The sequence below is a fragment of the Lepisosteus platostomus genome, chromosome 2, assembly GCF_059453375.1.
Source record: "Lepisosteus platostomus isolate fLepPlt1 chromosome 2, fLepPlt1.hap1, whole genome shotgun sequence".
Lineage (NCBI taxonomy): Eukaryota > Metazoa > Chordata > Actinopteri > Semionotiformes > Lepisosteidae > Lepisosteus > Lepisosteus platostomus.
The window spans coordinates 38,092,289-38,164,377 of record NC_142612.1 but is presented as its reverse complement, the minus strand read 5'-3'; positions in this window follow the sequence as shown (position 1 = coordinate 38,164,377).

Here is a 72,089-nt window from a genome sequence, read left to right as displayed (position 1 = left end):
GCCTTGCAGTTACATAGGGATTCAGTTGTCTGAAAAAACGTGTTTATTTCGGGCTGAAAAACACGTTTTCAAAAGTGTGCTGTTACTGCCCCATAACTTACATGGGGGTGACCAAACTTGCAGAAACATGTTTATTTCTGCTGAAAAACACGTTTTGACACTTTCTGCACACTGGAGTTAAGAGCTGAGTGTGTGGGCTCTTCTGAGTCTTGCAGTTACATAGGGATTCAGTTGTCTGAAAAAACGCGTTTATTTCGGGCTGAAAAACACGTTTTCAAAAGTGTGCTGTTACTGCCCCATAACTTACATGGGGGTGACCAAACTTGCAGAAACATGTTTATTTCTGCTGAAAATCATGTTTTGACACTTTCTGCACACTGGGGTTAAGAGCTGAGTGTGTGGGCTCTTTTGAGCCTTGCAGTTACAAAGGGATTCAGTTGTCTGAAAAAACGCGTTTATTTCGGGCTGAAAAACACGTTTTTAAAAGTGTGCTGTTACTGCCCCATAACTTACATGGGGGTGACCAAACTTGCAGAAACATGTTTATTTCTGCTGAAAATCATGTTTTGACACTTTCTGCACACTGGGGTTAAGAGCTGAGTGTGTGGGCTCTTTTGAGCCTTGCAGTTACAAAGGGATTCAGTTGTCTGAAAAAACGCGTTTATTTCGGGCTGAAAAACACGTTTTCAAAAGTGTGCTGTTACTGCCCCATAACTTACATGGGGGTGACCAAACTTGCAGAAACATGTTTATTTCTGCTGAAAAACACGTTTTGACACTTTCTGCACACTGGGGTTAAGAGCTGAGTGTGTGGGCTCTTCTGAGTCTTGCAGTTACATAGGGATTCAGTTGTCTGAAAAAACGCGTTTATTTCGGGCTGAAAAACACGTTTTCAAAAGTGTGCTGTTACTGCCCCATAACTTACATGGGGTTGACCAAACTTGCAGAAACATGTTTATTTCTGCTGAAAATCACGTTTTGACACTTTCTGCACACTGGGGTTAAGAGCTGAGTGTGTGGGCTCTTTTGAGCCTTGCAGTTACATAGGGATTCAGTTGTCTGAAAAAACGCGTTTATTTCGGGCTGAAAAACACGTTTTCAAAAGTGTTCTGTTACTGCCCCATAACTTACATGGGGTTGACCAAACTTGCAGAAACATGTTTATTTCTGCTGAAAATCACGTTTTGACACTTTCTGCACACTGGGGTTAAGAGCTGAGTGTGTGGGCTCTACTGAGTCTTGCAGTTACATAGGGATTCAGTTGTCTGAAAAAACGCGTTTATTTCGGGCTGAAAAACACGTTTTCAAAAGTGTGCTGTTACTGCCCCATAACTTACATGGGGGTGACCAAACTTGCAGAAACATGTTTATTTCTGCTGAAAATCATGTTTTGACACTTTCTGCACACTGGGGTTAAGAGCTGAGTGTGTGGGCTCTTTTGAGCCTTGCAGTTACAAAGGGATTCAGTTGTCTGAAAAAACGCGTTTATTTCGGGCTGAAAAACACGTTTTCAAAAGTGTGCTGTTACTGCCCCATAACTTACATGGGGGTGACCAAACTTGCAGAAACATGTTTATTTCTGCTGAAAAACACGTTTTGACACTTTCTGCACACTGGGGTTAAGAGCTGAGTGTGTGGGCTCTTCTGAGTCTTGCAGTTACATAGGGATTCAGTTGTCTGAAAAAACGCGTTTATTTCGGGCTGAAAAACACGTTTTCAAAAGTGTGCTGTTACTGCCCCATAACTTACATGGGGGTGACCAAACTTGCAGAAACATGTTTATTTCTGCTGAAAATCATGTTTTGACACTTTCTGCACACTGGGGTTAAGAGCTGAGTGTGTGGGCTCTTTTGAGCCTTGCAGTTACAAAGGGATTCAGTTGTCTGAAAAAACGCGTTTATTTCGGGCTGAAAAACACGTTTTCAAAAGTGTGCTGTTACTGCCCCATAACTTACATGGGGGTGACCAAACTTGCAGAAACATGTTTATTTCTGCTGAAAATCATGTTTTGACACTTTCTGCACACTGGGGTTAAGAGCTGAGTGTGTGGGCTCTTCTGAGTCTTGCAGTTACATAGGGATTCAGTTGTCTGAAAAAACGCGTTTATTTCGGGCTGAAAAACACGTTTTCAAAAGTGTGCTGTTACTGCCCCATAACTTACATGGGGGTGACCAAACTTGCAGAAACATGTTTATTTCTGCTGAAAATCATGTTTTGACACTTTCTGCACACTGGGGTTAAGAGCTGAGTGTGTGGGCTCTTTTGAGCCTTGCAGTTACAAAGGGATTCAGTTGTCTGAAAAAACGCGTTTATTTCGGGCTGAAAAACACGTTTTCAAAAGTGTGCTGTTACTGCCCCATAACTTACATGGGGGTGACCAAACTTGCAGAAACATGTTTATTTCTGCTGAAAAACACGTTTTGACACTTTCTGCACACTGGGGTTAAGAGCTGAGTGTGTGGGCTCTTCTGAGTCTTGCAGTTACATAGGGATTCAGTTGTCTGAAAAAACGCGTTTATTTCGGGCTGAAAAACACGTTTTCAAAAGTGTGCTGTTACTGCCCCATAACTTACATGGGGTTGACCAAACTTGCAGAAACATGTTTATTTCTGCTGAAAATCACGTTTTGACACTTTCTGCACACTGGGGTTAAGAGCTGAGTGTGTGGGCTCTTCTGAGTCTTGCAGTTACATAGGGATTCAGTTGTCTGAAAAAACGCGTTTATTTCGAGCTGAAAAACACGTTTTCAAAAGTGTGCTGTTACTGCCCCATAACTTACATGGGGTTGACCAAACTTGCAGAAACATGTTTATTTCTGCTGAAAATCATGTTTTGACACTTTCTGCACACTGGGGTTAAGAGCTGAGTGTGTGGGCTCTTCTGAGTCTTGCAGTTACATAGGGATTCAGTTGTCTGAAAAAACGCGTTTATTTCGGGCTGAAAAACACGTTTTCAAAAGTGTGCTGTTACTGCCCCATAACTTACATGGGGGTGACCAAACTTGCAGAAACATGTTTATTTCTGCTGAAAATCATGTTTTGACACTTTCTGCACACTGGGGTTAAGAGCTGAGTGTGTGGGCTCTTTTGAGCCTTGCAGTTACAAAGGGATTCAGTTGTCTGAAAAAACGCGTTTATTTCGGGCTGAAAAACACGTTTTCAAAAGTGTGCTGTTACTGCACCATAACTTACATGGGGGTGACCAAACTTGCAGAAACATGTTTATTTCTGCTGAAAAACACGTTTTGACACTTTCTGCACACTGGGGTTAAGAGCTGAGTGTGTGGGCTCTGTTGAGCCTTGCAGTTACATAGGGATTCAGTTGTCTGAAAAAACGCGTTTATTTCGGGCTGAAAAACACGTTTTCAAAAGTGTGCTGTTACTGCCCCATAACTTACATGGGGTTGACCTAACTTGCAGAAACATGTTTATTTCTGCTGAAAATCACGTTTTGACACTTTCTGCACACTGGGGTTAAGAGCTGAGTGTGTGGGCTCTACTGAGTCTTGCAGTTACATAGGGATTCAGTTGTCTGAAAAAACGCGTTTATTTCGGGCTGAAAAACAAGTTTTCAAAAGTGTGCTGTTACTTCCCCATAACTTACATGGGTGTGACCAAACTTGCAGAAACATGTTTATTTCTGCTGAAAAACACGTTTTGACACTTTCTGCACACTGGGATTAAGAGCTGAGTGTGTGGGCTCTTCTGAGTCTTGCAGTTACATAGGGATTCAGTTGTCTGAAAAAACGCGTTTATTTCGGGCTGAAAAACACGTTTTCAAAAGTGTGCTGTTACTGCCCCATAACTTACATGGGGTTGACCAAACTTGCAGAAACATGTTTATTTCTGCTGAAAATCACGTTTTGACACTTTCTGCACACTGGGGTTAAGAGCTGAGTGTGTGGGCTCTTTTGAGCCTTGCAGTTACATAGGGATTCAGTTGTCTGAAAAAACGCGTTTATTTCGGGCTGAAAAACACGTTTTCAAAAGTGTGCTGTTACTGCCCCATAACTTACATGGGGTTGACCAAACTTGCAGAAACATGTTTATTTCTGCTGAAAATCACGTTTTGACACTTTCTGCACACTGGGGTTAAGAGCTGAGTGTGTGGGCTCTACTGAGTCTTGCAGTTACATAGGGATTCAGTTGTCTGAAAAAACGCGTTTATTTCGGGCTGAAAAACACGTTTTCAAAAGTGTGCTGTTACTTCCCCATAACTTACATGGGGTTGACCAAACTTGCAGAAACATGTTTATTTCTGCTGAAAAACACGTTTTGAGACTTTCTGCACACTGGGGTTAAGAGCTGAGTGTGTGGGCTCTTTTGAGCCTTGCAGTTACATAGGGATTCAGTTGTCTGAAAAAACGTGTTTATTTCGGGCTGAAAAACACGTTTTCAAAAGTGTGCTGTTACTGCACCATAACTTACATGGGGGTGACCAAACTTGCAGAAACATGTTTATTTCTGCTGAAAAACACGTTTTGACACTTTCTGCACACTGGGGTTAAGAGCTGAGTGTGTGGGCTCTTTTGAGCCTTGCAGTTACATAGGGATTCAGTTGTCTGAAAAAACGTGTTTATTTCGGGCTGGAAAACACGTTTTCAAAAGTGTGCTGTTACTGCCCCATAACTTACATGGGGGTGACCAAACTTGCAGAAACATGTTTATTTCTGCTGAAAAACACGTTTTGACACTTTCTGCACACTGGAGTTAAGAGCTGAGTGTGTGGGCTCTTCTGAGTCTTGCAGTTACATAGGGATTCAGTTGTCTGAAAAAACGCGTTTATTTCGGGCTGAAAAACACGTTTTCAAAAGTGTGCTGTTACTGCCCCATAACTTACATGGGGGTGACCAAACTTGCAGAAACATGTTTATTTCTGCTGAAAATCATGTTTTGACACTTTCTGCACACTGGGGTTAAGAGCTGAGTGTGTGGGCTCTTTTGAGCCTTGCAGTTACAAAGGGATTCAGTTGTCTGAAAAAACGCGTTTATTTCGGGCTGAAAAACACGTTTTTAAAAGTGTGCTGTTACTGCCCCATAACTTACATGGGGGTGACCAAACTTGCAGAAACATGTTTATTTCTGCTGAAAATCATGTTTTGACACTTTCTGCACACTGGGGTTAAGAGCTGAGTGTGTGGGCTCTTTTGAGCCTTGCAGTTACAAAGGGATTCAGTTGTCTGAAAAAACGCGTTTATTTCGGGCTGAAAAACACGTTTTCAAAAGTGTGCTGTTACTGCCCCATAACTTACATGGGGGTGACCAAACTTGCAGAAACATGTTTATTTCTGCTGAAAAACACGTTTTGACACTTTCTGCACACTGGGGTTAAGAGCTGAGTGTGTGGGCTCTTCTGAGTCTTGCAGTTACATAGGGATTCAGTTGTATGAAAAAACGCGTTTATTTCGGGCTGAAAAACACGTTTTCAAAAGTGTGCTGTTACTGCCCCATAACTTACATGGGGTTGACCAAACTTGCAGAAACATGTTTATTTCTGCTGAAAATCACGTTTTGACACTTTCTGCACACTGGGGTTAAGAGCTGAGTGTGTGGGCTCTTTTGAGCCTTGCAGTTACTTAGGGATTCAGTTTTCTGAAAAAACGCGATTATTTCGGGCTGAAAAACACGTTTTCAAAAGTGTGCTGTTACTTCCCCATAACTTACATGGGGGTGACCAAACTTGCAGAAACATGTTTATTTCTGCTGAAAAACACGTTTTGACACTTTCTGCACACTGGGGTTAAGAGCTGAGTGTGTGGGCTCTACTGAGTCTTGCAGTTACATAGGGATTCAGTTGTCTGAAAAAACGCGTTTATTTCGGGCTGAAAAACAAGTTTTCAAAAGTGTGCTGTTACTTCCCCATAACTTACATGGGTGTGACCAAACTTGCAGAAACATGTTTATTTCTGCTGAAAAACACGTTTTGACACTTTCTGCACACTGGGATTAAGAGCTGAGTGTGTGGGCTCTTCTGAGTCTTGCAGTTACATAGGGATTCAGTTGTCTGAAAAAACGCGTTTATTTCGGGCTGAAAAACACGTTTTCAAAAGTGTGCTGTTACTGCCCCATAACTTACATGGGGTTGACCAAACTTGCAGAAACATGTTTATTTCTGCTGAAAATCACGTTTTGACACTTTCTGCACACTGGGGTTAAGAGCTGAGTGTGTGGGCTCTTTTGAGCCTTGCAGTTACATAGGGATTCAGTTGTCTGAAAAAACGCGTTTATTTCGGGCTGAAAAACACGTTTTCAAAAGTGTGCTGTTACTGCCCCATAACTTACATGGGGTTGACCAAACTTGCAGAAACATGTTTATTTCTGCTGAAAATCACGTTTTGACACTTTCTGCACACTGGGGTTAAGAGCTGAGTGTGTGGGCTCTACTGAGTCTTGCAGTTACATAGGGATTCAGTTGTCTGAAAAAACGCGTTTATTTCGGGCTGAAAAACACGTTTTCAAAAGTGTGCTGTTACTTCCCCATAACTTACATGGGGTTGACCAAACTTGCAGAAACATGTTTATTTCTGCTGAAAAACACGTTTTGAGACTTTCTGCACACTGGGGTTAAGAGCTGAGTGTGTGGGCTCTTTTGAGCCTTGCAGTTACATAGGGATTCAGTTGTCTGAAAAAACGTGTTTATTTCGGGCTGAAAAACACGTTTTCAAAAGTGTGCTGTTACTGCACCATAACTTACATGGGGGTGACCAAACTTGCAGAAACATGTTTATTTCTGCTGAAAAACACGTTTTGACACTTTCTGCACACTGGGGTTAAGAGCTGAGTGTGTGGGCTCTTTTGAGCCTTGCAGTTACATAGGGATTCAGTTGTCTGAAAAAACGTGTTTATTTCGGGCTGGAAAACACGTTTTCAAAAGTGTGCTGTTACTGCCCCATAACTTACATGGGGGTGACCAAACTTGCAGAAACATGTTTATTTCTGCTGAAAAACACGTTTTGACACTTTCTGCACACTGGAGTTAAGAGCTGAGTGTGTGGGCTCTTCTGAGTCTTGCAGTTACATAGGGATTCAGTTGTCTGAAAAAACGCGTTTATTTCGGGCTGAAAAACACGTTTTCAAAAGTGTGCTGTTACTGCCCCATAACTTACATGGGGGTGACCAAACTTGCAGAAACATGTTTATTTCTGCTGAAAATCATGTTTTGACACTTTCTGCACACTGGGGTTAAGAGCTGAGTGTGTGGGCTCTTTTGAGCCTTGCAGTTACAAAGGGATTCAGTTGTCTGAAAAAACGCGTTTATTTCGGGCTGAAAAACACGTTTTCAAAAGTGTGCTGTTACTGCCCCATAACTTACATGGGGGTGACCAAACTTGCAGAAACATGTTTATTTCTGCTGAAAAACACGTTTTGACACTTTCTGCACACTGGGGTTAAGAGCTGAGTGTGTGGGCTCTTCTGAGTCTTGCAGTTACATAGGGATTCAGTTGTCTGAAAAAACGCGTTTATTTCGGGCTGAAAAACACGTTTTCAAAAGTGTGCTGTTACTGCCCCATAACTTACATGGGGTTGACCAAACTTGCAGAAACATGTTTATTTCTGCTGAAAATCACGTTTTGACACTTTCTGCACACTGGGGTTAAGAGCTGAGTGTGTGGGCTCTTTTGAGCCTTGCAGTTACTTAGGGATTCAGTTTTCTGAAAAAACGCGTTTATTTCGGGCTGAAAAACACGTTTTCAAAAGTGTGCTGTTACTTCCCCATAACTTACATGGGGGTGACCAAACTTGCAGAAACATGTTTATTTCTGCTGAAAAACACGTTTTGACACTTTCTGCACACTGGGGTTAAGAGCTGAGTGTGTGGGCTCTTCTGAGTCTTGCAGTTACATAGGGATTCAGTTGTCTGAAAAAACGCGTTTATTTCGGGCTGAAAAACACGTTTTCAAAAGTGTGCTGTTACTGCCCCATAACTTACATGGGGTTGACCAAACTTGCAGAAACATGTTTATTTCTGCTGAAAATCACGTTTTGACACTTTCTGCACACTGGGGTTAAGAGCTGAGTGTGTGGGCTCTACTGAGTCTTGCAGTTACATAGGGATTCAGTTGTCTGAAAAAACGCGTTTATTTCGGGCTGAAAAACACGTTTTCAAAAGTGTGCTGTTACTGCCCCATAACTTACATGGGGGTGACCAAACTTGCAGAAACATGTTTATTTCTGCTGAAAAACACGTTTTGACACTTTCTGCACACTGGGGTTAAGAGCTGAGTGTGTGGGCTCTTCTGAGTCTTGCAGTTACATAGGGATTCAGTTGTCTGAAAAAACGCGTTTATTTCGGGCTGAAAAACACGTTTTCAAAAGTGTGCTGTTACTGCCCCATAACTTACATGGGGTTGACCAAACTTGCAGAAACATGTTTATTTCTGCTGAAAATCACGTTTTGACACTTTCTGCACACTGGGGTTAAGAGCTGAGTGTGTGGGCTCTACTGAGTCTTGCAGTTACATAGGGATTCAGTTGTCTGAAAAAACGCGTTTATTTCGGGCTGAAAAACACGTTTTCAAAAGTGTGCTGTTACTGCCCCATAACTTACATGGGGTTGACCAAACTTGCAGAAACATGTTTATTTCTGCTGAAAATCACGTTTTGTCACTTTCTGCACACTGGGGTTAAGAGCTGAGTGTGTGGGCTCTTTTGAGCCTTGCAGTTACATAGGGATTCAGTTGTCTGAAAAAACGCGTTTATTTCGGGCTGAAAAACACGTTTTCAAAAGTGTTCTGTTACTGCCCCATAACTTACATGGGGGTGACCAAACTTGCAGAAACATGTTTATTTCTGCTGAAAAACACGTTTTGACACTTTCTGCACACTGGGGTTAAGAGCTGAGTGTGTGGGCTCTTCTGAGTCTTGCAGTTACATAGGGATTCAGTTGTCTGAAAAAACGCGTTTATTTCGGGCTGAAAAACACGTTTTCAAAAGTGTGCTGTTACTGCCCCATAACTTACATGGGGTTGACCAAACTTGCAGAAACATGTTTATTTCTGCTGAAAATCACGTTTTGACACTTTCTGCACACTGGGGTTAAGAGCTGAGTGTGTGGGCTCTTTTGAGCCTTGCAGTTACATAGGGATTCAGTTGTCTGAAAAAACGCGTTTATTTCGGGCTGAAAAACACGTTTTCAAAAGTGTTCTGTTACTGCCCCATAACTTACATGGGGGTGACCAAACTTGCAGAACCATGTTTATTTCTGCTGAAAAACACGTTTTGACACTTTCTGCTCACTGGGGTTAAGAGCTGAGTGTGTGGGCTCTTCTGAGTCTTGCAGTTACATAGGGATTCAGTTGTCTGAAAAAACGCGTTTATTTCGGGCTGAAAAACACGTTTTCAAAAGTGTGCTGTTACTGCCCCATAACTTACATGGGGTTGACCAAACTTGCAGAAACATGTTTATTTCTGCTGAAAATCACGTTTTGACACTTTCTGCACACTGGGGTTAAGAGCTGAGTGTGTGGGCTCTACTGAGTCTTGCAGTTACATAGGGATTCAGTTGTCTGAAAAAACGCGTTTATTTCGGGCTGAAAAACACGTTTTCAAAAGTGTGCTGTTACTTCCCCATAACTTACATGGGGGTGACCAAACTTGCAGAAACATGTTTATTTCTGCTGAAAAACACGTTTTGACACTTTCTGCACACTGGGGTTAAGAGCTGAGTGTGTGGGCTCTTTTGAGCCTTGCAGTTACATAGGGATTCAGTTGTCTGAAAAAACGTGTTTATTTCGGGCTGAAAAACACGTTTTCAAAAGTTTGCTGTTACTGCACCATAACTTACATGGGGGTGACCAAACTTGCAGAAACATGTTTATTTCTGCTGAAAAACACGTTTTGACACTTTCTGCACACTGGGGTTAAGAGCTGAGTGTGTGGGTTTTTCTGAGTCTTGCAGTTACATAGGGATTCAGTTGTCTGAAAAAACGCGTTTATTTCGGGCTGAAAAACACGTTTTCAAAAGTGTGCTGTTACTGCCCCATAACTTACATGGGGGTGACCAAACTTGCAGAAACATGTTTATTTCTGCTGAAAATCATGTTTTGACACTTTCTGCACACTGGGGTTAAGAGCTGAGTGTGTGGGCTCTTCTGAGTCTTGCAGTTACATAGGGATTCAGTTGTCTGAAAAAACGCGTTTATTTCGGGCTGAAAAACACGTTTTCAAAAGTGTGCTGTTACTGCCCCATAACTTACATGGGGGTGACCAAACTTGCAGAAACATGTTTATTTCTGCTGAAAATCATGTTTTGACACTTTCTGCACACTGGGGTTAAGAGCTGAGTGTGTGGGCTCTTTTGAGCCTTGCAGTTACAAAGGGATTCAGTTGTCTGAAAAAACGCGTTTATTTCGGGCTGAAAAACACGTTTTCAAAAGTGTGCTGTTACTGCCCCATAACTTACATGGGGGTGACCAAACTTGCAGAAACATGTTTATTTCTGCTGAAAAACACGTTTTGACACTTTCTGCACACTGGGGTTAAGAGCTGAGTGTGTGGGCTCTACTGAGTCTTGCAGTTACATAGGGATTCAGTTGTCTGAAAAAACGCGTTTATTTCGGGCTGAAAAACACGTTTTCAAAAGTGTGCTGTTACTTCCCCATAACTTACATGGGGTTGACCAAACTTGCAGAAACATGTTTATTTCTGCTGAAAAACACGTTTTGAGACTTTCTGCACACTGGGGTTAAGAGCTGAGTGTGTGGGCTCTTTTGAGCCTTGCAGTTACATAGGGATTCAGTTGTCTGAAAAAACGTGTTTATTTCGGGCTGAAAAACACGTTTTCAAAAGTGTGCTGTTACTGCACCATAACTTACATGGGGGTGACCAAACTTGCAGAAACATGTTTATTTCTGCTGAAAAACACGTTTTGACACTTTCTGCACACTGGGGTTAAGAGCTGAGTGTGTGGGCTCTTCTGAGTCTTGCAGTTACATAGGGATTCAGTTGTCTGAAAAAACGCGTTTATTTCGGGCTGAAAAACACGTTTTCAAAAGTGTGCTGTTACTGCCCCATAACTTACATGGGGGTGACCAATCTTGCAGAAACATGTTTATTTCTGCTGAAAAACACGTTTTGACACTTTCTGCACACTGGGGTTAAGAGCTGAGTGTGTGGGCTCTTCTGAGTCTTGCAGTTACATAGGGATTCAGTTGTCTGAAAAAACGCGTTTATTTCGGGCTGAAAAACACGTTTTCAAAAGTGTGCTGTTACTGCCCCATAACTTACATGGGGTTGACCAAACTTGCAGAAACATGTTTATTTCTGCTGAAAATCACGTTTTGACACTTTCTGCACACTGGGGTTAAGAGCTGAGTGTGTGGGCTCTACTGAGTCTTGCAGTTACATAGGGATTCAGTTGTCTGAAAAAACGCGTTTATTTCGGGCTGAAAAACACGTTTTCAAAAGTGTGCTGTTACTGCCCCATAACTTACATGGGGTTGACCAAACTTGCAGAAACATGTTTATTTCTGCTGAAAATCACGTTTTGACACTTTCTGCACACTGGGGTTAAGAGCTGAGTGTGTGGGCTCTTTTGAGCCTTGCAGTTACATAGGGATTCAGTTGTCTGAAAAAACGCGTTTATTTCGGGCTGAAAAACACGTTTTCAAAAGTGTTCTGTTACTGCCCCATAACTTACATGGGGGTGACCAAACTTGCAGAAACATGTTTATTTCTGCTGAAAAACACGTTTTGACACTTTCTGCACACTGGGGTTAAGAGCTGAGTGTGTGGGCTCTTCTGAGTCTTGCAGTTACATAGGGATTCAGTTGTCTGAAAAAACGCGTTTATTTCGGGCTGAAAAACACGTTTTCAAAAGTGTGCTGTTACTGCCCCATAACTTACATGGGGTTGACCAAACTTGCAGAAACATGTTTATTTCTGCTGAAAATCACGTTTTGACACTTTCTGCACACTGGGGTTAAGAGCTGAGTGTGTGGGCTCTACTGAGTCTTGCAGTTACATAGGGATTCAGTTGTCTGAAAAAACGCGTTTATTTCGGGCTGAAAAACACGTTTTCAAAAGTGTGCTGTTACTTCCCTATAACTTACATGGGGGTGACCAAACTTGCAGAAACATGTTTATTTCTGCTGAAAAACACGTTTTGACACTTTCTGCTCACTGGGGTTAAGAGCTGAGTGTGTGGGCTCTTCTGAGTCTTGCAGTTACATAGGGATTCAGTTGTCTGAAAAAACGCGTTTATTTCGGGCTGAAAAACACGTTTTCAAAAGTGTGCTGTTACTGCCCCATAACTTACATGGGGTTGACCAAACTTGCAGAAACATGTTTATTTCTGCTGAAAATCACGTTTTGACACTTTCTGCACACTGGGGTTAAGAGCTGAGTGTGTGGGCTCTACTGAGTCTTGCAGTTACATAGGGATTCAGTTGTCTGAAAAAACGCGTTTATTTCGGGCTGAAAAACACGTTTTCAAAAGTGTGCTGTTACTTCCCCATAACTTACATGGGGGTGACCAAACTTGCAGAAACATGTTTATTTCTGCTGAAAAACACGTTTTGACACTTTCTGCACACTGGGGTTAAGAGCTGAGTGTGTGGGCTCTTTTGAGCCTTGCAGTTACATAGGGATTCAGTTGTCTGAAAAAACGTGTTTATTTCGGGCTGAAAAACACGTTTTCAAAAGTTTGCTGTTACTGCACCATAACTTACATGGGGGTGACCAAACTTGCAGAAACATGTTTATTTCTGCTGAAAAACACGTTTTGACACTTTCTGCACACTGGGGTTAAGAGCTGAGTGTGTGGGCTTTTCTGAGTCTTGCAGTTACATAGGGATTCAGTTGTCTGAAAAAACGCGTTTATTTCGGGCTGAAAAACACGTTTTCAAAAGTGTGCTGTTACTGCCCCATAACTTACATGGGGGTGACCAAACTTGCAGAAACATGTTTATTTCTGCTGAAAATCATGTTTTGACACTTTCTGCACACTGGGGTTAAGAGCTGAGTGTGTGGGCTCTTCTGAGTCTTGCAGTTACATAGGGATTCAGTTGTCTGAAAAAACGCGTTTATTTCGGGCTGAAAAACACGTTTTCAAAAGTGTGCTGTTACTGCCCCATAACTTACATGGGGGTGACCAAACTTGCAGAAACATGTTTATTTCTGCTGAAAATCATGTTTTGACACTTTCTGCACACTGGGGTTAAGAGCTGAGTGTGTGGGCTCTTTTGAGCCTTGCAGTTACAAAGGGATTCAGTTGTCTGAAAAAACGCGTTTATTTCGGGCTGAAAAACACGTTTTCAAAAGTGTGCTGTTACTGCCCCATAACTTACATGAGGGTGACCAAACTTGCAGAAACATGTTTATTTCTGCTGAAAAACACGTTTTGACACTTTCTGCACACTGGGGTTAAGAGCTGAGTGTGTGGGCTCTACTGAGTCTTGCAGTTACATAGGGATTCAGTTGTCTGAAAAAACGCGTTTATTTCGGGCTGAAAAACACGTTTTCAAAAGTGTGCTGTTACTTCCCCATAACTTACATGGGGTTGACCAAACTTGCAGAAACATGTTTATTTCTGCTGAAAAACACGTTTTGAGACTTTCTGCACACTGGGGTTAAGAGCTGAGTGTGTGGGCTCTTTTGAGCCTTGCAGTTACATAGGGATTCAGTTGTCTGAAAAAACGTGTTTATTTCGGGCTGAAAAACACGTTTTCAAAAGTGTGCTGTTACTGCACCATAACTTACATGGGGGTGACCAAACTTGCAGAAACATGTTTATTTCTGCTGAAAAACACGTTTTGACACTTTCTGCACACTGGGGTTAAGAGCTGAGTGTGTGGGCTCTTTTGAGCCTTGCAGTTACATAGGGATTCAGTTGTCTGAAAAAACGTGTTTATTTCGGGCTGAAAAACACGTTTTCAAAAGTGTGCTGTTACTGCCCCATAACTTACATGGGGGTGACCAAACTTGCAGAAACATGTTTATTTCTGCTGAAAAACACGTTTTGACACTTTCTGCACACTGGAGTTAAGAGCTGAGTGTGTGGGCTCTTCTGAGTCTTGCAGTTACATAGGGATTCAGTTGTCTGAAAAAACGCGTTTATTTCGGGCTGAAAAACACGTTTTCAAAAGTGTGCTGTTACTGCCCCATAACTTACATGGGGGTGACCAATCTTGCAGAAACATGTTTATTTCTGCTGAAAAACACGTTTTGACACTTTCTGCACACTGGGGTTAAGAGCTGAGTGTGTGGGCTCTTCTGAGTCTTGCAGTTACATAGGGATTCAGTTGTCTGAAAAAACGCGTTTATTTCGGGCTGAAAAACACGTTTTCAAAAGTGTGCTGTTACTGCCCCATAACTTACATGTTGTTGACCAAACTTGCAGAAACATGTTTATTTCTGCTGAAAATCACGTTTTGACACTTTCTGCACACTGGGGTTAAGAGCTGAGTGTGTGGGCTCTGTTGAGCCTTGCAGTTACATAGGGATTCAGTTGTCTGAAAAAACGCGTTTATTTCGGGCTGAAAAACACGTTTTCAAAAGTGTGCTGTTACTGCCCCATAACTTACATGGGGTTGACCTAACTTGCAGAAACATGTTTATTTCTGCTGAAAATCATGTTTTGACACTTTCTGCACACTGGGGTTAAGAGCTGAGTGTGTGGGCTCTACTGAGTCTTGCAGTTACATAGGGATTCAGTTGTCTGAAAAAACGCGTTTATTTCGGGCTGAAAAACAAGTTTTCAAAAGTGTGCTGTTACTTCCCCATAACTTACATGGGTGTGACCAAACTTGCAGAAACATGTTTATTTCTGCTGAAAAACACGTTTTGACACTTTCTGCACACTGGGATTAAGAGCTGAGTGTGTGGGCTCTTCTGAGTCTTGCAGTTACATAGGGATTCAGTTGTCTGAAAAAACGCGTTTATTTCGGGCTGAAAAACACGTTTTCAAAAGTGTGCTGTTACTGCCCCATAACTTACATGGGGTTGACCAAACTTGCAGAAACATGTTTATTTCTGCTGAAAATCACGTTTTGACACTTTCTGCACACTGGGGTTAAGAGCTGAGTGTGTGGGCTCTTTTGAGCCTTGCAGTTACATAGGGATTCAGTTGTCTGAAAAAACGCGTTTATTTCGGGCTGAAAAACACGTTTTCAAAAGTGTGCTGTTACTGCCCCATAACTTACATGGGGTTGACCAAACTTGCAGAAACATGTTTATTTCTGCTGAAAATCACGTTTTGACACTTTCTGCACACTGGGGTTAAGAGCTGAGTGTGTGGGCTCTACTGAGTCTTGCAGTTACATAGGGATTCAGTTGTCTGAAAAAACGCGTTTATTTCGGGCTGAAAAACACGTTTTCAAAAGTGTGCTGTTACTTCCCCATAACTTACATGGGGTTGACCAAACTTGCAGAAACATGTTTATTTCTGCTGAAAAACACGTTTTGAGACTTTCTGCACACTGGGGTTAAGAGCTGAGTGTGTGGGCTCTTTTGAGCCTTGCAGTTACATAGGGATTCAGTTGTCTGAAAAAACGTGTTTATTTCGGGCTGAAAAACACGTTTTCAAAAGTGTGCTGTTACTGCACCATAACTTACATGGGGGTGACCAAACTTGCAGAAACATGTTTATTTCTGCTGAAAAACACGTTTTGACACTTTCTGCACACTGGGGTTAAGAGCTGAGTGTGTGGGCTCTTTTGAGCCTTGCAGTTACATAGGGATTCAGTTGTCTGAAAAAACGTGTTTATTTCGGGCTGGAAAACACGTTTTCAAAAGTGTGCTGTTACTGCCCCATAACTTACATGGGGGTGACCAAACTTGCAGAAACATGTTTATTTCTGCTGAAAAACACGTTTTGACACTTTCTGCACACTGGAGTTAAGAGCTGAGTGTGTGGGCTCTTCTGAGTCTTGCAGTTACATAGGGATTCAGTTGTCTGAAAAAACGCGTTTATTTCGGGCTGAAAAACACGTTTTCAAAAGTGTGCTGTTACTGCCCCATAACTTACATGGGGGTGACCAAACTTGCAGAAACATGTTTATTTCTGCTGAAAATCATGTTTTGACACTTTCTGCACACTGGGGTTAAGAGCTGAGTGTGTGGGCTCTTTTGAGCCTTGCAGTTACAAAGGGATTCAGTTGTCTGAAAAAACGCGTTTATTTCGGGCTGAAAAACACGTTTTTAAAAGTGTGCTGTTACTGCCCCATAACTTACATGGGGGTGACCAAACTTGCAGAAACATGTTTATTTCTGCTGAAAAACACGTTTTGACACTTTCTGCACACTGGGGTTAAGAGCTGAGTGTGTGGGCTCTTCTGAGTCTTGCAGTTACATAGGGATTCAGTTGTATGAAAAAACGCGTTTATTTCGGGCTGAAAAACACGTTTTCAAAAGTGTGCTGTTACTGCCCCATAACTTACATGGGGTTGACCAAACTTGCAGAAACATGTTTATTTCTGCTGAAAATCACGTTTTGACACTTTCTGCACACTGGGGTTAAGAGCTGAGTGTGTGGGCTCTTTTGAGCCTTGCAGTTACTTAGGGATTCAGTTTTCTGAAAAAACGCGTTTATTTCGGGCTGAAAAACACGTTTTCAAAAGTGTGCTGTTACTTCCCCATAACTTACATGGGGGTGACCAAACTTGCAGAAACATGTTTATTTCTGCTGAAAAACACGTTTTGACACTTTCTGCACACTGGGGTTAAGAGCTGAGTGTGTGGGCTCTACTGAGTCTTGCAGTTACATAGGGATTCAGTTGTCTGAAAAAACGCGTTTATTTCGGGCTGAAAAACAAGTTTTCAAAAGTGTGCTGTTACTTCCCCATAACTTACATGGGTGTGACCAAACTTGCAGAAACATGTTTATTTCTGCTGAAAAACACGTTTTGACACTTTCTGCACACTGGGATTAAGAGCTGAGTGTGTGGGCTCTTCTGAGTCTTGCAGTTACATAGGGATTCAGTTGTCTGAAAAAACGCGTTTATTTCGGGCTGAAAAACACGTTTTCAAAAGTGTGCTGTTACTGCCCCATAACTTACATGGGGTTGACCAAACTTGCAGAAACATGTTTATTTCTGCTGAAAATCACGTTTTGACACTTTCTGCACACTGGGGTTAAGAGCTGAGTGTGTGGGCTCTTTTGAGCCTTGCAGTTACATAGGGATTCAGTTGTCTGAAAAAACGCGTTTATTTCGGGCTGAAAAACACGTTTTCAAAAGTGTGCTGTTACTGCCCCATAACTTACATGGGGTTGACCAAACTTGCAGAAACATGTTTATTTCTGCTGAAAATCACGTTTTGACACTTTCTGCACACTGGGGTTAAGAGCTGAGTGTGTGGGCTCTACTGAGTCTTGCAGTTACATAGGGATTCAGTTGTCTGAAAAAACGCGTTTATTTCGGGCTGAAAAACACGTTTTCAAAAGTGTGCTGTTACTTCCCCATAACTTACATGGGGTTGACCAAACTTGCAGAAACATGTTTATTTCTGCTGAAAAACACGTTTTGAGACTTTCTGCACACTGGGGTTAAGAGCTGAGTGTGTGGGCTCTTTTGAGCCTTGCAGTTACATAGGGATTCAGTTGTCTGAAAAAACGTGTTTATTTCGGGCTGAAAAACACGTTTTCAAAAGTGTGCTGTTACTGCACCATAACTTACATGGGGGTGACCAAACTTGCAGAAACATGTTTATTTCTGCTGAAAAACACGTTTTGACACTTTCTGCACACTGGGGTTAAGAGCTGAGTGTGTGGGCTCTTTTGAGCCTTGCAGTTACATAGGGATTCAGTTGTCTGAAAAAACGTGTTTATTTCGGGCTGGAAAACACGTTTTCAAAAGTGTGCTGTTACTGCCCCATAACTTACATGGGGGTGACCAAACTTGCAGAAACATGTTTATTTCTGCTGAAAAACACGTTTTGACACTTTCTGCACACTGGAGTTAAGAGCTGAGTGTGTGGGCTCTTCTGAGTCTTGCAGTTACATAGGGATTCAGTTGTCTGAAAAAACGCGTTTATTTCGGGCTGAAAAACACGTTTTCAAAAGTGTGCTGTTACTGCCCCATAACTTACATGGGGGTGACCAAACTTGCAGAAACATGTTTATTTCTGCTGAAAATCATGTTTTGACACTTTCTGCACACTGGGGTTAAGAGCTGAGTGTGTGGGCTCTTTTGAGCCTTGCAGTTACAAAGGGATTCAGTTGTCTGAAAAAACGCGTTTATTTCGGGCTGAAAAACACGTTTTCAAAAGTGTGCTGTTACTGCCCCATAACTTACATGGGGGTGACCAAACTTGCAGAAACATGTTTATTTCTGCTGAAAAACACGTTTTGACACTTTCTGCACACTGGGGTTAAGAGCTGAGTGTGTGGGCTCTTCTGAGTCTTGCAGTTACATAGGGATTCAGTTGTCTGAAAAAACGCGTTTATTTCGGGCTGAAAAACACGTTTTCAAAAGTGTGCTGTTACTGCCCCATAACTTACATGGGGTTGACCAAACTTGCAGAAACATGTTTATTTCTGCTGAAAATCACGTTTTGACACTTTCTGCACACTGGGGTTAAGAGCTGAGTGTGTGGGCTCTTTTGAGCCTTGCAGTTACTTAGGGATTCAGTTTTCTGAAAAAACGCGTTTATTTCGGGCTGAAAAACACGTTTTCAAAAGTGTGCTGTTACTTCCCCATAACTTACATGGGGGTGACCAAACTTGCAGAAACATGTTTATTTCTGCTGAAAAACACGTTTTGACACTTTCTGCACACTGGGGTTAAGAGCTGAGTGTGTGGGCTCTTCTGAGTCTTGCAGTTACATAGGGATTCAGTTGTCTGAAAAAACGCGTTTATTTCGGGCTGAAAAACACGTTTTCAAAAGTGTGCTGTTACTGCCCCATAACTTACATGGGGTTGACCAAACTTGCAGAAACATGTTTATTTCTGCTGAAAATCACGTTTTGACACTTTCTGCACACTGGGGTTAAGAGCTGAGTGTGTGGGCTCTACTGAGTCTTGCAGTTACATAGGGATTCAGTTGTCTGAAAAAACGCGTTTATTTCGGGCTGAAAAACACGTTTTCAAAAGTGTGCTGTTACTGCCCCATAACTTACATGGGGGTGACCAAACTTGCAGAAACATGTTTATTTCTGCTGAAAAACACGTTTTGACACTTTCTGCACACTGGGGTTAAGAGCTGAGTGTGTGGGCTCTTCTGAGTCTTGCAGTTACATAGGGATTCAGTTGTCTGAAAAAACGCGTTTATTTCGGGCTGAAAAACACGTTTTCAAAAGTGTGCTGTTACTGCCCCATAACTTACATGGGGTTGACCAAACTTGCAGAAACATGTTTATTTCTGCTGAAAATCACGTTTTGACACTTTCTGCACACTGGGGTTAAGAGCTGAGTGTGTGGGCTCTACTGAGTCTTGCAGTTACATAGGGATTCAGTTGTCTGAAAAAACGCGTTTATTTCGGGCTGAAAAACACGTTTTCAAAAGTGTGCTGTTACTGCCCCATAACTTACATGGGGTTGACCAAACTTGCAGAAACATGTTTATTTCTGCTGAAAATCACGTTTTGACACTTTCTGCACACTGGGGTTAAGAGCTGAGTGTGTGGGCTCTTTTGAGCCTTGCAGTTACATAGGGATTCAGTTGTCTGAAAAAACGCGTTTATTTCGGGCTGAAAAACACGTTTTCAAAAGTGTTCTGTTACTGCCCCATAACTTACATGGGGGTGACCAAACTTGCAGAAACATGTTTATTTCTGCTGAAAAACACGTTTTGACACTTTCTGCACACTGGGGTTAAGAGCTGAGTGTGTGGGCTCTACTGAGTCTTGCAGTTACATAGGGATTCAGTTGTCTGAAAAAACGCGTTTATTTCGGGCTGAAAAACAAGTTTTCAAAAGTGTGCTGTTACTGCCCCATAACTTACATGGGTGTGACCAAACTTGCAGAAACATGTTTATTTCTGCTGAAAAACACGTTTTGACACTTTCTGCACACTGGGATTAAGAGCTGAGTGTGTGGGCTCTTCTGAGTCTTGCAGTTACATAGGGATTCAGTTGTCTGAAAAAACGCGTTTATTTCGGGCTGAAAAACACGTTTTCAAAAGTGTGCTGTTACTGCCCCATAACTTACATGGGGTTGACCAAACTTGCAGAAACATGTTTATTTCTGCTGAAAATCACGTTTTGACACTTTCTGCACACTGGGGTTAAGAGCTGAGTGTGTGGGCTCTTTTGAGCCTTGCAGTTACATAGGGATTCAGTTGTCTGAAAAAACGCGTTTATTTCGGGCTGAAAAACACGTTTTCAAAAGTGTGCTGTTACTGCCCCATAACTTACATGGGGTTGACCAAACTTGCAGAAACATGTTTATTTCTGCTGAAAATCACGTTTTGACACTTTCTGCACACTGGGGTTAAGAGCTGAGTGTGTGGGCTCTACTGAGTCTTGCAGTTACATAGGGATTCAGTTGTCTGAAAAAACGCGTTTATTTCGGGCTGAAAAACACGTTTTCAAAAGTGTGCTGTTACTTCCCCATAACTTACATGGGGTTGACCAAACTTGCAGAAACATGTTTATTTCTGCTGAAAAACACGTTTTGAGACTTTCTGCACACTGGGGTTAAGAGCTGAGTGTGTGGGCTCTTTTGAGCCTTGCAGTTACATAGGGATTCAGTTGTCTGAAAAAACGTGTTTATTTCGGGCTGAAAAACACGTTTTCAAAAGTGTGCTGTTACTGCACCATAACTTACATGGGGGTGACCAAACTTGCAGAAACATGTTTATTTCTGCTGAAAAACACGTTTTGACACTTTCTGCACACTGGGGTTAAGAGCTGAGTGTGTGGGCTCTTTTGAGCCTTGCAGTTACATAGGGATTCAGTTGTCTGAAAAAACGTGTTTATTTCGGGCTGGAAAACACGTTTTCAAAAGTGTGCTGTTACTGCCCCATAACTTACATGGGGGTGACCAAACTTGCAGAAACATGTTTATTTCTGCTGAAAAACACGTTTTGACACTTTCTGCACACTGGAGTTAAGAGCTGAGTGTGTGGGCTCTTCTGAGTCTTGCAGTTACATAGGGATTCAGTTGTCTGAAAAAACGCGTTTATTTCGGGCTGAAAAACACGTTTTCAAAAGTGTGCTGTTACTGCCCCATAACTTACATGGGGGTGACCAAACTTGCAGAAACATGTTTATTTCTGCTGAAAATCATGTTTTGACACTTTCTGCACACTGGGGTTAAGAGCTGAGTGTGTGGGCTCTTTTGAGCCTTGCAGTTACAAAGGGATTCAGTTGTCTGAAAAAACGCGTTTATTTCGGGCTGAAAAACACGTTTTCAAAAGTGTGCTGTTACTGCCCCATAACTTACATGGGGGTGACCAAACTTGCAGAAACATGTTTATTTCTGCTGAAAAACACGTTTTGACACTTTCTGCACACTGGGGTTAAGAGCTGAGTGTGTGGGCTCTTCTGAGTCTTGCAGTTACATAGGGATTCAGTTGTCTGAAAAAACGCGTTTATTTCGGGCTGAAAAACACGTTTTCAAAAGTGTGCTGTTACTGCCCCATAACTTACATGGGGTTGACCAAACTTGCAGAAACATGTTTATTTCTGCTGAAAATCACGTTTTGACACTTTCTGCACACTGGGGTTAAGAGCTGAGTGTGTGGGCTCTTTTGAGCCTTGCAGTTACTTAGGGATTCAGTTTTCTGAAAAAACGCGTTTATTTCGGGCTGAAAAACACGTTTTCAAAAGTGTGCTGTTACTTCCCCATAACTTACATGGGGGTGACCAAACTTGCAGAAACATGTTTATTTCTGCTGAAAAACACGTTTTGACACTTTCTGCACACTGGGGTTAAGAGCTGAGTGTGTGGGCTCTTCTGAGTCTTGCAGTTACATAGGGATTCAGTTGTCTGAAAAAACGCGTTTATTTCGGGCTGAAAAACACGTTTTCAAAAGTGTGCTGTTACTGCCCCATAACTTACATGGGGTTGACCAAACTTGCAGAAACATGTTTATTTCTGCTGAAAATCACGTTTTGACACTTTCTGCACACTGGGGTTAAGAGCTGAGTGTGTGGGCTCTACTGAGTCTTGCAGTTACATAGGGATTCAGTTGTCTGAAAAAACGCGTTTATTTCGGGCTGAAAAACACGTTTTCAAAAGTGTGCTGTTACTGCCCCATAACTTACATGGGGGTGACCAAACTTGCAGAAACATGTTTATTTCTGCTGAAAAACACGTTTTGACACTTTCTGCACACTGGGGTTAAGAGCTGAGTGTGTGGGCTCTTCTGAGTCTTGCAGTTACATAGGGATTCAGTTGTCTGAAAAAACGCGTTTATTTCGGGCTGAAAAACACGTTTTCAAAAGTGTGCTGTTACTGCCCCATAACTTACATGGGGTTGACCAAACTTGCAGAAACATGTTTATTTCTGCTGAAAATCACGTTTTGACACTTTCTGCACACTGGGGTTAAGAGCTGAGTGTGTGGGCTCTACTGAGTCTTGCAGTTACATAGGGATTCAGTTGTCTGAAAAAACGCGTTTATTTCGGGCTGAAAAACACGTTTTCAAAAGTGTGCTGTTACTGCCCCATAACTTACATGGGGTTGACCAAACTTGCAGAAACATGTTTATTTCTGCTGAAAATCACGTTTTGACACTTTCTGCACACTGGGGTTAAGAGCTGAGTGTGTGGGCTCTTTTGAGCCTTGCAGTTACATAGGGATTCAGTTGTCTGAAAAAACGCGTTTATTTCGGGCTGAAAAACACGTTTTCAAAAGTGTTCTGTTACTGCCCCATAACTTACATGGGGGTGACCAAACTTGCAGAAACATGTTTATTTCTGCTGAAAAACACGTTTTGACACTTTCTGCACACTGGGGTTAAGAGCTGAGTGTGTGGGCTCTACTGAGTCTTGCAGTTACATAGGGATTCAGTTGTCTGAAAAAACGCGTTTATTTCGGGCTGAAAAACAAGTTTTCAAAAGTGTGCTGTTACTGCCCCATAACTTACATGGGTGTGACCAAACTTGCAGAAACATGTTTATTTCTGCTGAAAAACACGTTTTGACACTTTCTGCACACTGGGATTAAGAGCTGAGTGTGTGGGCTCTTCTGAGTCTTGCAGTTACATAGGGATTCAGTTGTCTGAAAAAACGCGTTTATTTCGGGCTGAAAAACACGTTTTCAAAAGTGTGCTGTTACTGCCCCATAACTTACATGGGGTTGACCAAACTTGCAGAAACATGTTTATTTCTGCTGAAAATCACGTTTTGACACTTTCTGCACACTGGGGTTAAGAGCTGAGTGTGTGGGCTCTTTTGAGCCTTGCAGTTACATAGGGATTCAGTTGTCTGAAAAAACGCGTTTATTTCGGGCTGAAAAACACGTTTTCAAAAGTGTGCTGTTACTGCCCCATAACTTACATGGGGTTGACCAAACTTGCAGAAACATGTTTATTTCTGCTGAAAATCACGTTTTGACACTTTCTGCACACTGGGGTTAAGAGCTGAGTGTGTGGGCTCTACTGAGTCTTGCAGTTACATAGGGATTCAGTTGTCTGAAAAAACGCGTTTATTTCGGGCTGAAAAACACGTTTTCAAAAGTGTGCTGTTACTTCCCCATAACTTACATGGGGTTGACCAAACTTGCAGAAACATGTTTATTTCTGCTGAAAAACACGTTTTGAGACTTTCTGCACACTGGGGTTAAGAGCTGAGTGTGTGGGCTCTTTTGAGCCTTGCAGTTACATAGGGATTCAGTTGTCTGAAAAAACGTGTTTATTTCGGGCTGAAAAACACGTTTTCAAAAGTGTGCTGTTACTGCACCATAACTTACATGGGGGTGACCAAACTTGCAGAAACATGTTTATTTCTGCTGAAAAACACGTTTTGACACTTTCTGCACACTGGGGTTAAGAGCTGAGTGTGTGGGCTCTTTTGAGCCTTGCAGTTACATAGGGATTCAGTTGTCTGAAAAAACGTGTTTATTTCGGGCTGGAAAACACGTTTTCAAAAGTGTGCTGTTACTGCCCCATAACTTACATGGGGGTGACCAAACTTGCAGAAACATGTTTATTTCTGCTGAAAAACACGTTTTGACACTTTCTGCACACTGGAGTTAAGAGCTGAGTGTGTGGGCTCTTCTGAGTCTTGCAGTTACATAGGGATTCAGTTGTCTGAAAAAACGCGTTTATTTCGGGCTGAAAAACACGTTTTCAAAAGTGTGCTGTTACTGCCCCATAACTTACATGGGGGTGACCAAACTTGCAGAAACATGTTTATTTCTGCTGAAAATCATGTTTTGACACTTTCTGCACACTGGGGTTAAGAGCTGAGTGTGTGGGCTCTTTTGAGCCTTGCAGTTACAAAGGGATTCAGTTGTCTGAAAAAACGCGTTTATTTCGGGCTGAAAAACACGTTTTCAAAAGTGTGCTGTTACTGCCCCATAACTTACATGGGGTTGACCAAACTTGCAGAAACATGTTTATTTCTGCTGAAAAACACGTTTTGACACTTTCTGCACACTGGGGTTAAGAGCTGAGTGTGTGGGCTCTTCTGAGTCTTGCAGTTACATAGGGATTCAGTTGTCTGAAAAAACGCGTTTATTTCGGGCTGAAAAACACGTTTTCAAAAGTGTGCTGTTACTGCCCCATAACTTACATGGGGTTGACCAAACTTGCAGAAACATGTTTATTTCTGCTGAAAATCACGTTTTGACACTTTCTGCACACTGGGGTTAAGAGCTGAGTGTGTGGGCTCTTTTGAGCCTTGCAGTTACTTAGGGATTCAGTTTTCTGAAAAAACGCGTTTATTTCGGGCTGAAAAACACGTTTTCAAAAGTGTGCTGTTACTTCCCCATAACTTACATGGGGGTGACCAAACTTGCAGAAACATGTTTATTTCTGCTGAAAAACACGTTTTGACACTTTCTGCACACTGGGGTTAAGAGCTGAGTGTGTGGGCTCTTCTGAGTCTTGCAGTTACATAGGGATTCAGTTGTCTGAAAAAACGCGTTTATTTCGGGCTGAAAAACACGTTTTCAAAAGTGTGCTGTTACTGCCCCATAACTTACATGGGGTTGACCAAACTTGCAGAAACATGTTTATTTCTGCTGAAAATCACGTTTTGACACTTTCTGCACACTGGGGTTAAGAGCTGAGTGTGTGGGCTCTACTGAGTCTTGCAGTTACATAGGGATTCAGTTGTCTGAAAAAACGCGTTTATTTCGGGCTGAAAAACACGTTTTCAAAAGTGTGCTGTTACTGCCCCATAACTTACATGGGGGTGACCAAACTTGCAGAAACATGTTTATTTCTGCTGAAAAACACGTTTTGACACTTTCTGCACACTGGGGTTAAGAGCTGAGTGTGTGGGCTCTTCTGAGTCTTGCAGTTACATAGGGATTCAGTTGTCTGAAAAAACGCGTTTATTTCGGGCTGAAAAACACGTTTTCAAAAGTGTGCTGTTACTGCCCCATAACTTACATGGGGTTGACCAAACTTGCAGAAACATGTTTATTTCTGCTGAAAATCACGTTTTGACACTTTCTGCACACTGGGGTTAAGAGCTGAGTGTGTGGGCTCTACTGAGTCTTGCAGTTACATAGGGATTCAGTTGTCTGAAAAAACGCGTTTATTTCGGGCTGAAAAACACGTTTTCAAAAGTGTGCTGTTACTGCCCCATAACTTACATGGGGTTGACCAAACTTGCAGAAACATGTTTATTTCTGCTGAAAATCACGTTTTGACACTTTCTGCACACTGGGGTTAAGAGCTGAGTGTGTGGGCTCTTTTGAGCCTTGCAGTTACATAGGGATTCAGTTGTCTGAAAAAACGCGTTTATTTCGGGCTGAAAAACACGTTTTCAAAAGTGTTCTGTTACTGCCCCATAACTTACATGGGGGTGACCAAACTTGCAGAAACATGTTTATTTCTGCTGAAAAACACGTTTTGACACTTTCTGCACACTGGGGTTAAGAGCTGAGTGTGTGGGCTCTTCTGAGTCTTGCAGTTACATAGGGATTCAGTTGTCTGAAAAAACGCGTTTATTTCGGGCTGAAAAACACGTTTTCAAAAGTGTGCTGTTACTGCCCCATAACTTACATGGGGTTGACCAAACTTGCAGAAACATGTTTATTTCTGCTGAAAATCACGTTTTGACACTTTCTGCACACTGGGGTTAAGAGCTGAGTGTGTGGGCTCTTTTGAGCCTTGCAGTTACATAGGGATTCAGTTGTCTGAAAAAACGCGTTTATTTCGGGCTGAAAAACACGTTTTCAAAAGTGTTCTGTTACTGCCCCATAACTTACATGGGGGTGACCAAACTTGCAGAAACATGTTTATTTCTGCTGAAAAACACGTTTTGACACTTTCTGCTCACTGGTGTTAAGAGCTGAGTGTGTGGGCTCTTCTGAGTCTTGCAGTTACATAGGGATTCAGTTGTCTGAAAAAACGCGTTTATTTCGGGCTGAAAAACACGTTTTCAAAAGTGTGCTGTTACTGCCCCATAACTTACATGGGGTTGACCAAACTTGCAGAAACATGTTTATTTCTGCTGAAAATCACGTTTTGACACTTTCTGCACACTGGGGTTAAGAGCTGAGTGTGTGGGCTCTACTGAGTCTTGCAGTTACATAGGGATTCAGTTGTCTGAAAAAACGCGTTTATTTCGGGCTGAAAAACACGTTTTCAAAAGTGTGCTGTTACTTCCCCATAACTTACATGGGGGTGACCAAACTTGCAGAAACATGTTTATTTCTGCTGAAAAACACGTTTTGACACTTTCTGCACACTGGGGTTAAGAGCTGAGTGTGTGGGCTCTTTTGAGCCTTGCAGTTACATAGGGATTCAGTTGTCTGAAAAAACGTGTTTATTTCGGGCTGAAAAACACGTTTTCAAAAGTTTGCTGTTACTGCACCATAACTTACATGGGGGTGACCAAACTTGCAGAAACATGTTTATTTCTGCTGAAAAACACGTTTTGACACTTTCTGCACACTGGGGTTAAGAGCTGAGTGTGTGGGCTTTTCTGAGTCTTGCAGTTACATAGGGATTCAGTTGTCTGAAAAAACGCGTTTATTTCGGGCTGAAAAACACGTTTTCAAAAGTGTGCTGTTACTGCCCCATAACTTACATGGGGGTGACCAAACTTGCAGAAACATGTTTATTTCTGCTGAAAATCATGTTTTGACACTTTCTGCACACTGGGGTTAAGAGCTGAGTGTGTGGGCTCTTCTGAGTCTTGCAGTTACATAGGGATTCAGTTGTCTGAAAAAACGCGTTTATTTCGGGCTGAAAAACACGTTTTCAAAAGTGTGCTGTTACTGCCCCATAACTTACATGGGGGTGACCAAACTTGCAGAAACATGTTTATTTCTGCTGAAAATCATGTTTTGACACTTTCTGCACACTGGGGTTAAGAGCTGAGTGTGTGGGCTCTTTTGAGCCTTGCAGTTACAAAGGGATTCAGTTGTCTGAAAAAACGCGTTTATTTCGGGCTGAAAAACACGTTTTCAAAAGTGTGCTGTTACTGCCCCATAACTTACATGGGGGTGACCAAACTTGCAGAAACATGTTTATTTCTGCTGAAAAACACGTTTTGACACTTTCTGCACACTGGGGTTAAGAGCTGAGTGTGTGGGCTCTACTGAGTCTTGCAGTTACATAGGGATTCAGTTGTCTGAAAAAACGCGTTTATTTCGGGCTGAAAAACACGTTTTCAAAAGTGTGCTGTTACTTCCCCATAACTTACATGGGGTTGACCAAACTTGCAGAAACATGTTTATTTCTGCTGAAAAACACGTTTTGAGACTTTCTGCACACTGGGGTTAAGAGCTGAGTGTGTGGGCTCTTTTGAGCCTTGCAGTTACATAGGGATTCAGTTGTCTGAAAAAACGTGTTTATTTCGGGCTGAAAAACACGTTTTCAAAAGTGTGCTGTTACTGCACCATAACTTACATGGGGGTGACCAAACTTGCAGAAACATGTTTATTTCTGCTGAAAAACACGTTTTGACACTTTCTGCACACTGGGGTTAAGAGCTGAGTGTGTGGGCTCTTCTGAGTCTTGCAGTTACATAGGGATTCAGTTGTCTGAAAAAACGCGTTTATTTCGGGCTGAAAAACACGTTTTCAAAAGTGTGCTGTTACTGCCCCATAACTTACATGGGGGTGACCAATCTTGCAGAAACATGTTTATTTCTGCTGAAAAACACGTTTTGACACTTTCTGCACACTGGGGTTAAGAGCTGAGTGTGTGGGCTCTTCTGAGTCTTGCAGTTACATAGGGATTCAGTTGTCTGAAAAAACGCGTTTATTTCGGGCTGAAAAACACGTTTTCAAAAGTGTGCTGTTACTGCCCCATAACTTACATGTTGTTGACCAAACTTGCAGAAACATGTTTATTTCTGCTGAAAATCACGTTTTGACACTTTCTGCACACTGGGGTTAAGAGCTGAGTGTGTGGGCTCTACTGAGTCTTGCAGTTACATAGGGATTCAGTTTTCTGAAAAAACGCGTTTATTTCGGGCTGAAAAACACGTTTTCAAAAGTGTGCTGTTACTGCCCCATAACTTACATGGGGGTGACCAAACTTGCAGAAACATGTTTATTTCTGCTGAAAAACACGTTTTGACACTTTCTGCACACTGGGGTTAAGAGCTGAGTGTGTGGGCTCTTCTGAGTCTTGCAGTTACATAGGGATTCAGTTGTCTGAAAAAACGCGTTTATTTCGGGCTGAAAAACACGTTTTCAAAAGTGTGCTGTTACTGCCCCATAACTTACATGGGGTTGACCAAACTTGCAGAAACATGTTTATTTCTGCTGAAAATCACGTTTTGACACTTTCTGCACACTGGGGTTAAGAGCTGAGTGTGTGGGCTCTACTGAGTCTTGCAGTTACATAGGGATTCAGTTGTCTGAAAAAACGCGTTTATTTCGGGCTGAAAAACACGTTTTCAAAAGTGTGCTGTTACTGCCCCATAACTTACATGGGGTTGACCAAACTTGCAGAAACATGTTTATTTCTGCTGAAAATCACGTTTTGACACTTTCTGCACACTGGGGTTAAGAGCTGAGTGTGTGGGCTCTTTTGAGCCTTGCAGTTACATAGGGATTCAGTTGTCTGAAAAAACGCGTTTATTTCGGGCTGAAAAACACGTTTTCAAAAGTGTTCTGTTACTGCCCCATAACTTACATGGGGGTGACCAAACTTGCAGAAACATGTTTATTTCTGCTGAAAAACACGTTTTGACACTTTCTGCACACTGGGGTTAAGAGCTGAGTGTGTGGGCTCTTCTGAGTCTTGCAGTTACATAGGGATTCAGTTGTCTGAAAAAACGCGTTTATTTCGGGCTGAAAAACACGTTTTCAAAAGTGTGCTGTTACTGCCCCATAACTTACATGGGGTTGACCAAACTTGCAGAAACATGTTTATTTCTGCTGAAAATCACGTTTTGACACTTTCTGCACACTGGGGTTAAGAGCTGAGTGTGTGGGCTCTACTGAGTCTTGCAGTTACATAGGGATTCAGTTGTCTGAAAAAACGCGTTTATTTCTTGCTGAAAAACACGTTTTCAAAAGTGTGCTGTTACTTCCCTATAACTTACATGGGGGTGACCAAACTTGCAGAAACATGTTTATTTCTGCTGAAAAACACGTTTTGACACTTTCTGCTCACTGGGGTTAAGAGCTGAGTGTGTGGGCTCTTCTGAGTCTTGCAGTTACATAGGGATTCAGTTGTCTGAAAAAACGCGTTTATTTCGGGCTGAAAAACACGTTTTCAAAAGTGTGCTGTTACTGCCCCATAACTTACATGGGGTTGACCAAACTTGCAGAAACATGTTTATTTCTGCTGAAAATCACGTTTTGACACTTTCTGCACACTGGGGTTAAGAGCTGAGTGTGTGGGCTCTACTGAGTCTTGCAGTTACATAGGGATTCAGTTGTCTGAAAAAACGCGTTTATTTCGGGCTGAAAAACACGTTTTCAAAAGTGTGCTGTTACTTCCCCATAACTTACATGGGGGTGACCAAACTTGCAGAAACATGTTTATTTCTGCTGAAAAACACGTTTTGACACTTTCTGCACACTGGGGTTAAGAGCTGAGTGTGTGGGCTCTTTTGAGCCTTGCAGTTACATAGGGATTCAGTTGTCTGAAAAAACGTGTTTATTTCGGGCTGAAAAACACGTTTTCAAAAGTTTGCTGTTACTGCACCATAACTTACATGGGGGTGACCAAACTTGCAGAAACATGTTTATTTCTGCTGAAAAACACGTTTTGACACTTTCTGCACACTGGGGTTAAGAGCTGAGTGTGTGGGCTTTTCTGAGTCTTGCAGTTACATAGGGATTCAGTTGTCTGAAAAAACGCGTTTATTTCGGGCTGAAAAACACGTTTTCAAAAGTGTGCTGTTACTGCCCCATAACTTACATGGGGTTGACCAAACTTGCAGAAACATGTTTATTTCTGCTGAAAATCATGTTTTGACACTTTCTGCACACTGGGGTTAAGAGCTGAGTGTGTGGGCTCTTCTGAGTCTTGCAGTTACATAGGGATTCAGTTGTCTGAAAAAACGCGTTTATTTCGGGCTGAAAAACACGTTTTCAAAAGTGTGCTGTTACTGCCCCATAACTTACATGGGGGTGACCAAACTTGCAGAAACATGTTTATTTCTGCTGAAAATCATGTTTTGACACTTTCTGCACACTGGGGTTAAGAGCTGAGTGTGTGGGCTCTTTTGAGCCTTGCAGTTACAAAGGGATTCAGTTGTCTGAAAAAACGCGTTTATTTCGGGCTGAAAAACACGTTTTCAAAAGTGTGCTGTTACTGCCCCATAACTTACATGAGGGTGACCAAACTTGCAGAAACATGTTTATTTCTGCTGAAAAACACGTTTTGACACTTTCTGCACACTGGGGTTAAGAGCTGAGTGTGTGGGCTCTACTGAGTCTTGCAGTTACATAGGGATTCAGTTGTCTGAAAAAACGCGTTTATTTCGGGCTGAAAAACACGTTTTCAAAAGTGTGCTGTTACTTCCCCATAACTTACATGGGGTTGACCAAACTTGCAGAAACATGTTTATTTCTGCTGAAAAACACGTTTTGAGACTTTCTGCACACTGGGGTTAAGAGCTGAGTGTGTGGGCTCTTTTGAGCCTTGCAGTTACATAGGGATTCAGTTGTCTGAAAAAACGTGTTTATTTCGGGCTGAAAAACACGTTTTCAAAAGTGTGCTGTTACTGCACCATAACTTACATGGGGGTGACCAAACTTGCAGAAACATGTTTATTTCTGCTGAAAAACACGTTTTGACACTTTCTGCACACTGGGGTTAAGAGCTGAGTGTGTGGGCTCTTTTGAGCCTTGCAGTTACATAGGGATTCAGTTGTCTGAAAAAACGTGTTTATTTCGGGCTGAAAAACACGTTTTCAAAAGTGTGCTGTTACTGCCCCATAACTTACATGGGGGTGACCAAACTTGCAGAAACATGTTTATTTCTGCTGAAAAACACGTTTTGACACTTTCTGCACACTGGAGTTAAGAGCTGAGTGTGTGGGCTCTTCTGAGTCTTGCAGTTACATAGGGATTCAGTTGTCTGAAAAAACGCGTTTATTTCGGGCTGAAAAACACGTTTTCAAAAGTGTGCTGTTACTGCCCCATAACTTACATGGGGGTGACCAATCTTGCAGAAACATGTTTATTTCTGCTGAAAAACACGTTTTGACACTTTCTGCACACTGGGGTTAAGAGCTGAGTGTGTGGGCTCTTCTGAGTCTTGCAGTTACATAGGGATTCAGTTGTCTGAAAAAACGCGTTTATTTCGGGCTGAAAAACACGTTTTCAAAAGTGTGCTGTTACTGCCCCATAACTTACATGTTGTTGACCAAACTTGCAGAAACATGTTTATTTCTGCTGAAAATCACGTTTTGACACTTTCTGCACACTGGGGTTAAGAGCTGAGTGTGTGGGCTCTACTGAGTCTTGCAGTTACATAGGGATTCAGTTTTCTGAAAAAACGCGTTTATTTCGGGCTGAAAAACACGTTTTCAAAAATGTGCTGTTACTTCCCCATAACTTACATGGGGGTGACCAAACTTGCAGAAACATGTTTATTTCTGCTGAAAAACACGTTTTGACACTTTCTGCACACTGGGGTTAAGAGCTGAGTGTGTGGGCTCTTCTGAGTCTTGCAGTTACATAGGGATTCAGTTGTCTGAAAAAACGCGTTTATTTCGGGCTGAAAAACACGTTTTCAAAAGTGTGCTGTTACTGCCCCATAACTTACATGGGGTTGACCAAACTTGCAGAAACATGTTTATTTCTGCTGAAAATCACGTTTTGACACTTTCTGCACACTGGGGTTAAGAGCTGAGTGTGTGGGCTCTACTGAGTCTTGCAGTTACATAGGGATTCAGTTGTCTGAAAAAACGCGTTTATTTCGGGCTGAAAAACACGTTTTCAAAAGTGTGCTGTTACTGCCCCATAACTTACATGGGGTTGACCAAACTTGCAGAAACATGTTTATTTCTGCTGAAAATCACGTTTTGACACTTTCTGCACACTGGGGTTAAGAGCTGAGTGTGTGGGCTCTTTTAAGCCTTGCAGTTACATAGGGATTCAGTTGTCTGAAAAAACGCGTTTATTTCGGGCTGAAAAACACGTTTTCAAAAGTGTTCTGTTACTGCCCCATAACTTACATGGGGGTGACCAAACTTGCAGAAACATGTTTATTTCTGCTGAAAAACACGTTTTGACACTTTCTGCACACTGGGGTTAAGAGCTGAGTGTGTGGGCTCTTCTGAGTCTTGCAGTTACATAGGGATTCAGTTGTCTGAAAAAACGCGTTTATTTCGGGCTGAAAAACACGTTTTCAAAAGTGTGCTGTTACTGCCCCATAACTTACATGGGGTTGACCAAACTTGCAGAAACATGTTTATTTCTGCTGAAAATCACGTTTTGACACTTTCTGCACACTGGGGTTAAGAGCTGAGTGTGTGGGCTCTACTGAGTCTTGCAGTTACATAGGGATTCAGTTGTCTGAAAAAACGCGTTTATTTCGGGCTGAAAAACACGTTTTCAAAAGTGTGCTGTTACTTCCCCATAACTTACATGGGGGTGACCAAACTTGCAGAAACATGTTTATTTCTGCTGAAAAACACGTTTTGACACTTTCTGCACACTGGGGTTAAGAGCTGAGTGTGTGGGCTCTTTTGAGCCTTGCAGTTACATAGGGATTCAGTTGTCTGAAAAAACGTGTTTATTTCGGGCTGAAAAACACGTTTTCAAAAGTTTGCTGTTACTGCACCATAACTTACATGGGGGTGACCAAACTTGCAGAAACATGTTTATTTCTGCTGAAAAACACGTTTTGACACTTTCTGCACACTGGGGTTAAGAGCTGAGTGTGTGGGTTTTTCTGAGTCTTGCAGTTACATAGGGATTCAGTTGTCTGAAAAAACGCGTTTATTTCGGGCTGAAAAACACGTTTTCAAAAGTGTGCTGTTACTGCCCCATAACTTACATGGGGGTGACCAAACTTGCAGAAACATGTTTATTTCTGCTGAAAATCATGTTTTGACACTTTCTGCACACTGGGGTTAAGAGCTGAGTGTGTGGGCTCTTCTGAGTCTTGCAGTTACATAGGGATTCAGTTGTCTGAAAAAACGCGTTTATTTCGGGCTGAAAAACACGTTTTCAAAAGTGTGCTGTTACTGCCCCATAACTTACATGGGGGTGACCAAACTTGCAGAAACATGTTTATTTCTGCTGAAAATCATGTTTTGACACTTTCTGCACACTGGGGTTAAGAGCTGAGTGTGTGGGCTCTTTTGAGCCTTGCAGTTACAAAGGGATTCAGTTGTCTGAAAAAACGCGTTTATTTCGGGCTGAAAAACACGTTTTCAAAAGTGTGCTGTTACTGCCCCATAACTTACATGGGGGTGACCAAACTTGCAGAAACATGTTTATTTCTGCTGAAAAACACGTTTTGACACTTTCTGCACACTGGGGTTAAGAGCTGAGTGTGTGGGCTCTACTGAGTCTTGCAGTTACATAGGGATTCAGTTGTCTGAAAAAACGCGTTTATTTCGGGCTGAAAAACACGTTTTCAAAAGTGTGCTGTTACTTCCCCATAACTTACATGGGGTTGACCAAACTTGCAGAAACATGTTTATTTCTGCTGAAAAACACGTTTTGAGACTTTCTGCACACTGGGGTTAAGAGCTGAGTGTGTGGGCTCTTTTGAGCCTTGCAGTTACATAGGGATTCAGTTGTCTGAAAAAACGTGTTTATTTCGGGCTGAAAAACACGTTTTCAAAAGTGTGCTGTTACTGCACCATAACTTACATGGGGGTGACCAAACTTGCAGAAACATGTTTATTTCTGCTGAAAAACACGTTTTGACACTTTCTGCACACTGGGGTTAAGAGCTGAGTGTGTGGGCTCTTCTGAGTCTTGCAGTTACATAGGGATTCAGTTGTCTGAAAAAACGCGTTTATTTCGGGCTGAAAAACACGTTTTCAAAAGTGTGCTGTTACTGCCCCATAACTTACATGGGGGTGACCAATCTTGCAGAAACATGTTTATTTCTGCTGAAAAACACGTTTTGACACTTTCTGCACACTGGGGTTAAGAGCTGAGTGTGTGGGCTCTTCTGAGTCTTGCAGTTACATAGGGATTCAGTTGTCTGAAAAAACGCGTTTATTTCGGGCTGAAAAACACGTTTTCAAAAGTGTGCTGTTACTGCCCCATAACTTACATGGGGTTGACCAAACTTGCAGAAACATGTTTATTTCTGCTGAAAATCACGTTTTGACACTTTCTGCACACTGGGGTTAAGAGCTGAGTGTGTGGGCTCTACTGAGTCTTGCAGTTACATAGGGATTCAGTTGTCTGAAAAAACGCGTTTATTTCGGGCTGAAAAACACGTTTTCAAAAGTGTGCTGTTACTGCCCCATAACTTACATGGGGTTGACCAAACTTGCAGAAACATGTTTATTTCTGCTGAAAATCACGTTTTGACACTTTCTGCACACTGGGGTTAAGAGCTGAGTGTGTGGGCTCTTTTGAGCCTTGCAGTTACATAGGGATTCAGTTGTCTGAAAAAACGCGTTTATTTCGGGCTGAAAAACACGTTTTCAAAAGTGTTCTGTTACTGCCCCATAACTTACATGGGGGTGACCAAACTTGCAGAAACATGTTTATTTCTGCTGAAAAACACGTTTTGACACTTTCTGCACACTGGGGTTAAGAGCTGAGTGTGTGGGCTCTTCTGAGTCTTGCAGTTACATAGGGATTCAGTTGTCTGAAAAAACGCGTTTATTTCGGGCTGAAAAACACGTTTTCAAAAGTGTGCTGTTACTGCCCCATAACTTACATGGGGTTGACCAAACTTGCAGAAACATGTTTATTTCTGCTGAAAATCACGTTTTGACACTTTCTGCACACTGGGGTTAAGAGCTGAGTGTGTGGGCTCTACTGAGTCTTGCAGTTACATAGGGATTCAGTTGTCTGAAAAAACGCGTTTATTTCGGGCTGAAAAACACGTTTTCAAAAGTGTGCTGTTACTTCCCTATAACTTACATGGGGGTGACCAAACTTGCAGAAACATGTTTATTTCTGCTGAAAAACACGTTTTGACACTTTCTGCTCACTGGGGTTAAGAGCTGAGTGTGTGGGCTCTTCTGAGTCTTGCAGTTACATAGGGATTCAGTTGTCTGAAAAAACGCGTTTATTTCGGGCTGAAAAACACGTTTTCAAAAGTGTGCTGTTACTGCCCCATAACTTACATGGGGTTGACCAAACTTGCAGAAACATGTTTATTTCTGCTGAAAATCACGTTTTGACACTTTCTGCACACTGGGGTTAAGAGCTGAGTGTGTGGGCTCTACTGAGTCTTGCAGTTACATAGGGATTCAGTTGTCTGAAAAAACGCGTTTATTTCGGGCTGAAAAACACGTTTTCAAAAGTGTGCTGTTACTTCCCCATAACTTACATGGGGGTGACCAAACTTGCAGAAACATGTTTATTTCTGCTGAAAAACACGTTTTGACACTTTCTGCACACTGGGGTTAAGAGCTGAGTGTGTGGGCTCTTTTGAGCCTTGCAGTTACATAGGGATTCAGTTGTCTGAAAAAACGTGTTTATTTCGGGCTGAAAAACACGTTTTCAAAAGTTTGCTGTTACTGCACCATAACTTACATGGGGGTGACCAAACTTGCAGAAACATGTTTATTTCTGCTGAAAAACACGTTTTGACACTTTCTGCACACTGGGGTTAAGAGCTGAGTGTGTGGGCTTTTCTGAGTCTTGCAGTTACATAGGGATTCAGTTGTCTGAAAAAACGCGTTTATTTCGGGCTGAAAAACACGTTTTCAAAAGTGTGCTGTTACTGCCCCATAACTTACATGGGGGTGACCAAACTTGCAGAAACATGTTTATTTCTGCTGAAAATCATGTTTTGACACTTTCTGCACACTGGGGTTAAGAGCTGAGTGTGTGGGCTCTTTTGAGCCTTGCAGTTACAAAGGGATTCAGTTGTCTGAAAAAACGCGTTTATTTCGGGCTGAAAAACACGTTTTCAAAAGTGTGCTGTTACTGCCCCATAACTTACATGAGGGTGACCAAACTTGCAGAAACATGTTTATTTCTGCTGAAAAACACGTTTTGACACTTTCTGCACACTGGGGTTAAGAGCTGAGTGTGTGGGCTCTACTGAGTCTTGCAGTTACATAGGGATTCAGTTGTCTGAAAAAACGCGTTTATTTCGGGCTGAAAAACACGTTTTCAAAAGTGTGCTGTTACTTCCCCATAACTTACATGGGGTTGACCAAACTTGCAGAAACATGTTTATTTCTGCTGAAAAACACGTTTTGAGACTTTCTGCACACTGGGGTTAAGAGCTGAGTGTGTGGGCTCTTTTGAGCCTTGCAGTTACATAGGGATTCAGTTGTCTGAAAAAACGCGTTTATTTCGGGCTGAAAAACACGTTTTCAAAAGTGTGCTGTTACTGCCCCATAACTTACATGGGGGTGACCAAACTTGCAGAAACATGTTTATTTCTGCTGAAAATCATGTTTTGACACTTTCTGCACACTGGGGTTAAGAGCTGAGTGTGTGGGCTCTTTTGAGCCTTGCAGTTACAAAGGGATTCAGTTGTCTGAAAAAACGCGTTTATTTCGGGCTGAAAAACACGTTTTCAAAAGTGTGCTGTTACTGCCCCATAACTTACATGAGGGTGACCAAACTTGCAGAAACATGTTTATTTCTGCTGAAAAACACGTTTTGACACTTTCTGCACACTGGGGTTAAGAGCTGAGTGTGTGGGCTCTACTGAGTCTTGCAGTTACATAGGGATTCAGTTGTCTGAAAAAACGCGTTTATTTCGGGCTGAAAAACACGTTTTCAAAAGTGTGCTGTTACTTCCCCATAACTTACATGGGGTTGACCAAACTTGCAGAAACATGTTTATTTCTGCTGAAAAACACGTTTTGAGACTTTCTGCACACTGGGGTTAAGAGCTGAGTGTGTGGGCTCTTTTGAGCCTTGCAGTTACATAGGGATTCAGTTGTCTGAAAAAACGTGTTTATTTCGGGCTGAAAAACACGTTTTCAAAAGTGTGCTGTTACTGCACCATAACTTACATGGGGGTGACCAAACTTGCAGAAACATGTTTATTTCTGCTGAAAAACACGTTTTGACACTTTCTGCACACTGGGGTTAAGAGCTGAGTGTGTGGGCTCTTTTGAGCCTTGCAGTTACATAGGGATTCAGTTGTCTGAAAAAACGTGTTTATTTCGGGCTGAAAAACACGTTTTCAAAAGTGTGCTGTTACTGCCCCATAACTTACATGGGGGTGACCAAACTTGCAGAAACATGTTTATTTCTGCTGAAAAACACGTTTTGACACTTTCTGCACACTGGAGTTAAGAGCTGAGTGTGTGGGCTCTTCTGAGTCTTGCAGTTACATAGGGATTCAGTTGTCTGAAAAAACGCGTTTATTTCGGGCTGAAAAACACGTTTTCAAAAGTGTGCTGTTACTGCCCCATAACTTACATGGGGGTGACCAATCTTGCAGAAACATGTTTATTTCTGCTGAAAAACACGTTTTGACACTTTCTGCACACTGGGGTTAAGAGCTGAGTGTGTGGGCTCTTCTGAGTCTTGCAGTTACATAGGGATTCAGTTGTCTGAAAAAACGCGTTTATTTCGGGCTGAAAAACACGTTTTCAAAAGTGTGCTGTTACTGCCCCATAACTTACATGTTGTTGACCAAACTTGCAGAAACATGTTTATTTCTGCTGAAAATCACGTTTTGACACTTTCTGCACACTGGGGTTAAGAGCTGAGTGTGTGGGCTCTGTTGAGCCTTGCAGTTACATAGGGATTCAGTTGTCTGAAAAAACGCGTTTATTTCGGGCTGAAAAACACGTTTTCAAAAGTGTGCTGTTACTGCCCCATAACTTACATGGGGTTGACCTAACTTGCAGAAACATGTTTATTTCTGCTGAAAATCATGTTTTGACACTTTCTGCACACTGGGGTTAAGAGCTGAGTGTGTGGGCTCTACTGAGTCTTGCAGTTACATAGGGATTCAGTTGTCTGAAAAAACGCGTTTATTTCGGGCTGAAAAACAAGTTTTCAAAAGTGTGCTGTTACTTCCCCATAACTTACATGGGTGTGACCAAACTTGCAGAAACATGTTTATTTCTGCTGAAAAACACGTTTTGACACTTTCTGCACACTGGGATTAAGAGCTGAGTGTGTGGGCTCTTCTGAGTCTTGCAGTTACATAGGGATTCAGTTGTCTGAAAAAACGCGTTTATTTCGGGCTGAAAAACACGTTTTCAAAAGTGTGCTGTTACTGCCCCATAACTTACATGGGGTTGACCAAACTTGCAGAAACATGTTTATTTCTGCTGAAAATCACGTTTTGACACTTTCTGCACACTGGGGTTAAGAGCTGAGTGTGTGGGCTCTTTTGAGCCTTGCAGTTACATAGGGATTCAGTTGTCTGAAAAAACGCGTTTATTTCGGGCTGAAAAACACGTTTTCAAAAGTGTGCTGTTACTGCCCCATAACTTACATGGGGTTGACCAAACTTGCAGAAACATGTTTATTTCTGCTGAAAATCACGTTTTGACACTTTCTGCACACTGGGGTTAAGAGCTGAGTGTGTGGGCTCTACTGAGTCTTGCAGTTACATAGGGATTCAGTTGTCTGAAAAAACGCGTTTATTTCGGGCTGAAAAACACGTTTTCAAAAGTGTGCTGTTACTTCCCCATAACTTACATGGGGTTGACCAAACTTGCAGAAACATGTTTATTTCTGCTGAAAAACACGTTTTGAGACTTTCTGCACACTGGGGTTAAGAGCTGAGTGTGTGGGCTCTTTTGAGCCTTGCAGTTACATAGGGATTCAGTTGTCTGAAAAAACGTGTTTATTTCGGGCTGAAAAACACGTTTTCAAAAGTGTGCTGTTACTGCACCATAACTTACATGGGGGTGACCAAACTTGCAGAAACATGTTTATTTCTGCTGAAAAACACGTTTTGACACTTTCTGCACACTGGGGTTAAGAGCTGAGTGTGTGGGCTCTTTTGAGCCTTGCAGTTACATAGGGATTCAGTTGTCTGAAAAAACGTGTTTATTTCGGGCTGGAAAACACGTTTTCAAAAGTGTGCTGTTACTGCCCCATAACTTACATGGGGGTGACCAAACTTGCAGAAACATGTTTATTTCTGCTGAAAAACACGTTTTGACACTTTCTGCACACTGGGGTTAAGAGCTGAGTGTGTGGGCTCTTCTGAGTCTTGCAGTTACATAGGGATTCAGTTGTCTGAAAAAACGCGTTTATTTCGGGCTGAAAAACACGTTTTCAAAAGTGTGCTGTTACTGCCCCATAACTTACATGGGGGTGACCAATCTTGCAGAAACATGTTTATTTCTGCTGAAAAACACGTTTTGACACTTTCTGCACACTGGGGTTAAGAGCTGAGTGTGTGGGCTCTTCTGAGTCTTGCAGTTACATAGGGATTCAGTTGTCTGAAAAAACGCGTTTATTTCGGGCTGAAAAACACGTTTTCAAAAGTGTGCTGTTACTGCCCCATAACTTACATGTTGTTGACCAAACTTGCAGAAACATGTTTATTTCTGCTGAAAATCACGTTTTGACACTTTCTGCACACTGGGGTTAAGAGCTGAGTGTGTGGGCTCTACTGAGTCTTGCAGTTACATAGGGATTCAGTTTTCTGAAAAAACGCGTTTATTTCGGGCTGAAAAACACGTTTTCAAAAGTGTGCTGTTACTGCCCCATAACTTACATGGGGGTGACCAAACTTGCAGAAACATGTTTATTTCTGCTGAAAAACACGTTTTGACACTTTCTGCACACTGGGGTTAAGAGCTGAGTGTGTGGGCTCTTCTGAGTCTTGCAGTTACATAGGGATTCAGTTGTCTGAAAAAACGCGTTTATTTCGGGCTGAAAAACACGTTTTCAAAAGTGTGCTGTTACTGCCCCATAACTTACATGGGGTTGACCAAACTTGCAGAAACATGTTTATTTCTGCTGAAAATCACGTTTTGACACTTTCTGCACACTGGGGTTAAGAGCTGAGTGTGTGGGCTCTACTGAGTCTTGCAGTTACATAGGGATTCAGTTGTCTGAAAAAACGCGTTTATTTCGGGCTGAAAAACACGTTTTCAAAAGTGTGCTGTTACTGCCCCATAACTTACATGGGGTTGACCAAACTTGCAGAAACATGTTTATTTCTGCTGAAAATCACGTTTTGACACTTTCTGCACACTGGGGTTAAGAGCTGAGTGTGTGGGCTCTTTTGAGCCTTGCAGTTACATAGGGATTCAGTTGTCTGAAAAAACGCGTTTATTTCGGGCTGAAAAACACGTTTTCAAAAGTGTTCTGTTACTGCCCCATAACTTACATGGGGGTGACCAAACTTGCAGAAACATGTTTATTTCTGCTGAAAAACACGTTTTGACACTTTCTGCACACTGGGGTTAAGAGCTGAGTGTGTGGGCTCTTCTGAGTCTTGCAGTTACATAGGGATTCAGTTGTCTGAAAAAACGCGTTTATTTCGGGCTGAAAAACACGTTTTCAAAAGTGTGCTGTTACTGCCCCATAACTTACATGGGGTTGACCAAACTTGCAGAAACATGTTTATTTCTGCTGAAAATCACGTTTTGACACTTTCTGCACACTGGGGTTAAGAGCTGAGTGTGTGGGCTCTACTGAGTCTTGCAGTTACATAGGGATTCAGTTGTCTGAAAAAACGCGTTTATTTCTTGCTGAAAAACACGTTTTCAAAAGTGTGCTGTTACTTCCCTATAACTTACATGGGGGTGACCAAACTTGCAGAAACATGTTTATTTCTGCTGAAAAACACGTTTTGACACTTTCTGCTCACTGGGGTTAAGAGCTGAGTGTGTGGGCTCTTCTGAGTCTTGCAGTTACATAGGGATTCAGTTGTCTGAAAAAACGCGTTTATTTCGGGCTGAAAAACACGTTTTCAAAAGTGTGCTGTTACTGCCCCATAACTTACATGGGGTTGACCAAACTTGCAGAAACATGTTTATTTCTGCTGAAAATCACGTTTTGACACTTTCTGCACACTGGGGTTAAGAGCTGAGTGTGTGGGCTCTACTGAGTCTTGCAGTTACATAGGGATTCAGTTGTCTGAAAAAACGCGTTTATTTCGGGCTGAAAAACACGTTTTCAAAAGTGTGCTGTTACTTCCCCATAACTTACATGGGGGTGACCAAACTTGCAGAAACATGTTTATTTCTGCTGAAAAACACGTTTTGACACTTTCTGCACACTGGGGTTAAGAGCTGAGTGTGTGGGCTCTTTTGAGCCTTGCAGTTACATAGGGATTCAGTTGTCTGAAAAAACGTGTTTATTTCGGGCTGAAAAACACGTTTTCAAAAGTTTGCTGTTACTGCACCATAACTTACATGGGGGTGACCAAACTTGCAGAAACATGTTTATTTCTGCTGAAAAACACGTTTTGACACTTTCTGCACACTGGGGTTAAGAGCTGAGTGTGTGGGCTTTTCTGAGTCTTGCAGTTACATAGGGATTCAGTTGTCTGAAAAAACGCGTTTATTTCGGGCTGAAAAACACGTTTTCAAAAGTGTGCTGTTACTGCCCCATAACTTACATGGGGTTGACCAAACTTGCAGAAACATGTTTATTTCTGCTGAAAATCATGTTTTGACACTTTCTGCACACTGGGGTTAAGAGCTGAGTGTGTGGGCTCTTCTGAGTCTTGCAGTTACATAGGGATTCAGTTGTCTGAAAAAACGCGTTTATTTCGGGCTGAAAAACACGTTTTCAAAAGTGTGCTGTTACTGCCCCATAACTTACATGGGGGTGACCAAACTTGCAGAAACATGTTTATTTCTGCTGAAAATCATGTTTTGACACTTTCTGCACACTGGGGTTAAGAGCTGAGTGTGTGGGCTCTTTTGAGCCTTGCAGTTACAAAGGGATTCAGTTGTCTGAAAAAACGCGTTTATTTCGGGCTGAAAAACACGTTTTCAAAAGTGTGCTGTTACTGCCCCATAACTTACATGAGGGTGACCAAACTTGCAGAAACATGTTTATTTCTGCTGAAAAACACGTTTTGACACTTTCTGCACACTGGGGTTAAGAGCTGAGTGTGTGGGCTCTACTGAGTCTTGCAGTTACATAGGGATTCAGTTGTCTGAAAAAACGCGTTTATTTCGGGCTGAAAAACACGTTTTCAAAAGTGTGCTGTTACTTCCCCATAACTTACATGGGGTTGACCAAACTTGCAGAAACATGTTTATTTCTGCTGAAAAACACGTTTTGAGACTTTCTGCACACTGGGGTTAAGAGCTGAGTGTGTGGGCTCTTTTGAGCCTTGCAGTTACATAGGGATTCAGTTGTCTGAAAAAACGTGTTTATTTCGGGCTGAAAAACACGTTTTCAAAAGTGTGCTGTTACTGCACCATAACTTACATGGGGGTGACCAAACTTGCAGAAACATGTTTATTTCTGCTGAAAAACACGTTTTGACACTTTCTGCACACTGGGGTTAAGAGCTGAGTGTGTGGGCTCTTTTGAGCCTTGCAGTTACATAGGGATTCAGTTGTCTGAAAAAACGTGTTTATTTCGGGCTGAAAAACACGTTTTCAAAAGTGTGCTGTTACTGCCCCATAACTTACATGGGGGTGACCAAACTTGCAGAAACATGTTTATTTCTGCTGAAAAACACGTTTTGACACTTTCTGCACACTGGAGTTAAGAGCTGAGTGTGTGGGCTCTTCTGAGTCTTGCAGTTACATAGGGATTCAGTTGTCTGAAAAAACGCGTTTATTTCGGGCTGAAAAACACGTTTTCAAAAGTGTGCTGTTACTGCCCCATAACTTACATGGGGGTGACCAATCTTGCAGAAACATGTTTATTTCTGCTGAAAAACACGTTTTGACACTTTCTGCACACTGGGGTTAAGAGCTGAGTGTGTGGGCTCTTCTGAGTCTTGCAGTTACATAGGGATTCAGTTGTCTGAAAAAACGCGTTTATTTCGGGCTGAAAAACACGTTTTCAAAAGTGTGCTGTTACTGCCCCATAACTTACATGTTGTTGACCAAACTTGCAGAAACATGTTTATTTCTGCTGAAAATCACGTTTTGACACTTTCTGCACACTGGGGTTAAGAGCTGAGTGTGTGGGCTCTACTGAGTCTTGCAGTTACATAGGGATTCAGTTTTCTGAAAAAACGCGTTTATTTCGGGCTGAAAAACACGTTTTCAAAAATGTGCTGTTACTTCCCCATAACTTACATGGGGGTGACCAAACTTGCAGAAACATGTTTATTTCTGCTGAAAAACACGTTTTGACACTTTCTGCACACTGGGGTTAAGAGCTGAGTGTGTGGGCTCTTCTGAGTCTTGCAGTTACATAGGGATTCAGTTGTCTGAAAAAACGCGTTTATTTCGGGCTGAAAAACACGTTTTCAAAAGTGTGCTGTTACTGCCCCATAACTTACATGGGGTTGACCAAACTTGCAGAAACATGTTTATTTCTGCTGAAAATCACGTTTTGACACTTTCTGCACACTGGGGTTAAGAGCTGAGTGTGTGGGCTCTACTGAGTCTTGCAGTTACATAGGGATTCAGTTGTCTGAAAAAACGCGTTTATTTCGGGCTGAAAAACACGTTTTCAAAAGTGTGCTGTTACTGCCCCATAACTTACATGGGGTTGACCAAACTTGCAGAAACATGTTTATTTCTGCTGAAAATCACGTTTTGACACTTTCTGCACACTGGGGTTAAGAGCTGAGTGTGTGGGCTCTTTTAAGCCTTGCAGTTACATAGGGATTCAGTTGTCTGAAAAAACGCGTTTATTTCGGGCTGAAAAACACGTTTTCAAAAGTGTTCTGTTACTGCCCCATAACTTACATGGGGGTGACCAAACTTGCAGAAACATGTTTATTTCTGCTGAAAAACACGTTTTGACACTTTCTGCACACTGGGGTTAAGAGCTGAGTGTGTGGGCTCTTCTGAGTCTTGCAGTTACATAGGGATTCAGTTGTCTGAAAAAACGCGTTTATTTCGGGCTGAAAAACACGTTTTCAAAAGTGTGCTGTTACTGCCCCATAACTTACATGGGGTTGACCAAACTTGCAGAAACATGTTTATTTCTGCTGAAAATCACGTTTTGACACTTTCTGCACACTGGGGTTAAGAGCTGAGTGTGTGGGCTCTACTGAGTCTTGCAGTTACATAGGGATTCAGTTGTCTGAAAAAACGCGTTTATTTCGGGCTGAAAAACACGTTTTCAAAAGTGTGCTGTTACTTCCCCATAACTTACATGGGGGTGACCAAACTTGCAGAAACATGTTTATTTCTGCTGAAAAACACGTTTTGACACTTTCTGCACACTGGGGTTAAGAGCTGAGTGTGTGGGCTCTTTTGAGCCTTGCAGTTACATAGGGATTCAGTTGTCTGAAAAAACGTGTTTATTTCGGGCTGAAAAACACGTTTTCAAAAGTTTGCTGTTACTGCACCATAACTTACATGGGGGTGACCAAACTTGCAGAAACATGTTTATTTCTGCTGAAAAACACGTTTTGACACTTTCTGCACACTGGGGTTAAGAGCTGAGTGTGTGGGTTTTTCTGAGTCTTGCAGTTACATAGGGATTCAGTTGTCTGAAAAAACGCGTTTATTTCGGGCTGAAAAACACGTTTTCAAAAGTGTGCTGTTACTGCCCCATAACTTACATGGGGGTGACCAAACTTGCAGAAACATGTTTATTTCTGCTGAAAATCATGTTTTGACACTTTCTGCACACTGGGGTTAAGAGCTGAGTGTGTGGGCTCTTCTGAGTCTTGCAGTTACATAGGGATTCAGTTGTCTGAAAAAACGCGTTTATTTCGGGCTGAAAAACACGTTTTCAAAAGTGTGCTGTTACTGCCCCATAACTTACATGGGGGTGACCAAACTTGCAGAAACATGTTTATTTCTGCTGAAAATCATGTTTTGACACTTTCTGCACACTGGGGTTAAGAGCTGAGTGTGTGGGCTCTTTTGAGCCTTGCAGTTACAAAGGGATTCAGTTGTCTGAAAAAACGCGTTTATTTCGGGCTGAAAAACACGTTTTCAAAAGTGTGCTGTTACTGCCCCATAACTTACATGGGGGTGACCAAACTTGCAGAAACATGTTTATTTCTGCTGAAAAACACGTTTTGACACTTTCTGCACACTGGGGTTAAGAGCTGAGTGTGTGGGCTCTACTGAGTCTTGCAGTTACATAGGGATTCAGTTGTCTGAAAAAACGCGTTTATTTCGGGCTGAAAAACACGTTTTCAAAAGTGTGCTGTTACTTCCCCATAACTTACATGGGGTTGACCAAACTTGCAGAAACATGTTTATTTCTGCTGAAAAACACGTTTTGAGACTTTCTGCACACTGGGGTTAAGAGCTGAGTGTGTGGGCTCTTTTGAGCCTTGCAGTTACATAGGGATTCAGTTGTCTGAAAAAACGTGTTTATTTCGGGCTGAAAAACACGTTTTCAAAAGTGTGCTGTTACTGCACCATAACTTACATGGGGGTGACCAAACTTGCAGAAACATGTTTATTTCTGCTGAAAAACACGTTTTGACACTTTCTGCACACTGGGGTTAAGAGCTGAGTGTGTGGGCTCTTCTGAGTCTTGCAGTTACATAGGGATTCAGTTGTCTGAAAAAACGCGTTTATTTCGGGCTGAAAAACACGTTTTCAAAAGTGTGCTGTTACTGCCCCATAACTTACATGGGGTTGACCAAACTTGCAGAAACATGTTTATTTCTGCTGAAAATCACGTTTTGACACTTTCTGCACACTGGGGTTAAGAGCTGAGTGTGTGGGCTCTACTGAGTCTTGCAGTTACATAGGGATTCAGTTGTCTGAAAAAACGCGTTTATTTCGGGCTGAAAAACACGTTTTCAAAAGTGTGCTGTTACTTCCCTATAACTTACATGGGGGTGACCAAACTTGCAGAAACATGTTTATTTCTGCTGAAAAACACGTTTTGACACTTTCTGCTCACTGGGGTTAAGAGCTGAGTGTGTGGGCTCTTCTGAGTCTTGCAGTTACATAGGGATTCAGTTGTCTGAAAAAACGCGTTTATTTCGGGCTGAAAAACACGTTTTCAAAAGTGTGCTGTTACTGCCCCATAACTTACATGGGGTTGACCAAACTTGCAGAAACATGTTTATTTCTGCTGAAAATCACGTTTTGACACTTTCTGCACACTGGGGTTAAGAGCTGAGTGTGTGGGCTCTACTGAGTCTTGCAGTTACATAGGGATTCAGTTGTCTGAAAAAACGCGTTTATTTCGGGCTGAAAAACACGTTTTCAAAAGTGTGCTGTTACTTCCCCATAACTTACATGGGGGTGACCAAACTTGCAGAAACATGTTTATTTCTGCTGAAAAACACGTTTTGACACTTTCTGCACACTGGGGTTAAGAGCTGAGTGTGTGGGCTCTTTTGAGCCTTGCAGTTACATAGGGATTCAGTTGTCTGAAAAAACGTGTTTATTTCGGGCTGAAAAACACGTTTTCAAAAGTTTGCTGTTACTGCACCATAACTTACATGGGGGTGACCAAACTTGCAGAAACATGTTTATTTCTGCTGAAAAACACGTTTTGACACTTTCTGCACACTGGGGTTAAGAGCTGAGTGTGTGGGCTTTTCTGAGTCTTGCAGTTACATAGGGATTCAGTTGTCTGAAAAAACGCGTTTATTTCGGGCTGAAAAACACGTTTTCAAAAGTGTGCTGTTACTGCCCCATAACTTACATGGGGGTGACCAAACTTGCAGAAACATGTTTATTTCTGCTGAAAATCATGTTTTGACACTTTCTGCACACTGGGGTTAAGAGCTGAGTGTGTGGGCTCTTTTGAGCCTTGCAGTTACAAAGGGATTCAGTTGTCTGAAAAAACGCGTTTATTTCGGGCTGAAAAACACGTTTTCAAAAGTGTGCTGTTACTGCCCCATAACTTACATGAGGGTGACCAAACTTGCAGAAACATGTTTATTTCTGCTGAAAAACACGTTTTGACACTTTCTGCACACTGGGGTTAAGAGCTGAGTGTGTGGGCTCTACTGAGTCTTGCAGTTACATAGGGATTCAGTTGTCTGAAAAAACGCGTTTATTTCGGGCTGAAAAACACGTTTTCAAAAGTGTGCTGTTACTTCCCCATAACTTACATGGGGTTGACCAAACTTGCAGAAACATGTTTATTTCTGCTGAAAAACACGTTTTGAGACTTTCTGCACACTGGGGTTAAGAGCTGAGTGTGTGGGCTCTTTTGAGCCTTGCAGTTACATAGGGATTCAGTTGTCTGAAAAAACGCGTTTATTTCGGGCTGAAAAACACGTTTTCAAAAGTGTGCTGTTACTGCCCCATAACTTACATGGGGGTGACCAAACTTGCAGAAACATGTTTATTTCTGCTGAAAATCATGTTTTGACACTTTCTGCACACTGGGGTTAAGAGCTGAGTGTGTGGGCTCTTTTGAGCCTTGCAGTTACAAAGGGATTCAGTTGTCTGAAAAAACGCGTTTATTTCGGGCTGAAAAACACGTTTTCAAAAGTGTGCTGTTACTGCCCCATAACTTACATGAGGGTGACCAAACTTGCAGAAACATGTTTATTTCTGCTGAAAAACACGTTTTGACACTTTCTGCACACTGGGGTTAAGAGCTGAGTGTGTGGGCTCTACTGAGTCTTGCAGTTACATAGGGATTCAGTTGTCTGAAAAAACGCGTTTATTTCGGGCTGAAAAACACGTTTTCAAAAGTGTGCTGTTACTTCCCCATAACTTACATGGGGTTGACCAAACTTGCAGAAACATGTTTATTTCTGCTGAAAAACACGTTTTGAGACTTTCTGCACACTGGGGTTAAGAGCTGAGTGTGTGGGCTCTTTTGAGCCTTGCAGTTACATAGGGATTCAGTTGTCTGAAAAAACGTGTTTATTTCGGGCTGAAAAACACGTTTTCAAAAGTGTGCTGTTACTGCACCATAACTTACATGGGGGTGACCAAACTTGCAGAAACATGTTTATTTCTGCTGAAAAACACGTTTTGACACTTTCTGCACACTGGGGTTAAGAGCTGAGTGTGTGGGCTCTTTTGAGCCTTGCAGTTACATAGGGATTCAGTTGTCTGAAAAAACGTGTTTATTTCGGGCTGAAAAACACGTTTTCAAAAGTGTGCTGTTACTGCCCCATAACTTACATGGGGGTGACCAAACTTGCAGAAACATGTTTATTTCTGCTGAAAAACACGTTTTGACACTTTCTGCACACTGGAGTTAAGAGCTGAGTGTGTGGGCTCTTCTGAGTCTTGCAGTTACATAGGGATTCAGTTGTCTGAAAAAACGCGTTTATTTCGGGCTGAAAAACACGTTTTCAAAAGTGTGCTGTTACTGCCCCATAACTTACATGGGGGTGACCAATCTTGCAGAAACATGTTTATTTCTGCTGAAAAACACGTTTTGACACTTTCTGCACACTGGGGTTAAGAGCTGAGTGTGTGGGCTCTTCTGAGTCTTGCAGTTACATAGGGATTCAGTTGTCTGAAAAAACGCGTTTATTTCGGGCTGAAAAACACGTTTTCAAAAGTGTGCTGTTACTGCCCCATAACTTACATGTTGTTGACCAAACTTGCAGAAACATGTTTATTTCTGCTGAAAATCACGTTTTGACACTTTCTGCACACTGGGGTTAAGAGCTGAGTGTGTGGGCTCTGTTGAGCCTTGCAGTTACATAGGGATTCAGTTGTCTGAAAAAACGCGTTTATTTCGGGCTGAAAAACACGTTTTCAAAAGTGTGCTGTTACTGCCCCATAACTTACATGGGGTTGACCTAACTTGCAGAAACATGTTTATTTCTGCTGAAAATCATGTTTTGACACTTTCTGCACACTGGGGTTAAGAGCTGAGTGTGTGGGCTCTACTGAGTCTTGCAGTTACATAGGGATTCAGTTGTCTGAAAAAACGCGTTTATTTCGGGCTGAAAAACAAGTTTTCAAAAGTGTGCTGTTACTTCCCCATAACTTACATGGGTGTGACCAAACTTGCAGAAACATGTTTATTTCTGCTGAAAAACACGTTTTGACACTTTCTGCACACTGGGATTAAGAGCTGAGTGTGTGGGCTCTTCTGAGTCTTGCAGTTACATAGGGATTCAGTTGTCTGAAAAAACGCGTTTATTTCGGGCTGAAAAACACGTTTTCAAAAGTGTGCTGTTACTGCCCCATAACTTACATGGGGTTGACCAAACTTGCAGAAACATGTTTATTTCTGCTGAAAATCACGTTTTGACACTTTCTGCACACTGGGGTTAAGAGCTGAGTGTGTGGGCTCTTTTGAGCCTTGCAGTTACATAGGGATTCAGTTGTCTGAAAAAACGCGTTTATTTCGGGCTGAAAAACACGTTTTCAAAAGTGTGCTGTTACTGCCCCATAACTTACATGGGGTTGACCAAACTTGCAGAAACATGTTTATTTCTGCTGAAAATCACGTTTTGACACTTTCTGCACACTGGGGTTAAGAGCTGAGTGTGTGGGCTCTACTGAGTCTTGCAGTTACATAGGGATTCAGTTGTCTGAAAAAACGCGTTTATTTCGGGCTGAAAAACACGTTTTCAAAAGTGTGCTGTTACTTCCCCATAACTTACATGGGGTTGACCAAACTTGCAGAAACATGTTTATTTCTGCTGAAAAACACGTTTTGAGACTTTCTGCACACTGGGGTTAAGAGCTGAGTGTGTGGGCTCTTTTGAGCCTTGCAGTTACATAGGGATTCAGTTGTCTGAAAAAACGTGTTTATTTCGGGCTGAAAAACACGTTTTCAAAAGTGTGCTGTTACTGCACCATAACTTACATGGGGGTGACCAAACTTGCAGAAACATGTTTATTTCTGCTGAAAAACACGTTTTGACACTTTCTGCACACTGGGGTTAAGAGCTGAGTGTGTGGGCTCTTTTGAGCCTTGCAGTTACATAGGGATTCAGTTGTCTGAAAAAACGTGTTTATTTCGGGCTGGAAAACACGTTTTCAAAAGTGTGCTGTTACTGCCCCATAACTTACATGGGGGTGACCAAACTTGCAGAAACATGTTTATTTCTGCTGAAAAACACGTTTTGACACTTTCTGCACACTGGAGTTAAGAGCTGAGTGTGTGGGCTCTTCTGAGTCTTGCAGTTACATAGGGATTCAGTTGTCTGAAAAAACGCGTTTATTTCGGGCTGAAAAACACGTTTTCAAAAGTGTGCTGTTACTGCCCCATAACTTACATGGGGGTGACCAAACTTGCAGAAACATGTTTATTTCTGCTGAAAATCATGTTTTGACACTTTCTGCACACTGGGGTTAAGAGCTGAGTGTGTGGGCTCTTTTGAGCCTTGCAGTTACAAAGGGATTCAGTTGTCTGAAAAAACGCGTTTATTTCGGGCTGAAAAACACGTTTTTAAAAGTGTGCTGTTACTGCCCCATAACTTACATGGGGGTGACCAAACTTGCAGAAACATGTTTATTTCTGCTGAAAAACACGTTTTGACACTTTCTGCACACTGGGGTTAAGAGCTGAGTGTGTGGGCTCTTCTGAGTCTTGCAGTTACATAGGGATTCAGTTGTATGAAAAAACGCGTTTATTTCGGGCTGAAAAACACGTTTTCAAAAGTGTGCTGTTACTGCCCCATAACTTACATGGGGTTGACCAAACTTGCAGAAACATGTTTATTTCTGCTGAAAATCACGTTTTGACACTTTCTGCACACTGGGGTTAAGAGCTGAGTGTGTGGGCTCTTTTGAGCCTTGCAGTTACTTAGGGATTCAGTTTTCTGAAAAAACGCGTTTATTTCGGGCTGAAAAACACGTTTTCAAAAGTGTGCTGTTACTTCCCCATAACTTACATGGGGGTGACCAAACTTGCAGAAACATGTTTATTTCTGCTGAAAAACACGTTTTGACACTTTCTGCACACTGGGGTTAAGAGCTGAGTGTGTGGGCTCTACTGAGTCTTGCAGTTACATAGGGATTCAGTTGTCTGAAAAAACGCGTTTATTTCGGGCTGAAAAACAAGTTTTCAAAAGTGTGCTGTTACTTCCCCATAACTTACATGGGTGTGACCAAACTTGCAGAAACATGTTTATTTCTGCTGAAAAACACGTTTTGACACTTTCTGCACACTGGGATTAAGAGCTGAGTGTGTGGGCTCTTCTGAGTCTTGCAGTTACATAGGGATTCAGTTGTCTGAAAAAACGCGTTTATTTCGGGCTGAAAAACACGTTTTCAAAAGTGTGCTGTTACTGCCCCATAACTTACATGGGGTTGACCAAACTTGCAGAAACATGTTTATTTCTGCTGAAAATCACGTTTTGACACTTTCTGCACACTGGGGTTAAGAGCTGAGTGTGTGGGCTCTTTTGAGCCTTGCAGTTACATAGGGATTCAGTTGTCTGAAAAAACGCGTTTATTTCGGGCTGAAAAACACGTTTTCAAAAGTGTGCTGTTACTGCCCCATAACTTACATGGGGTTGACCAAACTTGCAGAAACATGTTTATTTCTGCTGAAAATCACGTTTTGACACTTTCTGCACACTGGGGTTAAGAGCTGAGTGTGTGGGCTCTACTGAGTCTTGCAGTTACATAGGGATTCAGTTGTCTGAAAAAACGCGTTTATTTCGGGCTGAAAAACACGTTTTCAAAAGTGTGCTGTTACTTCCCCATAACTTACATGGGGTTGACCAAACTTGCAGAAACATGTTTATTTCTGCTGAAAAACACGTTTTGAGACTTTCTGCACACTGGGGTTAAGAGCTGAGTGTGTGGGCTCTTTTGAGCCTTGCAGTTACATAGGGATTCAGTTGTCTGAAAAAACGTGTTTATTTCGGGCTGAAAAACACGTTTTCAAAAGTGTGCTGTTACTGCACCATAACTTACATGGGGGTGACCAAACTTGCAGAAACATGTTTATTTCTGCTGAAAAACACGTTTTGACACTTTCTGCACACTGGGGTTAAGAGCTGAGTGTGTGGGCTCTTTTGAGCCTTGCAGTTACATAGGGATTCAGTTGTCTGAAAAAACGTGTTTATTTCGGGCTGGAAAACACGTTTTCAAAAGTGTGCTGTTACTGCCCCATAACTTACATGGGGGTGACCAAACTTGCAGAAACATGTTTATTTCTGCTGAAAAACACGTTTTGACACTTTCTGCACACTGGAGTTAAGAGCTGAGTGTGTGGGCTCTTCTGAGTCTTGCAGTTACATAGGGATTCAGTTGTCTGAAAAAACGCGTTTATTTCGGGCTGAAAAACACGTTTTCAAAAGTGTGCTGTTACTGCCCCATAACTTACATGGGGGTGACCAAACTTGCAGAAACATGTTTATTTCTGCTGAAAATCATGTTTTGACACTTTCTGCACACTGGGGTTAAGAGCTGAGTGTGTGGGCTCTTTTGAGCCTTGCAGTTACAAAGGGATTCAGTTGTCTGAAAAAACGCGTTTATTTCGGGCTGAAAAACACGTTTTCAAAAGTGTGCTGTTACTGCCCCATAACTTACATGGGGGTGACCAAACTTGCAGAAACATGTTTATTTCTGCTGAAAAACACGTTTTGACACTTTCTGCACACTGGGGTTAAGAGCTGAGTGTGTGGGCTCTTCTGAGTCTTGCAGTTACATAGGGATTCAGTTGTCTGAAAAAACGCGTTTATTTCGGGCTGAAAAACACGTTTTCAAAAGTGTGCTGTTACTGCCCCATAACTTACATGGGGTTGACCAAACTTGCAGAAACATGTTTATTTCTGCTGAAAATCACGTTTTGACACTTTCTGCACACTGGGGTTAAGAGCTGAGTGTGTGGGCTCTTTTGAGCCTTGCAGTTACTTAGGGATTCAGTTTTCTGAAAAAACGCGTTTATTTCGGGCTGAAAAACACGTTTTCAAAAGTGTGCTGTTACTTCCCCATAACTTACATGGGGGTGACCAAACTTGCAGAAACATGTTTATTTCTGCTGAAAAACACGTTTTGACACTTTCTGCACACTGGGGTTAAGAGCTGAGTGTGTGGGCTCTTCTGAGTCTTGCAGTTACATAGGGATTCAGTTGTCTGAAAAAACGCGTTTATTTCGGGCTGAAAAACACGTTTTCAAAAGTGTGCTGTTACTGCCCCATAACTTACATGGGGTTGACCAAACTTGCAGAAACATGTTTATTTCTGCTGAAAATCACGTTTTGACACTTTCTGCACACTGGGGTTAAGAGCTGAGTGTGTGGGCTCTACTGAGTCTTGCAGTTACATAGGGATTCAGTTGTCTGAAAAAACGCGTTTATTTCGGGCTGAAAAACACGTTTTCAAAAGTGTGCTGTTACTGCCCCATAACTTACATGGGGGTGACCAAACTTGCAGAAACATGTTTATTTCTGCTGAAAAACACGTTTTGACACTTTCTGCACACTGGGGTTAAGAGCTGAGTGTGTGGGCTCTTCTGAGTCTTGCAGTTACATAGGGATTCAGTTGTCTGAAAAAACGCGTTTATTTCGGGCTGAAAAACACGTTTTCAAAAGTGTGCTGTTACTGCCCCATAACTTACATGGGGTTGACCAAACTTGCAGAAACATGTTTATTTCTGCTGAAAATCACGTTTTGACACTTTCTGCACACTGGGGTTAAGAGCTGAGTGTGTGGGCTCTACTGAGTCTTGCAGTTACATAGGGATTCAGTTGTCTGAAAAAACGCGTTTATTTCGGGCTGAAAAACACGTTTTCAAAAGTGTGCTGTTACTGCCCCATAACTTACATGGGGTTGACCAAACTTGCAGAAACATGTTTATTTCTGCTGAAAATCACGTTTTGACACTTTCTGCACACTGGGGTTAAGAGCTGAGTGTGTGGGCTCTTTTGAGCCTTGCAGTTACATAGGGATTCAGTTGTCTGAAAAAACGCGTTTATTTCGGGCTGAAAAACACGTTTTCAAAAGTGTTCTGTTACTGCCCCATAACTTACATGGGGGTGACCAAACTTGCAGAAACATGTTTATTTCTGCTGAAAAACACGTTTTGACACTTTCTGCACACTGGGGTTAAGAGCTGAGTGTGTGGGCTCTACTGAGTCTTGCAGTTACATAGGGATTCAGTTGTCTGAAAAAACGCGTTTATTTCGGGCTGAAAAACAAGTTTTCAAAAGTGTGCTGTTACTGCCCCATAACTTACATGGGTGTGACCAAACTTGCAGAAACATGTTTATTTCTGCTGAAAAACACGTTTTGACACTTTCTGCACACTGGGATTAAGAGCTGAGTGTGTGGGCTCTTCTGAGTCTTGCAGTTACATAGGGATTCAGTTGTCTGAAAAAACGCGTTTATTTCGGGCTGAAAAACACGTTTTCAAAAGTGTGCTGTTACTGCCCCATAACTTACATGGGGTTGACCAAACTTGCAGAAACATGTTTATTTCTGCTGAAAATCACGTTTTGACACTTTCTGCACACTGGGGTTAAGAGCTGAGTGTGTGGGCTCTTTTGAGCCTTGCAGTTACATAGGGATTCAGTTGTCTGAAAAAACGCGTTTATTTCGGGCTGAAAAACACGTTTTCAAAAGTGTGCTGTTACTGCCCCATAACTTACATGGGGTTGACCAAACTTGCAGAAACATGTTTATTTCTGCTGAAAATCACGTTTTGACACTTTCTGCACACTGGGGTTAAGAGCTGAGTGTGTGGGCTCTACTGAGTCTTGCAGTTACATAGGGATTCAGTTGTCTGAAAAAACGCGTTTATTTCGGGCTGAAAAACACGTTTTCAAAAGTGTGCTGTTACTTCCCCATAACTTACATGGGGTTGACCAAACTTGCAGAAACATGTTTATTTCTGCTGAAAAACACGTTTTGAGACTTTCTGCACACTGGGGTTAAGAGCTGAGTGTGTGGGCTCTTTTGAGCCTTGCAGTTACATAGGGATTCAGTTGTCTGAAAAAACGTGTTTATTTCGGGCTGAAAAACACGTTTTCAAAAGTGTGCTGTTACTGCACCATAACTTACATGGGGGTGACCAAACTTGCAGAAACATGTTTATTTCTGCTGAAAAACACGTTTTGACACTTTCTGCACACTGGGGTTAAGAGCTGAGTGTGTGGGCTCTTTTGAGCCTTGCAGTTACATAGGGATTCAGTTGTCTGAAAAAACGTGTTTATTTCGGGCTGGAAAACACGTTTTCAAAAGTGTGCTGTTACTGCCCCATAACTTACATGGGGGTGACCAAACTTGCAGAAACATGTTTATTTCTGCTGAAAAACACGTTTTGACACTTTCTGCACACTGGAGTTAAGAGCTGAGTGTGTGGGCTCTTCTGAGTCTTGCAGTTACATAGGGATTCAGTTGTCTGAAAAAACGCGTTTATTTCGGGCTGAAAAACACGTTTTCAAAAGTGTGCTGTTACTGCCCCATAACTTACATGGGGGTGACCAAACTTGCAGAAACATGTTTATTTCTGCTGAAAATCATGTTTTGACACTTTCTGCACACTGGGGTTAAGAGCTGAGTGTGTGGGCTCTTTTGAGCCTTGCAGTTACAAAGGGATTCAGTTGTCTGAAAAAACGCGTTTATTTCGGGCTGAAAAACACGTTTTCAAAAGTGTGCTGTTACTGCCCCATAACTTACATGGGGTTGACCAAACTTGCAGAAACATGTTTATTTCTGCTGAAAAACACGTTTTGACACTTTCTGCACACTGGGGTTAAGAGCTGAGTGTGTGGGCTCTTCTGAGTCTTGCAGTTACATAGGGATTCAGTTGTCTGAAAAAACGCGTTTATTTCGGGCTGAAAAACACGTTTTCAAAAGTGTGCTGTTACTGCCCCATAACTTACATGGGGTTGACCAAACTTGCAGAAACATGTTTATTTCTGCTGAAAATCACGTTTTGACACTTTCTGCACACTGGGGTTAAGAGCTGAGTGTGTGGGCTCTTTTGAGCCTTGCAGTTACTTAGGGATTCAGTTTTCTGAAAAAACGCGTTTATTTCGGGCTGAAAAACACGTTTTCAAAAGTGTGCTGTTACTTCCCCATAACTTACATGGGGGTGACCAAACTTGCAGAAACATGTTTATTTCTGCTGAAAAACACGTTTTGACACTTTCTGCACACTGGGGTTAAGAGCTGAGTGTGTGGGCTCTTCTGAGTCTTGCAGTTACATAGGGATTCAGTTGTCTGAAAAAACGCGTTTATTTCGGGCTGAAAAACACGTTTTCAAAAGTGTGCTGTTACTGCCCCATAACTTACATGGGGTTGACCAAACTTGCAGAAACATGTTTATTTCTGCTGAAAATCACGTTTTGACACTTTCTGCACACTGGGGTTAAGAGCTGAGTGTGTGGGCTCTACTGAGTCTTGCAGTTACATAGGGATTCAGTTGTCTGAAAAAACGCGTTTATTTCGGGCTGAAAAACACGTTTTCAAAAGTGTGCTGTTACTGCCCCATAACTTACATGGGGGTGACCAAACTTGCAGAAACATGTTTATTTCTGCTGAAAAACACGTTTTGACACTTTCTGCACACTGGGGTTAAGAGCTGAGTGTGTGGGCTCTTCTGAGTCTTGCAGTTACATAGGGATTCAGTTGTCTGAAAAAACGCGTTTATTTCGGGCTGAAAAACACGTTTTCAAAAGTGTGCTGTTACTGCCCCATAACTTACATGGGGTTGACCAAACTTGCAGAAACATGTTTATTTCTGCTGAAAATCACGTTTTGACACTTTCTGCACACTGGGGTTAAGAGCTGAGTGTGTGGGCTCTACTGAGTCTTGCAGTTACATAGGGATTCAGTTGTCTGAAAAAACGCGTTTATTTCGGGCTGAAAAACACGTTTTCAAAAGTGTGCTGTTACTGCCCCATAACTTACATGGGGTTGACCAAACTTGCAGAAACATGTTTATTTCTGCTGAAAATCACGTTTTGACACTTTCTGCACACTGGGGTTAAGAGCTGAGTGTGTGGGCTCTTTTGAGCCTTGCAGTTACATAGGGATTCAGTTGTCTGAAAAAACGCGTTTATTTCGGGCTGAAAAACACGTTTTCAAAAGTGTTCTGTTACTGCCCCATAACTTACATGGGGGTGACCAAACTTGCAGAAACATGTTTATTTCTGCTGAAAAACACGTTTTGACACTTTCTGCACACTGGGGTTAAGAGCTGAGTGTGTGGGCTCTTCTGAGTCTTGCAGTTACATAGGGATTCAGTTGTCTGAAAAAACGCGTTTATTTCGGGCTGAAAAACACGTTTTCAAAAGTGTGCTGTTACTGCCCCATAACTTACATGGGGTTGACCAAACTTGCAGAAACATGTTTATTTCTGCTGAAAATCACGTTTTGACACTTTCTGCACACTGGGGTTAAGAGCTGAGTGTGTGGGCTCTTTTGAGCCTTGCAGTTACATAGGGATTCAGTTGTCTGAAAAAACGCGTTTATTTCGGGCTGAAAAACACGTTTTCAAAAGTGTTCTGTTACTGCCCCATAACTTACATGGGGGTGACCAAACTTGCAGAAACATGTTTATTTCTGCTGAAAAACACGTTTTGACACTTTCTGCTCACTGGTGTTAAGAGCTGAGTGTGTGGGCTCTTCTGAGTCTTGCAGTTACATAGGGATTCAGTTGTCTGAAAAAACGCGTTTATTTCGGGCTGAAAAACACGTTTTCAAAAGTGTGCTGTTACTGCCCCATAACTTACATGGGGTTGACCAAACTTGCAGAAACATGTTTATTTCTGCTGAAAATCACGTTTTGACACTTTCTGCACACTGGGGTTAAGAGCTGAGTGTGTGGGCTCTACTGAGTCTTGCAGTTACATAGGGATTCAGTTGTCTGAAAAAACGCGTTTATTTCGGGCTGAAAAACACGTTTTCAAAAGTGTGCTGTTACTTCCCCATAACTTACATGGGGGTGACCAAACTTGCAGAAACATGTTTATTTCTGCTGAAAAACACGTTTTGACACTTTCTGCACACTGGGGTTAAGAGCTGAGTGTGTGGGCTCTTTTGAGCCTTGCAGTTACATAGGGATTCAGTTGTCTGAAAAAACGTGTTTATTTCGGGCTGAAAAACACGTTTTCAAAAGTTTGCTGTTACTGCACCATAACTTACATGGGGGTGACCAAACTTGCAGAAACATGTTTATTTCTGCTGAAAAACACGTTTTGACACTTTCTGCACACTGGGGTTAAGAGCTGAGTGTGTGGGCTTTTCTGAGTCTTGCAGTTACATAGGGATTCAGTTGTCTGAAAAAACGCGTTTATTTCGGGCTGAAAAACACGTTTTCAAAAGTGTGCTGTTACTGCCCCATAACTTACATGGGGGTGACCAAACTTGCAGAAACATGTTTATTTCTGCTGAAAATCATGTTTTGACACTTTCTGCACACTGGGGTTAAGAGCTGAGTGTGTGGGCTCTTCTGAGTCTTGCAGTTACATAGGGATTCAGTTGTCTGAAAAAACGCGTTTATTTCGGGCTGAAAAACACGTTTTCAAAAGTGTGCTGTTACTGCCCCATAACTTACATGGGGGTGACCAAACTTGCAGAAACATGTTTATTTCTGCTGAAAATCATGTTTTGACACTTTCTGCACACTGGGGTTAAGAGCTGAGTGTGTGGGCTCTTTTGAGCCTTGCAGTTACAAAGGGATTCAGTTGTCTGAAAAAACGCGTTTATTTCGGGCTGAAAAACACGTTTTCAAAAGTGTGCTGTTACTGCCCCATAACTTACATGGGGGTGACCAAACTTGCAGAAACATGTTTATTTCTGCTGAAAAACACGTTTTGACACTTTCTGCACACTGGGGTTAAGAGCTGAGTGTGTGGGCTCTACTGAGTCTTGCAGTTACATAGGGATTCAGTTGTCTGAAAAAACGCGTTTATTTCGGGCTGAAAAACACGTTTTCAAAAGTGTGCTGTTACTTCCCCATAACTTACATGGGGTTGACCAAACTTGCAGAAACATGTTTATTTCTGCTGAAAAACACGTTTTGAGACTTTCTGCACACTGGGGTTAAGAGCTGAGTGTGTGGGCTCTTTTGAGCCTTGCAGTTACATAGGGATTCAGTTGTCTGAAAAAACGTGTTTATTTCGGGCTGAAAAACACGTTTTCAAAAGTGTGCTGTTACTGCACCATAACTTACATGGGGGTGACCAAACTTGCAGAAACATGTTTATTTCTGCTGAAAAACACGTTTTGACACTTTCTGCACACTGGGGTTAAGAGCTGAGTGTGTGGGCTCTTCTGAGTCTTGCAGTTACATAGGGATTCAGTTGTCTGAAAAAACGCGTTTATTTCGGGCTGAAAAACACGTTTTCAAAAGTGTGCTGTTACTGCCCCATAACTTACATGGGGGTGACCAATCTTGCAGAAACATGTTTATTTCTGCTGAAAAACACGTTTTGACACTTTCTGCACACTGGGGTTAAGAGCTGAGTGTGTGGGCTCTTCTGAGTCTTGCAGTTACATAGGGATTCAGTTGTCTGAAAAAACGCGTTTATTTCGGGCTGAAAAACACGTTTTCAAAAGTGTGCTGTTACTGCCCCATAACTTACATGTTGTTGACCAAACTTGCAGAAACATGTTTATTTCTGCTGAAAATCACGTTTTGACACTTTCTGCACACTGGGGTTAAGAGCTGAGTGTGTGGGCTCTACTGAGTCTTGCAGTTACATAGGGATTCAGTTTTCTGAAAAAACGCGTTTATTTCGGGCTGAAAAACACGTTTTCAAAAGTGTGCTGTTACTGCCCCATAACTTACATGGGGGTGACCAAACTTGCAGAAACATGTTTATTTCTGCTGAAAAACACGTTTTGACACTTTCTGCACACTGGGGTTAAGAGCTGAGTGTGTGGGCTCTTCTGAGTCTTGCAGTTACATAGGGATTCAGTTGTCTGAAAAAACGCGTTTATTTCGGGCTGAAAAACACGTTTTCAAAAGTGTGCTGTTACTGCCCCATAACTTACATGGGGTTGACCAAACTTGCAGAAACATGTTTATTTCTGCTGAAAATCACGTTTTGACACTTTCTGCACACTGGGGTTAAGAGCTGAGTGTGTGGGCTCTACTGAGTCTTGCAGTTACATAGGGATTCAGTTGTCTGAAAAAACGCGTTTATTTCGGGCTGAAAAACACGTTTTCAAAAGTGTGCTGTTACTGCCCCATAACTTACATGGGGTTGACCAAACTTGCAGAAACATGTTTATTTCTGCTGAAAATCACGTTTTGACACTTTCTGCACACTGGGGTTAAGAGCTGAGTGTGTGGGCTCTTTTGAGCCTTGCAGTTACATAGGGATTCAGTTGTCTGAAAAAACGCGTTTATTTCGGGCTGAAAAACACGTTTTCAAAAGTGTTCTGTTACTGCCCCATAACTTACATGGGGGTGACCAAACTTGCAGAAACATGTTTATTTCTGCTGAAAAACACGTTTTGACACTTTCTGCACACTGGGGTTAAGAGCTGAGTGTGTGGGCTCTTCTGAGTCTTGCAGTTACATAGGGATTCAGTTGTCTGAAAAAACGCGTTTATTTCGGGCTGAAAAACACGTTTTCAAAAGTGTGCTGTTACTGCCCCATAACTTACATGGGGTTGACCAAACTTGCAGAAACATGTTTATTTCTGCTGAAAATCACGTTTTGACACTTTCTGCACACTGGGGTTAAGAGCTGAGTGTGTGGGCTCTACTGAGTCTTGCAGTTACATAGGGATTCAGTTGTCTGAAAAAACGCGTTTATTTCTTGCTGAAAAACACGTTTTCAAAAGTGTGCTGTTACTTCCCTATAACTTACATGGGGGTGACCAAACTTGCAGAAACATGTTTATTTCTGCTGAAAAACACGTTTTGACACTTTCTGCTCACTGGGGTTAAGAGCTGAGTGTGTGGGCTCTTCTGAGTCTTGCAGTTACATAGGGATTCAGTTGTCTGAAAAAACGCGTTTATTTCGGGCTGAAAAACACGTTTTCAAAAGTGTGCTGTTACTGCCCCATAACTTACATGGGGTTGACCAAACTTGCAGAAACATGTTTATTTCTGCTGAAAATCACGTTTTGACACTTTCTGCACACTGGGGTTAAGAGCTGAGTGTGTGGGCTCTACTGAGTCTTGCAGTTACATAGGGATTCAGTTGTCTGAAAAAACGCGTTTATTTCGGGCTGAAAAACACGTTTTCAAAAGTGTGCTGTTACTTCCCCATAACTTACATGGGGGTGACCAAACTTGCAGAAACATGTTTATTTCTGCTGAAAAACACGTTTTGACACTTTCTGCACACTGGGGTTAAGAGCTGAGTGTGTGGGCTCTTTTGAGCCTTGCAGTTACATAGGGATTCAGTTGTCTGAAAAAACGTGTTTATTTCGGGCTGAAAAACACGTTTTCAAAAGTTTGCTGTTACTGCACCATAACTTACATGGGGGTGACCAAACTTGCAGAAACATGTTTATTTCTGCTGAAAAACACGTTTTGACACTTTCTGCACACTGGGGTTAAGAGCTGAGTGTGTGGGCTTTTCTGAGTCTTGCAGTTACATAGGGATTCAGTTGTCTGAAAAAACGCGTTTATTTCGGGCTGAAAAACACGTTTTCAAAAGTGTGCTGTTACTGCCCCATAACTTACATGGGGTTGACCAAACTTGCAGAAACATGTTTATTTCTGCTGAAAATCATGTTTTGACACTTTCTGCACACTGGGGTTAAGAGCTGAGTGTGTGGGCTCTTCTGAGTCTTGCAGTTACATAGGGATTCAGTTGTCTGAAAAAACGCGTTTATTTCGGGCTGAAAAACACGTTTTCAAAAGTGTGCTGTTACTGCCCCATAACTTACATGGGGGTGACCAAACTTGCAGAAACATGTTTATTTCTGCTGAAAATCATGTTTTGACACTTTCTGCACACTGGGGTTAAGAGCTGAGTGTGTGGGCTCTTTTGAGCCTTGCAGTTACAAAGGGATTCAGTTGTCTGAAAAAACGCGTTTATTTCGGGCTGAAAAACACGTTTTCAAAAGTGTGCTGTTACTGCCCCATAACTTACATGAGGGTGACCAAACTTGCAGAAACATGTTTATTTCTGCTGAAAAACACGTTTTGACACTTTCTGCACACTGGGGTTAAGAGCTGAGTGTGTGGGCTCTACTGAGTCTTGCAGTTACATAGGGATTCAGTTGTCTGAAAAAACGCGTTTATTTCGGGCTGAAAAACACGTTTTCAAAAGTGTGCTGTTACTTCCCCATAACTTACATGGGGTTGACCAAACTTGCAGAAACATGTTTATTTCTGCTGAAAAACACGTTTTGAGACTTTCTGCACACTGGGGTTAAGAGCTGAGTGTGTGGGCTCTTTTGAGCCTTGCAGTTACATAGGGATTCAGTTGTCTGAAAAAACGTGTTTATTTCGGGCTGAAAAACACGTTTTCAAAAGTGTGCTGTTACTGCACCATAACTTACATGGGGGTGACCAAACTTGCAGAAACATGTTTATTTCTGCTGAAAAACACGTTTTGACACTTTCTGCACACTGGGGTTAAGAGCTGAGTGTGTGGGCTCTTTTGAGCCTTGCAGTTACATAGGGATTCAGTTGTCTGAAAAAACGTGTTTATTTCGGGCTGAAAAACACGTTTTCAAAAGTGTGCTGTTACTGCCCCATAACTTACATGGGGGTGACCAAACTTGCAGAAACATGTTTATTTCTGCTGAAAAACACGTTTTGACACTTTCTGCACACTGGAGTTAAGAGCTGAGTGTGTGGGCTCTTCTGAGTCTTGCAGTTACATAGGGATTCAGTTGTCTGAAAAAACGCGTTTATTTCGGGCTGAAAAACACGTTTTCAAAAGTGTGCTGTTACTGCCCCATAACTTACATGGGGGTGACCAATCTTGCAGAAACATGTTTATTTCTGCTGAAAAACACGTTTTGACACTTTCTGCACACTGGGGTTAAGAGCTGAGTGTGTGGGCTCTTCTGAGTCTTGCAGTTACATAGGGATTCAGTTGTCTGAAAAAACGCGTTTATTTCGGGCTGAAAAACACGTTTTCAAAAGTGTGCTGTTACTGCCCCATAACTTACATGTTGTTGACCAAACTTGCAGAAACATGTTTATTTCTGCTGAAAATCACGTTTTGACACTTTCTGCACACTGGGGTTAAGAGCTGAGTGTGTGGGCTCTACTGAGTCTTGCAGTTACATAGGGATTCAGTTTTCTGAAAAAACGCGTTTATTTCGGGCTGAAAAACACGTTTTCAAAAATGTGCTGTTACTTCCCCATAACTTACATGGGGGTGACCAAACTTGCAGAAACATGTTTATTTCTGCTGAAAAACACGTTTTGACACTTTCTGCACACTGGGGTTAAGAGCTGAGTGTGTGGGCTCTTCTGAGTCTTGCAGTTACATAGGGATTCAGTTGTCTGAAAAAACGCGTTTATTTCGGGCTGAAAAACACGTTTTCAAAAGTGTGCTGTTACTGCCCCATAACTTACATGGGGTTGACCAAACTTGCAGAAACATGTTTATTTCTGCTGAAAATCACGTTTTGACACTTTCTGCACACTGGGGTTAAGAGCTGAGTGTGTGGGCTCTACTGAGTCTTGCAGTTACATAGGGATTCAGTTGTCTGAAAAAACGCGTTTATTTCGGGCTGAAAAACACGTTTTCAAAAGTGTGCTGTTACTGCCCCATAACTTACATGGGGTTGACCAAACTTGCAGAAACATGTTTATTTCTGCTGAAAATCACGTTTTGACACTTTCTGCACACTGGGGTTAAGAGCTGAGTGTGTGGGCTCTTTTAAGCCTTGCAGTTACATAGGGATTCAGTTGTCTGAAAAAACGCGTTTATTTCGGGCTGAAAAACACGTTTTCAAAAGTGTTCTGTTACTGCCCCATAACTTACATGGGGGTGACCAAACTTGCAGAAACATGTTTATTTCTGCTGAAAAACACGTTTTGACACTTTCTGCACACTGGGGTTAAGAGCTGAGTGTGTGGGCTCTTCTGAGTCTTGCAGTTACATAGGGATTCAGTTGTCTGAAAAAACGCGTTTATTTCGGGCTGAAAAACACGTTTTCAAAAGTGTGCTGTTACTGCCCCATAACTTACATGGGGTTGACCAAACTTGCAGAAACATGTTTATTTCTGCTGAAAATCACGTTTTGACACTTTCTGCACACTGGGGTTAAGAGCTGAGTGTGTGGGCTCTACTGAGTCTTGCAGTTACATAGGGATTCAGTTGTCTGAAAAAACGCGTTTATTTCGGGCTGAAAAACACGTTTTCAAAAGTGTGCTGTTACTTCCCCATAACTTACATGGGGGTGACCAAACTTGCAGAAACATGTTTATTTCTGCTGAAAAACACGTTTTGACACTTTCTGCACACTGGGGTTAAGAGCTGAGTGTGTGGGCTCTTTTGAGCCTTGCAGTTACATAGGGATTCAGTTGTCTGAAAAAACGTGTTTATTTCGGGCTGAAAAACACGTTTTCAAAAGTGTGCTGTTACTGCACCATAACTTACATGGGGGTGACCAAACTTGCAGAAACATGTTTATTTCTGCTGAAAAACACGTTTTGACACTTTCTGCACACTGGAGTTAAGAGCTGAGTGTGTGGGCTCTTCTGAGTCTTGCAGTTACATAGGGATTCAGTTGTCTGAAAAAACGCGTTTATTTCGGGCTGAAAAACACGTTTTCAAAAGTGTGCTGTTACTGCCCCATAACTTACATGGGGGTGACCAAACTTGCAGAAACATGTTTATTTCTGCTGAAAAACACGTTTTGACACTTTCTGCACACTGGGGTTAAGAGCTGAGTGTGTGGGCTCTTCTGAGTCTTGCAGTTACATAGGGATTCAGTTGTCTGAAAAAACGCGTTTATTTCGGGCTGAAAAACACGTTTTCAAAAGTGTGCTGTTACTGCCCCATAACTTACATGGGGTTGACCAAACTTGCAGAAACATGTTTATTTCTGCTGAAAATCACGTTTTGACACTTTCTGCACACTGGGGTTAAGAGCTGAGTGTGTGGGCTCTACTGAGTCTTGCAGTTACATAGGGATTCAGTTTTCTGAAAAAACGCGTTTATTTCGGGCTGAAAAACACGTTTTCAAAAGTGTGCTGTTACTTCCCCATAACTTACATGGGGGTGACCAAACTTGCAGAAACATGTTTATTTCTGCTGAAAAACACGTTTTGACACTTTCTGCACACTGGGGTTAAGAGCTGAGTGTGTGGGCTCTTCTGAGTCTTGCAGTTACATAGGGATTCAGTTGTCTGAAAAAACGCGTTTATTTCGGGCTGAAAAACACGTTTTCAAAAGTGTGCTGTTACTGCCCCATAACTTACATGGGGTTGACCAAACTTGCAGAAACATGTTTATTTCTGCTGAAAATCACGTTTTGACACTTTCTGCACACTGGGGTTAAGAGCTGAGTGTGTGGGCTCTACTGAGTCTTGCAGTTACATAGGGATTCAGTTGTCTGAAAAAACGCGTTTATTTCGGGCTGAAAAACACGTTTTCAAAAGTGTGCTGTTACTGCCCCATAACTTACATGGGGTTGACCAAACTTGCAGAAACATGTTTATTTCTGCTGAAAATCACGTTTTGACACTTTCTGCACACTGGGGTTAAGAGCTGAGTGTGTGGGCTCTTTTGAGCCTTGCAGTTACATAGGGATTCAGTTGTCTGAAAAAACGCGTTTATTTCGGGCTGAAAAACACGTTTTCAAAAGTGTTCTGTTACTGCCCCATAACTTACATGGGGGTGACCAAACTTGCAGAAACATGTTTATTTCTGCTGAAAAACACGTTTTGACACTTTCTGCACACTGGGGTTAAGAGCTGAGTGTGTGGGCTCTTCTGAGTCTTGCAGTTACATAGTGATTCAGTTGTCTGAAAAAACGCGTTTATTTCGGGCTGAAAAACACGTTTTCAAAAGTGTGCTGTTACTGCCCCATAACTTACATGGGGTTGACCAAACTTGCAGAAACATGTTTATTTCTGCTGAAAATCACGTTTTGAGACTTTCTGCACACTGGGGTTAAGAGCTGAGTGTGTGGGCTCTACTGAGTCTTGCAGTTACATAGGGATTCAGTTGTCTGAAAAAACGCGTTTATTTCGGGCTGAAAAACACGTTTTCAAAAGTGTGCTGTTACTGCCCCATAACTTACATGGGGGTGACCAAACTTGCAGAAACATGTTTATTTCTGCTGAAAATCATGTTTTGACACTTTCTGCACACTGGGGTTAAGAGCTGAGTGTGTGGGCTCTTCTGAGTCTTGCAGTTACATAGGGATTCAGTTGTCTGAAAAAACGCGTTTATTTCGGGCTGAAAAACACGTTTTCAAAAGTGTTCTGTTACTGCCCCATAACTTACATGGGGGTGACCAAACTTGCAGAAACATGTTTATTTCTGCTGAAAAACACGTTTTGACACTTTCTGCACACTGGGGTTAAGAGCTGAGTGTGTGGGCTCTTTTGAGCCTTGCAGTTACATAGTGATTCAGTTGTCTGAAAAAACGCGTTTATTTCGGGCTGAAAAACACGTTTTCAAAAGTGTGCTGTTACTGCCCCATAACTTACATGGGGTTGACCAAACTTGCAGAAACATGTTTATTTCTGCTGAAAATCACGTTTTGACACTTTCTGCACACTGGGGTTAAGAGCTGAGTGTGTGGGCTCTACTGAGTCTTGCAGTTACATAGGGATTCAGTTGTCTGAAAAAACGCGTTTATTTCTTGCTGAAAAACACGTTTTCAAAAGTGTGCTGTTACTGCCCCATAACTTACATGGGGTTGACCAAACTTGCAGAAACATGTTTATTTCTGCTGAAAATCACGTTTTGACACTTTCTGCACACTGGGGTTAAGAGCTGAGTGTGTGGGCTCTACTGAGTCTTGCAGTTACATAGGGATTCAGTTGTCTGAAAAAACGCGTTTATTTCTTGCTGAAAAACACGTTTTCAAAAGTGTGCTGTTACTGCCCCATAACTTACATGGGGTTAACCAAACTTGCAGAAACATGTTTATTTCTGCTGAAAATCACGTTTTGACACTTTCTGCACACTGGGGTTAAGAGCTGAGTGTGTGGGCTCTACTGAGTCTTGCAGTTACATAGGGATTCAGTTGTCTGAAAAAACGCGTTTATTTCGGGCTGAAAAACACGTTTTCAAAAGTGTGCTGTTACTGCCCCATAACTTACATGGGGTTGACCAAACTTGCAGAAACATGTTTATTTCTGCTGAAAAACACGTTTTGACACTTTCTGCACACTGGGGTTAAGAGCTGAGTGTGTGGGCTCTTTTGAGCCTTGCAGTTACATAGGGATTCAGTTGTCTGAAAAAACGCGTTTATTTCGGGCTGAAAAACACGTTTTCAAAAGTGTGCTGTTACTGCCCCATAACTTACATGGGGTTGACCAAACTTGCAGAAACATGTTTATTTCTGCTGAAAAACACGTTTTGACACTTTCTGCACACTGGGGTTAAGAGCTGAGTGTGTGGGCTCTACTGAGTCTTGCAGTTACATAGGGATTCAGTTTTCTGAAAAAACGCGTTTATTTCGGGCTGAAAAACACGTTTTCAAAAGTGTGCTGTTACTTCCCCATACCTTACATGGGGGTGACCAAACTTGCAGAAACATGTTTATTTCTGCTGAAAAACACGTTTTGACACTTTCTGCACACTGGGGTTAAGAGCTGAGTGTGTGGGCTCTTCTGAGTCTTGCAGTTACATAGGGATTCAGTTGTCTGAAAAAACGCGTTTATTTCGGGCTGAAAAACACGTTTTCAAAAGTGTGCTGTTACTGCCCCATAACTTACATGGGGTTGACCAAACTTGCAGAAACATGTTTATTTCTGCTGAAAATCACGTTTTGACACTTTCTGCACACTGGGGTTAAGAGCTGAGTGTGTGGGCTCTTTTGAGCCTTGCAGTTACATAGGGATTCAGTTGTCTGAAAAAACGCGTTTATTTCGGGCTGAAAAACACGTTTTCAAAAGTGTTCTGTTACTGCCCCATAACTTACATGGGGGTGACCAAACTTGCAGAAACATGTTTATTTCTGCTGAAAAACACGTTTTGACACTTTCTGCACACTGGGGTTAAGAGCTGAGTGTGTGGGCTCTTCTGAGTCTTGCAGTTACATAGGGATTCAGTTGTCTGAAAAAACGCGTTTATTTCGGGCTGAAAAACACGTTTTCAAAAGTGTGCTGTTACTGCCCCATAACTTACATGGGGTTGACCAAACTTGCAGAAACATGTTTATTTCTGCTGAAAATCACGTTTTGACACTTTCTGCACACTGGGGTTAAGAGCTGAGTGTGTGGGCTCTACTGAGTCTTGCAGTTACATAGGGATTCAGTTGTCTGAAAAAACGCGTTTATTTCGGGCTGAAAAACACGTTTTCAAAAGTGTGCTGTTACTTCCCCATAACTTACATGGGGGTGACCAAACTTGCAGAAACATGTTTATTTCTGCTGAAAAACACGTTTTGACACTTTCTGCACACTGGGGTTAAGAGCTGAGTGTGTGGGCTCTTTTGAGCCTTGCAGTTACATAGGGATTCAGTTGTCTGAAAAAACGTGTTTATTTCGGGCTGAAAAACACGTTTTCAAAAGTGTGCTGTTACTGCACCATAACTTACATGGGGGTGACCAAACTTGCAGAAACATGTTTATTTCTGCTGAAAAACACGTTTTGACACTTTCTGCACACTGGAGTTAAGAGCTGAGTGTGTGGGCTCTTCTGAGTCTTGCAGTTACATAGGGATTCAGTTGTCTGAAAAAACGCGTTTATTTCGGGCTGAAAAACACGTTTTCAAAAGTGTGCTGTTACTGCCCCATAACTTACATGGGGGTGACCAAACTTGCAGAAACATGTTTATTTCTGCTGAAAAACACGTTTTGACACTTTCTGCACACTGGGGTTAAGAGCTGAGTGTGTGGGCTCTTCTGAGTCTTGCAGTTACATAGGGATTCAGTTGTCTGAAAAAACGCGTTTATTTCGGGCTGAAAAACACGTTTTCAAAAGTGTGCTGTTACTGCCCCATAACTTACATGGGGTTGACCAAACTTGCAGAAACATGTTTATTTCTGCTGAAAATCACGTTTTGACACTTTCTGCACACTGGGGTTAAGAGCTGAGTGTGTGGGCTCTACTGAGTCTTGCAGTTACATAGGGATTCAGTTTTCTGAAAAAACGCGTTTATTTCGGGCTGAAAAACACGTTTTCAAAAGTGTGCTGTTACTTCCCCATAACTTACATGGGGGTGACCAAACTTGCAGAAACATGTTTATTTCTGCTGAAAAACACGTTTTGACACTTTCTGCACACTGGGGTTAAGAGCTGAGTGTGTGGGCTCTTCTGAGTCTTGCAGTTACATAGGGATTCAGTTGTCTGAAAAAACGCGTTTATTTCGGGCTGAAAAACACGTTTTCAAAAGTGTGCTGTTACTGCCCCATAACTTACATGGGGTTGACCAAACTTGCAGAAACATGTTTATTTCTGCTGAAAATCACGTTTTGACACTTTCTGCACACTGGGGTTAAGAGCTGAGTGTGTGGGCTCTACTGAGTCTTGCAGTTACATAGGGATTCAGTTGTCTGAAAAAACGCGTTTATTTCGGGCTGAAAAACACGTTTTCAAAAGTGTGCTGTTACTGCCCCATAACTTACATGGGGTTGACCAAACTTGCAGAAACATGTTTATTTCTGCTGAAAATCACGTTTTGACACTTTCTGCACACTGGGGTTAAGAGCTGAGTGTGTGGGCTCTTTTGAGCCTTGCAGTTACATAGGGATTCAGTTGTCTGAAAAAACGCGTTTATTTCGGGCTGAAAAACACGTTTTCAAAAGTGTTCTGTTACTGCCCCATAACTTACATGGGGGTGACCAAACTTGCAGAAACATGTTTATTTCTGCTGAAAAACACGTTTTGACACTTTCTGCACACTGGGGTTAAGAGCTGAGTGTGTGGGCTCTTCTGAGTCTTGCAGTTACATAGTGATTCAGTTGTCTGAAAAAACGCGTTTATTTCGGGCTGAAAAACACGTTTTCAAAAGTGTGCTGTTACTGCCCCATAACTTACATGGGGTTGACCAAACTTGCAGAAACATGTTTATTTCTGCTGAAAATCACGTTTTGACACTTTCTGCACACTGGGGTTAAGAGCTGAGTGTGTGGGCTCTACTGAGTCTTGCAGTTACATAGGGATTCAGTTGTCTGAAAAAACGCGTTTATTTCGGGCTGAAAAACACGTTTTCAAAAGTGTGCTGTTACTGCCCCATAACTTACATGGGGGTGACCAAACTTGCAGAAACATGTTTATTTCTGCTGAAAATCATGTTTTGACACTTTCTGCACACTGGGGTTAAGAGCTGAGTGTGTGGGCTCTTCTGAGTCTTGCAGTTACATAGGGATTCAGTTGTCTGAAAAAACGCGTTTATTTCGGGCTGAAAAACACGTTTTCAAAAGTGTTCTGTTACTGCCCCATAACTTACATGGGGGTGACCAAACTTGCAGAAACATGTTTATTTCTGCTGAAAAACACGTTTTGACACTTTCTGCACACTGGGGTTAAGAGCTGAGTGTGTGGGCTCTTTTGAGCCTTGCAGTTACATAGTGATTCAGTTGTCTGAAAAAACGCGTTTATTTCGGGCTGAAAAACACGTTTTCAAAAGTGTGCTGTTACTGCCCCATAACTTACATGGGGTTGACCAAACTTGCAGAAACATGTTTATTTCTGCTGAAAATCACGTTTTGACACTTTCTGCACACTGGGGTTAAGAGCTGAGTGTGTGGGCTCTACTGAGTCTTGCAGTTACATAGGGATTCAGTTGTCTGAAAAAACGCGTTTATTTCTTGCTGAAAAACACGTTTTCAAAAGTGTGCTGTTACTGCCCCATAACTTACATGGGGTTGACCAAACTTGCAGAAACATGTTTATTTCTGCTGAAAATCACGTTTTGACACTTTCTGCACACTGGGGTTAAGAGCTGAGTGTGTGGGCTCTACTGAGTCTTGCAGTTACATAGGGATTCAGTTGTCTGAAAAAACGCGTTTATTTCTTGCTGAAAAACACGTTTTCAAAAGTGTGCTGTTACTGCCCCATAACTTACATGGGGTTGACCAAACTTGCAGAAACATGTTTATTTCTGCTGAAAATCACGTTTTGACACTTTCTGCACACTGGGGTTAAGAGCTGAGTGTGTGGGCTCTACTGAGTCTTGCAGTTACATAGGGATTCAGTTGTCTGAAAAAACGCGTTTATTTCGGGCTGAAAAACACGTTTTCAAAAGTGTGCTGTTACTGCCCCATAACTTACATGGGGTTGACCAAACTTGCAGAAACATGTTTATTTCTGCTGAAAAACACGTTTTGACACTTTCTGCACACTGGGGTTAAGAGCTGAGTGTGTGGGCTCTTTTGAGCCTTGCAGTTACATAGGGATTCAGTTGTCTGAAAAAACGCGTTTATTTCGTGCTGAAAAACACGTTTTCAAAAGTGTTCTGTTACTGCCCCATAACTTACATGGGGGTGACCAAACTTGCAGAAACATGTTTATTTCTGCTGAAAAACACGTTTTGACACTTTCTGCACACTGGGGTTAAGAGCTGAGTGTGTG